We start from the raw sequence: 70,432 nt of genomic DNA, 5'->3' as shown, positions 1-70,432 counted from the left end.
GTTCTGTTTTGGCAACTGTAACCTTGGTTTAAGGAGCCATTTCTAACACTGGTTCTGATTCAGTGCTAAACTGCAGGTTTTCCTGGGAGAAAGCAGCAAGGTAAACAGTAGCATGGATGAACCCTAAGAAGGTATCACCTGCAGTTCAGTTTTCACTCTCAATCAGGCTTCCTCAACCTCGGCCCTCCAGATGTTTTTGGCCTACAACTCCCATGATCCCCAGCTAGCAGGACCAGTGGTCAGAGATGATGGGAATTGTAGTCTCAAAACATCTGGAGGGCTGAGGTTGAGGAAGCCTGCTCTAGATGTTCGGAAGCATAGAGCTGTCCTCTAGTTCGTGTTAATCAGAGGAATATGGGCTCAGAAGATAGTTTCATTCACCTATTGTGGCTCATATCAGTTGATGAGCCCATTCCCCATGAATTTGTCTATTCCTTTGCTTTAGTGCAACATAAGCATCTTGTGGCCATAATCACATGCTATGGGAGCAAATGCTTCAGTTACTGACAATACGCCGAGAGCGGTAGCAGCCAGGCTGTGACACCAGCCAAGTACAAACTTAATTTAGATTTACTAGCAGTAAAAGGGTAACTGCTGCAAGCTAAAAGTGATCTGACCAGAAAAGCCTCCCTCTGTGTTTTTTAAGATAGCTGGCCACAAATGAGAGAGCATGTTAGAAGACTGTGGTTGCTTTCAGATTATGGTATTTTGGCTTAATAAACTGAAATATGGACCAGGCTTTTGCCTGCACAGGCAGCTGCTTTCCAAGAGCCATGATTAATTCAGGAAGGCTCTAATTAACCATAGTTTCATCCAAACCAGTAAACTATACCAGCTTCAGGGGGGAAACCAGGATTGTAAGCTACAGGTGGAAGTTGGTGTAAGATCCTAACTTGTTCCAAAGCTGGTAACCCTAGTTTCTTGGTTTGGGCAAAACAGGAGCAGTGAAAGGGGAGATTTCCCCCACCCACTGGCGAGCCAGATCTTTGTGACGGAGACAAGTTGCTCATTTCCTTGTACCTTTTAACATTATATGGCATCTTCGGAAAGAAAGATAATAAGCCTGACTTTTCAAAGAGCAGGACTCATCAGTGCTTTGCCGAGACTGCACAAAACGTCAACATTATGGCTAAATGCATCGAAGAGCCGGTTTTCTTTTTTTCTTCTGGCTTCTTTCAAAATCAATCGCACTAATGGGAGGTAAAAGTCTCTCTCTCTCTCTTTGCTGTCATTAGAATATATGGGCTGAAGAACACCTATTCCCACTGGCACTTTTTAGGGCCATCCTTTTAGTAGCACATATAATGGAATTGACTTCTTATTCCAAGGGCCCCCAACGTTTTGGCAAGTGTTCTGTGTGTCTGGTCCAAGGTGTGGCTCTGCAGCAGGACACCACAGTTAAGGAGTTTGCTGTGCCTTCAAATAGTGTTTCCTCCATGCTACTGAGTCAGAGAGCATGGCAGCCGAAAGAATAAGGACAGGGAAATCTCGGGACTGGTTAAATAAAGTGCTTCTTTGCACACCCTATGGAATCCACTATTTGGAGATGGCCACCAGATTGGATGGCTTTCAGAGAGGATTAGACAAATTCATGGACGACATCAATGGCTGCTAGCCGCAGTGGCTGTGTTCTACCTCTGCTGAATACAAGTGGAATCACTTCTAGGCACTTCTGCATTCAGGTCCTTCTTGTGGTCTTCCTATGGGCATCCGGCTGGCCACTGTGAGACTAGAAGGCTGAACTAGATGGGCCACTGGCCTGATCTAGCCGGGCTCGTCTTATGCAGGAGCGCAGCACTGGGGAAGTAGAGCAGGCCTGGCTTTGTTGCAAAAAAATAATAATGGCCCACAAACCTTGTGGTGCTGGCAGAGGGAGGGAGGGGCCCAAATTTAAGATGCCGGCGCCACGTCTTGCACCGATTGGCCACCCATGTGCTGCTCCCTGGTTGAGCCTGTTGATTTAATGGGCAATTGGTGCCCACCAATGGTGTTATGGAGTCCTTCCTTGCTGTGCCAAACCAACTTGGAGAGGCAGCCATGCCACTGCAGGCAGGTGTGAATTGAGTCTTTCCCCAGAGCTTGCATGCTTGAGATTGTCAGTTGCCACTGGTAGGTAGGCACATTATTAATTTGAGGAAGAATGGAGCTTTCTGCCCCAGTGGCCCTCTCTTTAAAAGCACACCGATAACATGTCGGTTTGGGGATGATTAAGTCTATATGGCTAATGTTGGGATCAGTTTCCTGCATGGAAGCCGCCCCTCTCTTTTTGTGAATGTGCTGTATGCGTGAACACAGCAGCGGCAGGATGTAGCAGCTGGTCCCTCTGCAGTTTTATTCAGCATTGGAAGAAATGAACCTTTTGATTTCGACTCGGAATGCAAATGTTGCCTCCCAGATCTAGACTGTTTATCCTGGCGGGGATTAGGACTAGCTCCTTGCTGTTCTGCACAACATCAGGATGAAAAATAATAGCAATGAGAGGGTTTAAAAATATATATATGCATGGGTATATGAAGGGCAGTGTCGCTAAGGAAGTAACTGAAAACACTCCCGCATTCTCTTGTCACTTATCCATTCATAAGATGCCCAACTGTGCGGCTTCTGCTGGGAGCTGCAACATAGCATTGCAGTGTGGAGTGCTGCTCTTGCGGATTCCAGACACTCCATTCCACCTGCAACCCTGTTTTCGGGCTCCCCTGCTCCTCCAAACAATCTTTCAGTATTCTGTGTCTTCTCAGTATGCCTAGTCAACATTAGGCTGTTTTTGAGATTGCCCAATCCCCTGCTTAGGGTATTTGATATTTTTTATTTCACTTCCGCAAACCCTGGGGTTCCCCCCTGCTTGCTGATATCCTCTTAATTCTGCACGGAGGGTGCCGTAAGGGAGCTGGGACTAAGTGACCAGCCAAGGCCTCTCCCTGCTCTATACTCAGTGGGTCTTGGAAAAACACACGGCTAAATTGTGGGGGGGGGGGCGACACTTCCAGATTCAGGAACTGTACTCTTGATGGGAGGTGATTTTCATATTTTGCTTAATGTGCCAGTATGACCCGAGACTGTCTTTAAGATCCCCCACACTTTCATCTTTAGCTATAACTTGTATCACATATTGGTTTTGCTGCAGCAGACATACATTTCAGCCAGGTGCAAATAGATGTTACGTGAAATATTTTATGGCCCTTTTGTTCTTCAAGAGCAATGGAAGCTCCAGCTTGTTTTGTGTGAAAATATGGGCAGTGGCGTTTTTGCCGTGATTTATGCCTGTGTGGTTTTGGCACAGCAAAGCGAGGGAATGGACAGGGCAGGAGTCCTTGGAAAACAACAACAAACCTTTAGCTTGGGAGTGTGGGGAGCCAGCTGCACAGGAAGAACAAGAACAACTCGGGGATGAGGCTGGATTGAGGAGAGAATCATGGCTGCAGTGAGCTGACCTGGAAGTAAAGTGTGACCTCTGGGGATAAAAGTGGTCACAGAATTGTAGAGTTGGAAGGGACCCCAAGGATCATTTAGTCCAACCCCCTGCAATGCAGGTGGCACTCTGTGCATCCTCAGAGGTCAGCACCAACACTTAGAACTGTGCTCAGAAATATACTGGGAGCCCATGTAGCTCTTTTGGGACCGGTGTTATGTGCTTCCAGCAGAGTTCCTTTGTATGGAGTTTGCCCATCTAGGGCAATATTGCCTTCTCTGACCAGGGGTGGCACCCCAGGTCTCAGGTAGAGGTCTATTCCAATTGAAATAACATGCACCTTGCCAATGAGCTATGCTCCGTCCCCTACTTGACGCTGGATCGGGGTCTTTACCTTAGCTCCCCCTGCCCCACATAGTTCATAAAGAACCCATGTTCTATCTGAAAAGTAGCTAATGGCCTGTGATAAAAGTATAAGATTTTATTCTCTGCTGCTTTCCCCCACCTCCTGCTGCATATATCTGAAATACGCAGTAGCCGCCTGCTTGAAGAGTGGTAGGAACCATCATTTTGCCTTCTTCTTGTCATTAAAATTTTATACACTTTTTGTTGTTGTTGCGCGTAAAATGGAAGCTATGGCTGGACCGCCCCAGGGAGCTGCTGTGCCGTGCGCGTGAGTCTTTCTACAATGTAAATGTGTTCTGGAAAGGGCGTTTTTGGCCACCGCTGATCTGCTGTGGGTTTGAATTGACGGCAGAGAGATGAAAGGTTCCTTGGCAGCATGATACTGTCTCTTCTCTCTTCCTCTCCCCTCCCCCCCCGCTTGCCTAACATTGCCTCATTAAAAGGGTTGTTAATAGGTTTTTAAGCTAATAGAACATTGAGCTATTTGAGAGGCAGGTGGCTTAGGAAAGGACAATCAGGCAGCTTGGACGCTGTTCCTGGAGACAGTGGCAGATCGCGTCAATGGGTCACGCTGGGAACACTTCTCTGGTTTGGCTGAGGTGTTGAGATTTGAAACTGATGGAAGCAGGGAGGCAGATATTGGGATCAGTAGCCACCGCAACGAAAAAGTGTGCAAGCCAATAGCCTACTCTTCCTGCTGAGTTACATCACCTGAAACACAAGGTTCCCTTAGCACATGGCATTTTTTTGTTGTTACAGCCTACTCCCAAAGCAACATCTAAATCTGCAGATCGTCTACATGCAGCAGATGGGGTTGTCAACGTGTGCGTTGCACAGAGACGTCCTTTGGCGAGCCACCCGGGATGGGCGATAGCTCCCTACTGAGGAAGCTCACGGGGTCCTCTACATTTTCTCTCAGCCTCGTGGGAGTCGCTTAACCGAGTTGGTCCCCTGCAGCTGGGAGAACATTTCAGTGACTCAATCCCTGTGGGGGGTGGAGAGAGAGAGAAAGAGATTGTGTAAAAGACAAATATGGTTTGTAGTCACCAGAAGCAGGTCGTCTAGTTGCTCAGGATATTCAGAAGGCCTGATTTTGAGACTTCTATGGAGGCCCCAGGAGCATCACCTGACCAGCTCTAGCTTATTGTTGAGGCTTCCTTTAGTTTTGTGGCTGACCTCCTTGTAGTTTCCTCCTTTGGCCAGAACAGAGTGGTGGTACACAAGCAGATTCCTTTCTGGTGTGTATTTTTTATTTTCAGCTTAGCTGCTTCTCATTTAGAAGGCTCCAAGTTCAATCTTCGGCCCCTCCAGTGACAGAGGACCAGTTAACAAAATGGGGAAACATCTGTGCCCAAGAATCTGGAGAGCTGGTGCCACAGAGTAGACAAGATGGGACAAATAGTCCAAACAGATATAGGGCAGCTTCATATTTTCTTACACAGTGTTCCTCAGATCACCAATCCGGAATCCTGAGGAGAATGAGAGGCCTTGCCGGTTCATGACTGAGGCAGTATTTGAACTGTTGACTATATAATGTTTAGCTTTCTGAGCACAACTGGATTTGGATTGATTCCTCACCTTGCCCCCCCCCCGTCCTCTGTGCTCATGATAAAGTGATGGTTGTTTGACTGACAGCAGCAGTCTATCTCCCATTGCTAAACCGGCTTTCCAAACACATTGAACTGGGGTATATAAAAGAGTGGGCCAAAATGCTCACTTTGACACTCCATTAACTGGGTGACTGCTGACTCTTTAACCCGGAAGTGATTTTTAAGGGAAGAGAGATTTCCGTGGGTGGGGAGTTTTGACTTCATCCCTCCCCACCCCACCCCAACATCGAAATATTGCTGGCTTGAGTGCAATGGCTGCTTCCCAACAGAGCTGCCTCCCTCCCTCTCAAAGGAAGATGTCAGCAGCAGCCAGAACTCCACACAGCTGTAATGGACAGATTTTGAAAGTTTTTTAAAAGAGAAAAGGTTAAGGAGCAGCTCCCCCTTGCCAACGTTTAGGGTTTTGTGTAAGTAAAACTTTTAATCTCAGGGTTGTGGGTTCGTGCCCCACGTCGGGCAAAAGATTCTTGCATTGCAGGGCTTAGACTGGATGACCCTTGTGGTCCCTTCCAACTCTACAATTCTCTGAATTGTGTGAGAATACTAGAGGATGAGACGAGCCTTAGTCGTGCCATTCAGGAGCTATTCTGCTGGACAGCTCCATGACGATGCTGGGCTGAACTATAGGATTTAGAGGGCTGCTTCACACAAAAGAAGAAATACTGTGTATGGTGGAATAGGAAGAATCTGCATCCTGTCTCTCTCTCTCACACAGCACATGTTATATAATGTGTGGCATATGTGTGTGCATGTGAGCAGTGGAGAGAACGAAGGGGCAGATGGGGCTTGTCCACCTGGGAAGGTAGACCATCTAGGAAGAGGAAAACTCTCTACTCATTGGTGGGAAAAGTAAACCCCATGGAAAAATCCATAGCCACTTTCTTGTAGGACACCTTCGGGAGAAGAAAAGGCTAAGGTGTAAAACCTTAGACCAATCCAGAGTGGAGTGCCTATGACACTTGAATGGTGTCTTGTATGCCTCCTTCTGGCAACTCATGCAGCTAAGCTGGTGGGAAACACATTGTTCTGCTTTCCTTTGGACCACACCAGCAAGGTCAAGAGGCGAGTCTTGTCATCTGGGTGTCCCAGGACCTCCATAAACACTGCCCAGGCTTGTGCCCCGGGGGAGGTCACTTCAGAGCTGCGTGGTTTGAGGCGTACTCTGTTGTCTCTTGAGACAGACGGATGCCAACAAAGGTGAGAGAAACTCTCAGTGAATTGTACGGAGATGCCTTAGACATCACAGATGAGCAAGGAAGGACCAGACGCACAGGTGCCGTTTTTATTTTATGCTGTGGCATAAAATGCTCTGGGCACTGCTGGACTGCCCCACCTTTCCGATAAGCCTTGCGTGGGGCTTTGAAGATGAGCCCTCAGATGTAGACCTGCTCTCAAAGCGGATTATTTTGATGTTATTACACCACAGAAGCCAGCACAGAATATAAAGGCCGAAGAGCGTTTTGAGCTCCCAGCATGCCCTTGGTAACTCCCTCCTCTCGCTGAGCAAACACGCTTCCCTTCAGTAGCGCCAAGGTCAGGCGCAGTCTCCTTCAGTAGTTTGACCTCCTGAGGGAGCCGCTGTCTCAAGTGACCTACCCTGTCAACAGTCCTCACTCCCCCTCCGGAAAGTGCATGACAGAAACAGAAAGCGCTGACTAGAAAGGATTGCTTAAATATATTGGGGGCGGAGGGGGGGGAGAAAATCAGAAGGGCTTGCCTTTGACAGAACTCCTTTGCAGCTGTGGCTGGGGGGTCTGTTCCGCACACATGCCTGCGGATCGCTTAATTGCTTATCACCAAGCGTTTGGGGCCGAATGATCTTTCTTCATGAAGCGTGAGTGTTGGGTTTGTGCGCTCGCCCCAGTACATTTTTATCCCGCCTTTCCTCCACGGAGCTGAAGGCAGGTTCTCCTGCACCTGTCACCCTGCCACCATTTCACCCTCACAACGACCCTGTGAGGTAGGTTAGACCGAGAGATGGTGACTTAACTCAAGGCCAGCCAGTGAATTTTGTGGCCTGGTGGGTATTTGAAATTAGGTCTCCTTGGCTTTCACCCAGCCCTCTGTAGCCACTACACAGCATAGCATGGCTCCTGAGTTTAAAAGAGGGGCTTTAAAATGGCCACCTTGCAAGAGACATACATGGAGGGTGGCTTTGCTAACAGTACTTTACTATCCTCTTAGGGTTTCTGCAGCTTCCTGGTGTTTTGTGTCTGCCCTGGGAAATCTGAGGTTATCTAATTTTGCTATTTCCTAAAGCACTTGAGGAGCATGCATGGGGTTTACTTATTTATTACATTTATTACATTTTCCTCCCCCAAAGGAGCTGAAGCTGGCTTGCATCTTTCACCTCAGTGCTCTTTTTCTAGAAAAAGGGGTGCCAGAACTCACCATGAACACCTCCCTTGTTCTCTTAGAATGGCAATGATGGCCACCTGAGAGGTGCTGGAACTGAGTTCTGGCAAGTTCCTGTTGGGGGGGGAGCCCTGGTTCTCCTCATTTAATCCCCACGATGACCCTGTGAGGTAGGTTAGACGGAGAGGCAGTGTCTGGCCCAAGGTCACCCAGTGAGCTTCATGGCTGAGTGGAGATTTTGAACCCTGGCATGCCAGGTTCTGGTCCACAAAGGCTCCTTTTTTATCCTGCTTGGCTACCGACAACCCCAGTTGCTTCCACACGACCTGTCCATTCAGCAGTTATCCCGATTGGAGCTCAGGCGATGCTATTTGATAAACGTTCATTCTGATTTGTTTTTGGTCAGTGTTGTGCATTTTCCAGCTGCTTTCCTTGTGGCAAAAGCTCTGGTTTTGGGTGGGGGTGGAGCAGCTTGGTTGCCTCCCAATCGGCTGTAATCGTTGAGAGACTGAATCCCACCCGAAAATGGCAATGGTCTGGAAGCCCTCCCCGCCCCAAGGAGGTGGGTTAAACTGACCCAGAGGGATGGTGACTCAAGGTCACCCACTGAACGCCGCAGCCAGGTGTGGATTCCAATCTATCGCGAGGACCTTGGACCGGTCCTTTTCCTCTGCCCACACCCCAGAGAGCTCCCTCCACCTCCCTGTGCTTACAAGCAGTCCCCAGAGCGGCAGGTGGCTCCACAGCACATCAGCGCCACCATCTCGGATGTGAAGCCTCATTTGCTTACTTGGCAGAGCCTGCTGCAGAGTGGCAGGGTGCCAGCTTTGACAATGTGCCGTTTCCTGTCGGGTTGGGCTGGAGAGAAAGAGAGCGAGAACGAGGGGAAGGGAGAGACATTGTTATGCTGCTTTTTCTTCTTCTTCTTCTTCCCTGTGCTCCTTTTCGGTTGGTGCTATTGAAAGCATTCCCAGTGGGGGTGGAACGCCCTGGAAGTCTTGAGCGTGCAGTGGAGAATAAATTGGTTTTGTTCTCTCTGGCTCGCAATTGCCAGCCTCGCTATAAGAGCTGGGAAGGCAGATTTCGGCAGGCGGGGGGAGGAAGCACACAATTGCCTTTGATGGTGCAGCTCCTTCAACCTGCAGGGACCCCTTGTCTCATCGCTTGGTGTTCCAGCTGTGTGTGTGTGTGTTTTGGGGGGGGAGACACACGCACGAGGGCAAAGAGGCTGGGGACAGAGCCAGGGGACAGAGAGCAGCAGTTGGGTGAAGGAAGAGCTGCTGCAGAGGTGTGCACAGGGAAGATGAATGGGCTCGCTGGAGACCTGAGGCGGAAAGGGGGAGAGGGGGAAATGGGGTCTGAATGCTTAAAGGGTTGTTGACGGAAAAGGCTCAAGGTTCAAAGGATAAGCCTTTCTGGAGTGTGGCAGATGCAGTAGCTGGAGAATGGCTTCTGCCGATTTCCACGGAACATCCCTGGTGATGTTTCCTTGAGACAACCTGTGACCCTCCAGATGTGGCTGGACTGCAAATTCCATACTCCTTGACCACTGGCCATGCTTGCTGAGGCTGATGGGAGCTGGAGTCCAGCAATATCTGGAGGGGAACAGGCTCGGCATCCCTGCCATAAGTCAAAACAGCATCTTGCCACTGCCACCAGGGTAACGTTTGTTTGTTTGTTTGTTTGTTTGTTTTGCTCATGGCCACTCTACCAAACTTCAGCCAAGGCATGGTGAATGGTTAGATGCCCACAGTTCGAAGGGAGCTTCCTATTTGGGGGGGTGGGGGTGGCTGAGCCATACTTTGGCCAAGCCATACTTTGACCAGTACAAATCCTGGCATTGCTTGTAAATGGATTCCTGGCCGAAGGGCTGAGAAACAGCTGAGATCTTGGATCGGAAGGAGAGCCCACTTAAAACTGCCCATTGACAGACAGCATGAGACTGGCAGATGTTTATATCAAGTGATGCATATGTCCATGTGAACCCGGCCTTGATGATCCATAGGTAGACATGGCAACTGACTACACTTGTTCCTCGCTGCTGAAGAGGCAAGCCGCTTTCTCAACAGATCAGTGGCTTGTTGCTTCCGGCTGCATACCCAGTTCTCAGCTATGTACACATCTCCCTTCAATAAGCCCCACCTATACCTATTCTGGGTCTTTTAAGAATGTCCCTGGTAGGCTCATCAAAGACAGGCACTCACTTTGGGGTCCAAATTAATTGTTTTCGGGGCAAATAAGGATAGAAGTACACTGGAAGGGATTTGTGTTTTTCCTTTAATCAGGGATACATGGCAATTGACTTCACAGTGGTAGTAAAGCCTCGTCATTCATATCCATGGAGTGTTTTGAAAACCCTGAACCACATTCGTACCAAAAGGCTTCAATCATCACTAGCTGCTAATTGTGCTGACCCCTCCGATTTCAGAATAGATACCCCTTTATGTGGAAGGATGGAGGGAAATAACAGTCTTAAGAATTTCTTTTACCACTTACATTATTGGGCCATGTGAACTGATTGCACCCTTAGTTGTTGCAGTATCCAGACCTGGAGCAGATGAGTCCGTTTACTGTGCGAGGACAGTAACCGCATGGCTGCCCCCCTTTTTTTGCTTTACCAGCTCCAGGTTGGCAGAGCAGAGAGGGCTGGATCAGGCCCATCACTGACAGCTGGACCAGCATAGAATTCTGCAGATCCTTGGAAGGCTCAGCTCTGCCTTCTCCTCCTGTTTCGAGGGCCTATGCTGACTGTTGCTGATGGTAGCTTCTTGCCTGTGCTTTTAACCAGGTGGAGAAACACGTCCACCATATCTAAATACCTAGCAGAGTGGATTGGGTGGGGATTGGCTTGCCCTGTTGAAACCCCTTTGGACAAGAGCATGGGTGGATTGTTGACCTCAACTGTAGTCTCTCTATGGGCCGCGTATATAGCTACAGAGCATTGAACCCAGCCATATATATCCCATCCCTTCCCTTCCCTGTTTCTTAATTTACTTCTTTGCGGGTACATTTTGAGGGAGGTGGCCTAGCAGGCTTGCCCTATAATGGCTGCCGCCAGCATATAGTCTGGATCGTGGCCTTTACTGGCGGAGGCAAAAAGGGAAAAATAATCAAGCGTGTGTATCGGTGGGGGTGTCAAAAAGGGTATGAAATACGGTGCGCGACTCCAGCGCATCCTTCCGAGACTTTGCCGTTCATGCCCTGTAGACAACAGAAAACCTCCTGAGAAAGACGCCGCCTGCTTAATAAATGCCCCAAATTATCAGGCCCTCGTCTTGATTTATATCCCTTACAACCCGAATCCACGGCTGTCACTGTTACAGGCAAATGGCTTAATGGATGCAAATTGGAAAAAAACAAAACGAAAAATTGCATTAGTAGAACGGTTAATAAAACATCATTTCTGGGAAATGAATCCTGACATTACTCTGAATTTAAGCAGAGGAATAGCAGTGGCTGCATTGCCTTGTTGGTATAGCTGCTATGTAATGCTGTCTTCTTGTGTGGGATTTTTTACTTCTCTTTCTCTCTCCTTTTCATGTTATTTCTGCTGCCCTTCTGCTGTGGTCTGAATTATCCAGGAGGTGGAGGTTAGTACTGATATTTTTATATTTTTTTATAATCTTGTTTCATTTTATCATCACATCTGTATCGTCTCCTTCTGTCCTCTACTGCAGCTCCTTCATTTTGGTTCTGGTTTATTTTGGAGGACCTTCTAAGTGGTTGAATGTGGTCTGTGAAAAATTGGCCAGTCATCCTGGCTCTGCATGTTTCGATACCTGCGTCCATCTGCCTGCAGTGAAATCACTGGTGCCTGAACTGGCACAGCACAAAGGTTGCATTAAACTAAATCCAATTTTGCTATAAACCCACGTCAAGGAGGATGTGCTTTAGAGCTGAATTAACAGCCAGGCTACAAGAATGAAAGAATCAACATGGCAGGCATCTCTTGCTGGGCGGACCATTTCAGACTTCCAAGGACATGAAAAAGTTCCTTGGGTAGAAAGCCTGAAAGAAAAAAGTGTTGTCTCCGACATGCTTGTTTTCTGTGGCAGGGAAATTTGAGCTGCTTTTTGTTTCTATATGGTAGGAGAACCCAAAATGTAATTTCTCACCTACAGACGGAAGTGGCTGAGCTCAGCAAGGGCCGTTGCCATGTGATTCTTTTGACTGTGTGGTTTGGCTAGGATGGCGCTTGGTGGGTGGAGCGCAACTGATATACTATCTTCCTGTTGATTGCCAGGAGGGAGAAGGGTGGGGTGAGGAGGTTGGCAGGGTGCAAATGCACCAGGATCAGCACCATGTTGGCTCTGCTGGTACTCCTGCACTGTGCTGACCTCCCTGTTGCCTCCTCGCTCCTTCCCAGTGAATAGGAGCGATCAGCCTGCTGGGAAGCTAGCCCAGCAACCGCCTGGTGAACTGCTTCTGCTTTCTTGAATCAGAGGTCTGGAATATATCCAAAGAGGTTAAGCCCAACCCTCTGCTTTACACAGGGTCTTCCACGCAGGTAAGTCTCTCACTTGTAACACAAGTGTAGTCTGCATTTACATTTGACGCACGTACATAAATCCTGAGCATACAAGGAGAGAGGAGGACAAAATAAGGATCACCCACCCACAGCCTCTTGAGAAGGCTGTGCAGGAGGCACACCCAGCCACACACTCTCATTTCTTCTGGAACTTTTGAGCTCCAGCTGCGTCTTTTCAAAAGCACCTTTTGCTGGAGCAAGGTGACTGGAGTGGGGATGCTGAACACGCCCCATGCTCCTTTAAGGAGATTGTTGCCGCGAGTCAGAATATAAATCTCTTTTTGCCCATATACTGCCTTCCCCCTTTCCCCCCTCACACTTTGAAAACAATGGAGGTTGCCCACCTTAGGCACCACCTGCTCCATTGTGCTCCCTCACAGTCTTTAAAGTCGCATGAATGAGTTGACACAGTCCTGCAGCTGCCCGATAAGCTCCAATATCTCTTGAGTGGTATAACATGTGAAGCAGGGAATCATGCAATGCTGTATTTAGAAACAATTGCATGTCGCTCTGACCTTCCGTGGGCTCCAGGCCTGACATGGCACTGCTCGCTTAAATTGCTCTTTCGCGTCAGCATCTGTTGGCACTTAACGTCTGCCCTGGTTCACCATCTTGAATCAGGTATCTGCCCAAAAATACGGACAGCAGATGGGGAGATTGGTGGGCTTGAGGGCCGGATACAGCCCTCTCAGACTCTCCTCAGACCACAACCCCTCTCACAGGCCTTGGTCTGTGCCCCTGTCAGATGTTTTTGCCTGGCTGGAACGGTGTGCCAGGGTGCACAATTGAGAGGTGTTTGTGTTTAGAAACCTCTGGCTCTTACGTGGCATATTTCTGTCCCGTGTCTTCCTCCTCCCAGTTGGGCCAGTCCACCACTGTCATAAGGCCCTCCAGAGGTTGGTCAGGAGGGAATCCGGCCCTCCATCTAAAGGGACATTCTAGATGGTTCCGTGACATTGGTGTAACTCCCTTCCTGCCAGAGCCTGGCAGCATATTTGTGAGAACCCAGTAAGAGGGCTAGGTGTACCCCTCTCCTCCACAGGCGAGCCTTTCCTTCTCCTGCCTGTCAGGTCACACAATCTTTGTCACCATGGCAATATCACCAGTTCCCATATCCTAAAAAAAATGTAGATGTGCTGCAACACAGGAGTGCCTTCACAAGACCACTGTACCACATGGAGGGGGGAAGCAGTCTGTCTAAATAATAATAATGGTGTTCTGACTGGTCAGCTCAGAGCCATAGTGGATGAGATTTTTTTAAAAGAAAGAAAACTGCTGAGGTGTGGGGATTCCCCGCCCCCCAATCCCCACACACTTCATTTTGATGAAAGCGGGATGGCCAAGGGCTCTATCATTAAACTGCTTTTATTTTGTTTTTCTGGTTGATAGAGCATGTTTATTTCTGATTGCATAACACTTTAAAGCAGAAAATGGCTTCATTGATTTGCAGTGGGCTGCTAACTTCTGATTGCTTGCTAGCTTGGAAAATGTGAACAGATTTTTTTTATTTTAAAAAAAAGTAAAAACAAGGTCACGAGCGACAAGAGAATATGACCTGGTATTCTGGAATGCCTGGATCTTCTTCCTAGTTCTACACTATAGGGTCTTGCAATGGCTGAGCCCTGGCATAGCAAACCTCAATCAGCTGATGGTCAGGGTTTGCTAGGACAAAGGGCGTATCGCTTTGCAGGGGCTGCCAATCAGCTGATCAGCAGTGCCTGCAAAGCCCATTTTGGCTAAGTCAGGTCTTTAGCTGCACCACACCTGACACATCTCTATCAGCATGACATCATATGTGATGTCAGGTGGGTGTGGCTTGGCCAAAATGGCCTTGTGGGCCAAAATTGGAGTTGGGGAGCCTGATTAGGCTCATAGTACGGAGGTTTCCCATCGCTGTTCAAGACTGGACAAATCCCACAGAGCCTAGTCCATTTCTTTGCTTTGTGAAGAATCGAGGATTTGAGAAGATTCAGCCTTCTTAAGCGCCAGCCCATCAAATCATTGAGCTTCTCCTGCAAAAAGGGAACAAAGAGGGTAAAGCCAAGAGAAATTACAGCAACAGAGCCTCTTTCCTGGAATTCAGGCTGTCAAGGAAGCATCACTGTCGTATCCGCTGCATAACATTATCTGTATGGATTTTGATTTGCCTGGCGTTCTCAGCATCTGGATTTTTATAGTTGACGTTTTCTCTTGTTTAAACTCTTTTAATTCACTTAGGCTGTCATTTTCCTTTCCCCCCATTTAGGATGACTACATCAAAAGCTGGGAGGATAATCAGCCAGTTGATGAAGGTACCCTTTTTCCTTTTTTTTTGGTTCTGCTTAATCTTTTTAAAGGACCTGTTGCGATAAAGTGCCCAAGACCTTGTTAGGAGAAGGTTCCTCCTGGCCTGCAAGATGGTAAATACGGGAGCAAATCTCACTTGCATCTACCTTGCTTTCATTTATTCTAAAGACGTTTTAAAATGACTTTGAAGGCAAGACTGTCAAGTCAGAGTACAGGCGTGTTTGAAGAGAGATGTGTTTCCCGGTTTCGGTTTTACTAGCTGCAAAAAATATGTGTGTATCATGCAGGAATTGCAACTTTCCTTCTAAGTGGAGGCTATGGTCTTCCTTTTTTATCTTCCATTCCCTCTGTTCCATTAGCAGTATAGCCTTACCTCTGAGCTGCAGTAGTCTTTCATATACAATTTACCTGCCAATGCATATTCTTAAAAACACAAAAACAATTTGTAGACAGGCCAAAGTTTTCCCTGCCCTTGATAATTCATTAGAGTGGGCTACCCATGGCCTTAATCACTTTCTTCTGGGGTGAATTCTGATGCTCTTCCAGGTGTTTGGGTTATTTAAGTCTATTTCCCTGCATGTTAGATAAGGGTGTTGTGTGCCATTGAGCAGAATTGATTATGCTTATGCGAGTGATGGAAATAAACCCCCTTTTATGTTAGTGGAGACGCCTGCTTCTAAATGTTTACAGTTTGCAGGTTTGGTTTCCTTGGTTAGTATCATTTAATTGCTACTTGAAATCGATGCCTCCAGAGTTGTGACTTCACAGATGATTGATCCAAAATTATTGGGTGGGTGGTTGATGTGACAGAGGAGAAATTTGCGGAGTAGAAGCACAGAGTTGAGCTCTGAGCAGCTGTCCAGATAATAAAAAAGTGGAATGGTGCAGGACTCAATTTCATGCAGGAGAGGAAATAATCTGAATCAATGGCTGTTTCAGGGGCTCGTCGGGAGACGTCCACGGTCGTTTTAAAGCAGTTGAGTTTGGATGTTGTAGGGCCGTCTCGGGGGTGGTACTGCAGTTTGCACAAATGCTTTGCCAGGGAAGTCCACATGGGCACTCCTCTGATTAATTTTAAATCTGCTTTAAAGACCTTCCTGTGCTTGAAGGTTTTCTAAATTTGGTCTAATTTTAATCTAAGCGTTGTAGTGGGATATGAGGTGTGTGTGTGTGTGTGTGTGTGTGTGTATATATCCTCTCCTTTTTTTGCAAGTGGGGCAGTTGGCGCTGATCCAACAATGTCCATGTGCAACATGTAGCTCTGTCAAATCAACTGCAGTTGCGCTGATCAGCTGTTAGGTAGGGAAGAGGGGCAGGAAGGGTAAATGCAGCTGTGCTCCTCTGATTGGCGGCACTACAGCTTTCAGATACCGCTGCCTTTTCAGCCTTTGTGTTTATGTGATTCTTCACGTGCGCTTTGATTCTTTTTCGCATTGGCCTTTCCATGTAAACCACTTCAGCAGGGATATCTACTGAAGGGTGGTGTGGACAGTTATGTAAACAGGTCAAGTAACAAAAGCATGATGGGAAAGTTTAGTTTTCAAAAGGGAGACTTGGATGAAAAAAGGGGAGCGCTGGTACTGCGTAGATACTCTATCACACAGATGGGGAATGTTTTCCACCCAGAGGAAAACCACCCAGCTTACCTTCTCAGCAATGTCCCGAGGGCCACATGCCAGAAGTGGGTGGGGCCAGAAACAAAAATGGGTAGAACAATGAGTGTAGAGTTCAGGAGCAGGTTCCAGACTGGCAAAAACGTTCAAGAAGGTTGTAAAGCCGAAACTGTGAATCGTGTGGTCTGGGGAGAGGGGATATGGCTGGTGGAGAGCTCGGGGAGTCCAAAAGAGAGCGCTGGTGGGGCCACCAGACCTGAGGTTTCCCTTTCCCTATTCTAGGGAAAGAACGTATATGGGGCATAGGGAGAACTGATGGAATAGTTTGCTGACTTAGATGCTGTGTGGTTAAGCTTCCTAGCCAACCTGGAACAGAGGAAGTTTCTTTCTTCTAGGCAAGACCATTGGGTCTGTCTAGTCTACTACTTAAGCTGACACCAGAGCCTTCCTCGTTCCTTGCTTTCTGAACCTTCTCCCTGGAGATGTTAGGGATTGCAATCAAAGCATGTGTTCTATGGCAAGCAACTTGAGTATATCCACATGTTGCCTGAGCAACGCGGTCTTCGAAACCGTTGAAGAATGTATGCAAGAGAACAGCATGCTCAAGCTATAAGAACAGACCATAGTTCAATTGCAGATAGTTTATTTTTATTTTTTTAAATCACAGTCAGTTTTAACTGGCTTTAATTTTATCCTTCCCGTACACCACTTAGATGCTAAGGTGGCAAGTGGTGTAGACATGGTTGACTTAAATAAAATTGACACATAAATAAGTAAGAGTGTATACTTTGCATACCCAAGCTCCCAGGTTCAGACTCTGGCATCGCCAGGTATGGAGCTGGAAAGATTCCTCTCTGAGACCTTATAAAGCCATAGCCAGGAATGGGGAACCTCCAGATGTTGATGAACTCCCATCTCCCATCATCCCTTGCTGGCTGAGGATGATGGGAGTTGGAGTCCCATAGCACATGGAGGCCACAGATTCCTCCATCTTGCTATAGACAGAACTGAAATAGGTCGACTGAGGTCCTGATTCTGTTTAAAGCAGGTTTATACATTCAAGCTTTGAGGAGCTGGAGTTTCACTGGTTACCACCGCCTGATCTTCCAATCACTGCTGGCACCAGACTTTTTTTTTCTAAACTTTTAGAAAATTGAGTACTTGAGCACCAGTCCTTTGATCTCCCTTGGTTTTATTAAATAAAGGCAATTCAATTTAAAGAATGCCTTGACTGCTCTGGCCTGACCAGAATACTGATTTGCTGACCTTCAGAAAATAGTGCAAGAGCATTTTGTTTTTCAAAGGCTGCCTGATCCGGGCTGCAAAGTTCCTGCCGTTGTAAAGTTTGCTGGCTTTGAACCCACGCAGATTTAAGCATGCTTATTATGCCCTTTGAAAGCGGCGAGCTTAAGGGCGCTTAGCTCTACGCTGCATTGTCCTCTGCGGCCCAAATCCAACAGCAATCGCGGGCAGCTAGTGATGTGCAGTTGGAGGGACTGGGTTTAGAGGCACCTCTTCCATTCCCATCCAAAGATGCATCTAGCCCATCCTCCTCCAACCTCAGGTGCCCTCAGGAAGTTCCAAACTACATCTGTCAGACGATTTGGTAGAGGGTAGATAACCACTGCAGCCCAGATGGAGATGTGTACCTTCGTTGACAAATGCAAGCAGGAGGCTGTTTCAGGAGACCAGTCATTCGGGCCGGATTAGAGCACAGGGCTTGAAACTTGTTTGTTATTCTAGATTTGACACAGCGTACATGGAAAGCTGCCTTCTGCTGAGCCAGCCCAGTGGTCCATGCAGCTCAGGGTTGTCTCCGTTGACTGGGTGCAGCTCTCCAGATTTTGAGGAGAGAGTCTTTCCCTGAGCTGCTTGGAGATGCTTGCGATCGAAACTTGATCGTTCTGCATTCAAAGCATGCAGTCGACCACTGAGCTTATAGCTGTTTCCCAAATTTAGTGATGATTAGTTGTTGTGGGCGTATTACCTAAATCTCACCGATTTGGGGTTTAGATGTTTGGATGCATAGAGTGTGTGTGTGTGTTTTAAAAAAATAAATCTAAACAAAAATGTGTTTGAAAGGGGAGTGGCTAGAGAGTAGATTTCAGGTGGCAGGTGCTAGTTCTGTAGAGAACCATCATGACAATAATATTGGTCTCAACCCAGCAGATACTTCACCTTTGTGGTTAGGGCTTTTCTTGCACAAAGTCCTCCATCACACACAAACACGCCCTGAATGCAAATCCAAAGAGCCTTCAGTATATGTAGTTCAGCACTGGACACTGCTGCAGGTGAGTAAGCCAGCTGATTTGTCAAGGCCCACGTCGGCTGCATATTGACAGGCACACATGACAAGTGTAAGGTGACCCTTGACTGTGTCCGTGCAGGACAGCTGCAGCTGCACATTCCTGCCCATTCCTCAGCGAAGATGGGAATGTGAATGCTTATACGTACCATGTCAGGTGGTTTTCTCTTGCAGCACCTTTTTGCATGTGGTGGGAATCCACGCAGGTCATAGAGAGAGCACAAAGCAAGAAGGTTCATTGCCGTTGCATATTGGGGAGCTGTCTTCCTAAAGCGGTGAGTTTAGGTTTGTTTGCAAAGGCAGTCGGCAGTACACGGCACACTGCGTGCAAATAATTTCAAAATCGTTGATTGTAGCAAAGTTGTTTGTAATAGGGTTGCCGTATTTCAAAAAGTGAATATCCAAACACAAAAGTTGTTGATCTTTTCCTGCAAAATCTCAAAATGAAGTTGCTGTGCTTTTTTTTTTTTTTTAGGAAATTCGCCAAAAAAACCAACACTTCCAACATTGCCATACACCCGGGAGTCCCGGACGTAGGGCAGCCCTATTTATAAGATAACACTACAAATGGGAAACTAGTCCAATTATCAGACTCAATTTAAGTTGATTTGTGAAACAGCTTCTGATCCTGATATACTTGCATGTAACGAAGTATTGCAGACCATGGTTGCTTTGTGGTTTTTAGCGTGTGTGTGGTTGTCTGCAAGCTTCTGCTTTATATCAGGCAGCAAACTCTGCTATAAAAAGGAGCATTTAGTCATTCACACTCCATTTACTTCTGGCTTTAGGTGTGGACACCACTAAGGATCCCTGCCAGAAAGTGAAATGCAGCCGGCACAAGGTGTGCATCGCCCAGGGCTACCAGCGAGCTATGTGCATTAGCCGCAAAAAGCTGGAGCACAGGTAAGGAAGCAGCTGGCCTCCCCATGAGTCCCTGGTGTGGCAATAGGTGTTACTGAGTGACTTGCTCTTGCTTCCGCCGAGTCCTTTTGTGGTGGTCACACCAGGAAGGAAGGAAGCTGTTATAAGCCAATGGAGGACAACCCAAACTTAAATACAGTTGGCTAGTAGATTTAAAAGTGATTTGTTTTATTCAGGATATTGAATGAATATTTTTAAAAGTGCCAAGTGCTTGTCAGCCACCCGCTGAAGTGCAACTTGTTAGCCAGGACTCTGAAACTCAGGACCAGGTATATTTCGGATCATGTGACACCTTTGTGACGTCAGGTGATGGAGGCACTACCCATCTCTCAAAATGGCCCGTGGGGGTGGTCAGGATTTGGCCCGTTGGGCGGATCCTGCTCCCCACTGCCTGTTTTCACTGAACAAGCAGGTATAGAGTTGCCTGCACAATTTCCATAAGTCTTAACTTATTTTTCTTTTTTGAATTTAAGAGTGAAAAGGCAGAGGAGGAATAGGCAGTATCCCTAAGGGAGGCCATATTGCGCAGGTGAACTCATTCCTTGTGGCTAAGGCTCTCCTTCACTCCTTCACTTAACATTATGTGTTCACACATGAGCTCTCTGCAAGTGTTCGCCCAAACTCCTGTGAGCTAAGAGCGGGGAGAAAACAGGTGCATGCACACATTCATCTGAACACCCTTACAATCTCCCTTCAGACTTTTGCTCTCAATACAGGATGGTGTGAAGTGGATCTGGCCCATGCAGTGACGCTGGGACTGGGGTTTCTGTGCATGCCCCTGCCTCTATCAATCCATGTGCATTCGCCCCAAATGGCTGAAGAGGCCTTTGGCCTCGATGGCTTTTTGCCCCTTTCTCCTGCGAACAAATCATATAACTGAAGGTTAAAGCTGTCGCTGTTTGGCAGGCGGAAGCTCTCCGTGTGGCTTTCATGGGAGCACAACAGGCAGAAATCCATAGGTGAAGCTTTTCCTCCTCGTGGCTCTGTGAAAAGTTTCACTTGTGGATCCCTGCCTTTTATATTACAGTGATACCTGAGGAGCAGTCTCCAGTCTGCAGTTTTGGGATATTTCACATTCCTCAAGTGCCAAACAGAGAAGAGTGCATCTTGTGCCTGAGGGCGTGTTTGCTGCGAGGTTATCCCTGCTTTAATACGAATTCTTTGTTTCTTTCTTATCTCTTCCTCCTGTGCACCCACAGAATCAAACAGCCTACCCTGAAACTCCATGGAAACAAGGAGAGCTTTTGCAAGCCTTGTCACATGACCCAGCTCGCATCTGTCTGTGGCTCCGATGGACACACTTACAGCTCCGTGGTGAGAGAAAATGGCAGCAGCTAAGCCTGGAAATGAGGTTGGCGGGAGGGCGTTCGTTCAGGGGAAGAAGCAGCCGCAACGTTTCAGGGGGTCTGGTCTGAATTTCATACCTGTTTAGTATTATGCGGGGAGGCGTGCAGGGAGTTTTTGTATCTCTGTTCTCTTGAGTTATTTTACAGTCTTTGCTTGTTCCTTACATTCTTAAGAGTCATAGGATTGCAGAGTTGGAAGGGTACCTGAGGGTCATCTAGTCCAACCCCCGCAGTGCAGGAATTTGCCACTGTCCCTTAAGGCGATCAAACCCCACAACCTTGGCCTTATCAGCACCACGGTGTAGGCAACTGAGCTGCTAGAATTAGCTCCGAGTCCTTTTGTTTCTCTACCCACCCACCTATTCTGTCTTCACAACAACCCTGTGAGGTAGGTTAAGCTTAAAAACAAAACAAAACCAACCACCCAGTAATGGACCCAAAGTTATTCAGCCGGCTTTATGGTGTACTGGGAGTTGGCTCTACAAACAGCTTGTAAATCCTAATAGTAGTAGTAGTAGTAGGAAGAAGAAGATACAAGGGAGCTTCCCGAAGGAAAGGTGTTGTTTAGTCGTTTAGTTGTGTCCGACTCTTCGTGACCCCATGGACCAGAGCACGCCAGGCGCTCCTGTCTTCCACTGCCTCCCGCAGTTTGGTCAGACTCATGCTGGTAGCTTGAAGAACACTATCCAACCATCTCGTCCTCTGTCATCCCCTTCTCCTTGTGCCCTCAATCTTTCCCAACATCAGGGTCTTTTCCAGGGAGTCTTCTCTTCTCATGAGGTGGCCAAAGTATTGGAGCCTCAGCTTCACGATCTGTCCTTCCAGTGAGCACTCAGGGCTGATTTCCTTCAGAATGGATGGGTTTGATCTTCTTGCAGTCCATGGGACTCTTGAGAGTCTCTTTTTTAAAAAAATAATATTTATTACTTTTAAACCTTACAAAAAGGAGAAAAGAAAAGAAAAAAAAGAAAAAGCAAAAGAAAGAAAAAACAATACAGTACAATATATAAACAATACACAACACAACATTAACACATTAAACAAAACGAGAGCAAAAACAATTCAAAAAACACACATCATACCATCTCAATACCCTCTCTTTCATTCCCTTGTTTCATCGACCTCCTCTCACCTCCCTTTTTGTATTCCATTTCTATTAATTATTTCAGCAAATCCTTTCCATCTTTCTCTATTTTCTGTCATATGGTTATCTTAACATATTTTAACCTTATTTTCCATTAATACTATAGTTCTTATTTATGCTTAATTCCTTATAATATTTCTACTAAAGCCATATAATTCCATTCCAACATTTTTCTAACACTCATTAATTTTACACTATCCAACCATCTCGTCCTCTGTTGTCCCCTTCTCCTTGTGCCCTCCATCTTTCCCAATATCAGGGTCTTTTCCAGGGAGTCTTCTCTTCTCATGAGGTGGCCAAAGTATTGGAGCCTCAGCTTCAGGATCTGTCCTTCCAGTGAGCACTCAGGGCTGATTTCCTTCAGACTGGATACGTTTGATCTTCTTGCAGTCCATGGGACTCTCAAGAGTCTCCTCCAGCACCATAATTCAAAAGCAGGAAAGGTAGCAGCATATAAATGTAACAAATAAATAAATCTTTACTTGCATCTCATGCAACACTTTGCCATAGGAAAAGCTTGGTTCTTTAACTTGTTATTAAGGCCTGTTTGTTTCAGAAGGGTTGCTCAAGGGACTAATGGTTCCTCTTTCCGCATTTCTGGATTGTAGTGCGGAAAAGCACGTTCTGTTGGAGGCTCAGGAGTGAGGCCATCTCACTGTGAGGGAAGTGCCTGTCTCCTTCCTTAGGACAAGACTCAGGAGTGTGAGCAGAAGACATGGAAGCCACTTGCCCCTTCCTCTCGTTGTGTCTTTTGACTGCTCACAACACCTCTCCTCTCAAGCTTAGAAACTTTGCCCTCTTCCCTACATTGCCATCTCATGGACATAATTTTGTACTTCATTAACGCTCTTCTCCTCTAGGCTGTCAGTGGGTGGCCTAAATCCTCTCACCATTCATTTCCATCTGTAAAAACGGACAATTTTGTGAAAATTGTAAGGACACATTAACCCAAACTGTGGAGCAGTACTTAGTACTTCAGTTCAGTTAAATATATTACATACACATACATATATATATATATTAGTGGAAGCACTGGAGGCATTGTTAGCGAGCGATATTAAAGATAATAACCAACAAAGACAACCTCTCTGGCACCTCTGCTTAATTTATCACCAACCCACAAAATTATATCAAGATTATATATAACCCTTTGGTGGAGGTCCCAGAGGTGGAGTAATTGGTTGATTTTAAAGATAAAGAAGAGGTAATTATGAGCTGGTTTTTTCCCCTTTTTCTTTTGAGGACAGCTAAAACTGTCATTGCTAAACGCTGCAGATCTGCAGAATTCTCGTGAATGCTAGTATGATGAAAAGAACCAAAAAGGCATGGAGAAAATAATAAAATGAGGCACAGCTTTTAAGGGAATAACAAATTATACAAAGGCTTCACTTCCTCTGGTGCAGACACGCATTTAGTAACAGAGGGAGGGATTTGTAGCGCTAAGGAGATCACTCTGTCAGCACACACATTTCTGTTTGCCTGACAGAGTGGTTTCCCTTCTCCTCCCTTCTCATTCTGTACTGACACACGCACACCCTCGGCCAATTGTGCGGGCTTCCTTGTGCAGCCTTCTGCTAGTGCCTCCACCCCCATCATTCAGCCCGGACACTGAGGTCCAGCTCTGAGGGCCTTCTGGCAGTTCCCTCACTGCAAGAAGTGAAGCTACAGGGAACCAAGCAGAGGGCCTTCTCGGTAGTGGCACCTGCCCTGTGGAAGGCCCTCCCATCAGATGTCAAGGAAATAAACAACTATCTGGCTTTTAGAAGACATCTGAAGGCAGCCCTGTTTAGGGAAGTTTTTAATGTTTGATGTTTTATTGTGTTTTTAATACTCTGTTGGGAGCTGCCCAGAGTGGCTGGGGAAACCCAGCCAGATTGGGGGGAGGGTATAAATAAATTTTTATTATTATTATTATTATTATTATTATTATTATTATTAGACTGGTTAGTCAAATCAGACCCACAGTAAGAAAGGAAACTGCCTTATACGAAGTCAGACGAATTGTCCATTCAGCTCAGTATTGCCTGCACTGACTGGCAGCAACACTCCAGGCAGGAGTCCTTATCAGTCCTGCCTGGAGACGCCGGGGAGTGAAATTGGGACCTTCTATACGGAAGGCACGGGACACAGGTGGCGCTGTGGGTTAAAGCACAGAGCCTAGGGCTTGCCAATCAGAAGGTTGGCGGTTCAAATCCCCGCGACGGGGTGAGCTCCCGTTGCTCGGTCCCTGCTCCTGCCCACCTAGCAGTTCGAAAGCACGTCAAGTGCAAGTAGATAAATAGGTACCGCTCCAGCGGGAAGGTAAACGGCATTTCTGTGCGCTGCTCTGGTTCGCCAGAAGCGGCTTAGTCATGCTGGCCACATTACCTGGAAACTGTACGCCGGCTCCCTCGGCCAGTAAAGCAAGATGTGCACCGCACCCCCAGAGTCAGCCACGACTGGACCTAATGGTCAGGGGTCCCTTTACCTTTATATGCAAGGCAGATGTGCTACCATTGAGCTATGCCCCTTCCACGAATTTATTTTATCCTCATTGTCACCTGTAATCAAACAGGTTTTTGAAACGATATGAAAACCTGCTGGGCCCATTGACCAGACCAGAAATCAAGATGAGTTTTGGCAGCAAGATCAAGGAATCCTTTTTTCTTTTCTTTTTTAAGGGCACCTTCATTTCTGGAGAAGGAAATACTATTGGCTTTCCCTGGTGTTGGTTAGAAAAGGGAGAATGTCTGTTACCAAGATGTTGGTATCAAAACATCACATTCTGGAAACAAAATGCATACAATTAGGACATTGTGAATGGTTTTGGCCCACGGAATCATGACTGGAACCAACAGGTAGAAATGGCAACAAAGCAGATTTCAGCTTAATATTAGGAGAAACTTCCTAACAGTAAGAGCTCTTTGACCTCTTTGGGAGGTTGTTAGGTTCTCCTCTGCTGGAGCTGTTTAAGCAGAGGCTGGCTGGCCCTCTGTTAAGGTTGCTGTAGTGGTGTGCTGAAGTCATTGACCTTTCGAGACACCTTCCAACTTTTTGATTCCATGAAATGTAAACCAGGTCCCTTAAAAAGACGGACAGCGGCAATATAAGTATCGCCAAGGGTTTGAGGTCATTTGACTTTCCTTCTAGACAAAGTGAGTCCCTGGGTAACAGTGCAGTGGTATATTTACAGTATTGGAAGTGAGTGCAATATGCCTTTGCGTTACATGCAGTACAGTGAAGCTGTGCAGGATTGGTGTGACTCACTGAGCCAAAGCTCGTTTGGGTAGCCCTTGTTATGCTGTGCTGACCTACTTTTTCTGCCTTCTGGCTGTTGGAATGGGGGAGTCTGTTCCAACTAAGCTCTTGCCTTTAGCACATAAAATTGCATTTAACTCTCTCAAAATAGAGAAGCGAGTCTTGTGAAGAATCGCCTCCCAGCCTGGGGTAAACTGATTCAGAAACCGAAGCATGGTTCCTTTGCTAAAAACTGAGGCTGGTTTTTATACAGCTCCTGAAGCATGCAATTCAGAGATCTTTTACAGCCATTTTTGGATTGCTCCGTATGGTGGCCAGGGCAATTTGTGACAGGAAGTGAGGATTATGATTCTTTCCTGCTTGTTTCCTTGCATCCCGAGCACCGATCTGGCAGTGAGGTGGAGCACTGGAATTACGGCTTTGCCGCTATGTAAACAGCTGTAACATGCTTTGAACCGACCACTTGGAACCATAAATTTGGAGGTGGTCTTGTTGGACATGTAGTTTGATGCAGGTCCAGCCTGTTTAAAAGCCTCCAGTGAGTAGGGCATGGGAGGAGAAATTCAATTCAGTTTGTGTGTAAAGATGAACGTACCTACTTCATGCTTTCCAACACAATACCAGAACCAAAACACAGTCTTCAAAAGTCACACTTTTCTGAATTTTGTAGTGCAGCTCTCCTGAGAAGTAATGTGTACAAAAATGCACATACTGGTGTAAAGTGTGCATAAAAATGCATATATGAGTGAAAAATTACATGCAACAGTTTATTGTATTAGGAGAAATTGTTTTGCGTACACTTTTTCATTAGGGGAAATTGCATACAAACGTGTAGATTAGGATAAATTTACACACAAAAACACTGGTGAATTTTCATGGGAACTTTTTTTAAAAAAAACCACAACCATGTGGAAATATGGAGAACCGAATTTAAGTTTGGAGAAATGAGAAACTGGAATAAATTGGAGATTTGTCCATCGCTTGTGCCAGTGAGGGAGACTGCACCATCCCTCTAAGTAACCAGTTCCATTGGCCATCTTGCTCAAATTTGTTTTGGGTTTTGTGAATCTACCCCTTCATCTTCCCACCAACTAAATCCTCCATTTCCATACGCTCTGTGTGTGGTGTTTTGTCACAGCCAAATATACTGGGGTCCTTCCCTTTTAAAAAAAAATAAAAATTGTTACTCTTTCTCCCATCCCATCAGTTATTAAGATGTTTGTGAATGGCCCATGAAATCACAGCAGGTCAAGTCAATGGCTGGGGGAAATATTTTTCTATAGTTTGCAGGAAACAGGCAGCCAGTTTGTAGCCTATTATGCACCAAAGAATGTTGAGAAGCCTTAGCCTGATTAGTTCGAAACCAGGACACAGCAGGAAATTTCATTCGGGGGAGATTAGCACTAAGAAGATTCATTGTTATTTGCTTTTAGTTCCTCGTTGCCTGAAGAGTTAAATAAAAAAAAGTAACAGGATCAGAAGGCTGGCCTGCTGCAAAACCCTTCTGTTGCAATCTGTCCTTGGATTTCAAAGGGGTCAGCGGGAGAGAGATTCTCGTTGCTGGAACTTAGAGCTCCTAAATGTACTCAGAATAAAGAGCAAGGATCATCATGGGAAGGAGGCAGGATCTAGCCATGGAGCCCTAACATTCAGAGAGCATGGGGGGAAAGTTTGATTCCCCATCCCTATGCAGAGCCCTCCTGTGTTTTGGCATGAGATATGGTGGCGCTGTGGGTTAAACCACAGAGCCTAGGACTTGCCGATCAGAAGGTCAGTTGTTCGAATCCCCGCGACGGGGTGAGCTCCCGTTGTTCGGTCCCTGCTCCTGCCAACCTAGCAGTTCAAAAGCACAAAGTGCAAGTAGATAAATAGGTACCACTCTGGCAGGAAGGTAAACAGCGTTTCCGTGCGCTGCTCTGTTTCGCCAGAAGTGGCTTAGTCATGCTGGCCACATGACCCGGAAGCTATACTCTGGCTCCCTCGGCAAATAAAGCGAGATGAGCACCGCAACCCCAGAGTCTGTCACGACTAGACCTAATGGTCAGGGGTCCCTTTACCTTATAAGCAGAATTGGGTGCACTATAACTAAAAACCCCGTCCGTGCCTTTGCAATCAAAATCCCACGTCAAGCCAAATTCTGTGACCTGTGTAAGCGGGTGAAAAATAAGCCCATTTGCAAGATGTCTCTAATAATAAAAAATAGTGATCAATAATAAATGCAGAATTCTGCAACATTTCTTTTGTGCTAGTCATTAAGAGCATGAGAAACTGCCTCATGCACTGAAGCCCCACCCCAGCTACCAAAAGCCTTATTTATTCCCCGATTCCTTCCCTTCCTTTGCACACATACTTGTGTATATATCTTCCCCATCATAAAAGCAGAAATTCTCAGAAAACCTCGTTTTGTGGTGCCCCTTTCCCTCCCCATCATGGAAATCATGGCAGGCATGTAGCCTTGGCTAGTAACAGAACCCTTTCCTAAGTTGGACTACATCAGCTGAGCACCATTGCTCCAGCTGGGCATGGCTCCAGAGGCAGAGTTCATTATACTGCCATAGGAATACTTTCCAAGACCCGCTGTGCTTTCTATCGCGGACAAAAGGGAAATGGTCACATCCTCCGATTTATTATATTGAATGTCAGCATATTGATATACGCAGCCGCTAATCCCTGTGATTAATGTGTTTACACTGGAGCTGATTAATGGAGTTGCTTCCCATCAAGGAGGAATATTATTCATGGAATTTGGAATTGGGCAGGGGGGGTGGGGAGTAACCGTTACGAACTTGTGCATGAGTATTCAGCCATTGCATTAAGCGGTAGGTGAATTGTCATCTTAGTGCAGAACTTAGAGTATCCATTTGTTTGTTTGTAGTGTTTGGACCCTGCTCCGGAAGCTGAAAAGCAACTTAACAATCATTTAAAAAGCAAGACAGTTGCTGCCCTCAGGTTTATAATCTAAAAGAGATGATACAAAACGGGGGAAAGGGATGGAGATAAGCAAACTCAGGCACCAGGGCTTTGCAGGACCAGCTGGGATGAAAACAACTTAAGGAGAGGAGGAGCCAAAAGGGTGTGGCCTGTTGACCGAGGTGATGAAGTGGTCCTGCCGCCCATCTCCCCTTCTGCTCTTGCTCCTGCTGCCCAAAGATAGAGGAAAGGGAGGCATTGTCCACTCTGTAAGGGTGTGTGGTCTATGTTGGACAGACTAGACAGGGATTACCAAATGAGGAGGGGAGCGTCAGGTGGCAGCAAAGGAGCAGGTGAGATGAGGTTGAGGAGGTTCATGGCAGGCTCTCCTAGACCAGCAGAGTCCCGGAGCCTGGGTATCCCGCCCCCCATTTGATTGGCAAGTGCTGACTTCTCTGACTGTCTACTCTCCATTCTGTCTTGCAGTGCAAACTGGAGCAGCAAGCCTGCCTGACCAGCAAACAGCTGACGGTTAAGTGCGAGGGGCAGTGCCCATGCGCGAGTGAGCATAGCCCGACCTCAGCCACAGACACCAAACAAGGTCAGGGGGAACATTTTAGCGAATAGTCTGATGACGGCATCCTCTCCTTCCCTTTTTCTCTCTGCTGCTTTTTGTGTGAACAACAGAAAGCATGCCTAAGAGTCTGGCGTTAAATCGTATTCCAAGGGGCCCCAATCTCCCTTGATCATGCCATATGCATTCGTCTGCCAGGAAAACTACATGAGACCATGATCCAGATGCAGGCAAGCTCCCTCCCCCGGTAACACATCTCACACTGCGGTTTCGTGTGCATTGTCATCATTTTGTTCTGGGAAGGTGACCCCAGGGCTGGCATTACTACCAGGCAACCTTGGGCAGTTTCAGGGCTCCAGCACTGTGGCAGCGGGCACTGCTGCTGCTTGCCATGGACCCACCTTTTAAAAACAAACAAAAAAGAGCTAGTTCGCTATGCTGGGTCTACTCGCTGTTTGAATTTCCTACGGGAAATACCGTATTTTTCGCCCTATAGGACGCACTTTTTCCCCTCCAAAAATGAAGGGGAAATGTGTGTGCGTCCTATGGGGCGAATGCAGGCTTTCGCTGAAGCCTGGAGAGCGAGAGGGGTCGGTGCGCACCGACCCCTCTCACTCTCCAGGCTTCGCAGACCTCTCCGCAAGCAGCGGGAGCCAGCGTGGGCTCCCACGGCTTGCAGAGAGCTGCCTGTTTGGGGGCTGGGGTCGGAGGAAGCTCGGGCCTCCCCCGCCCCAGCCCCGCGCCTGGGGGGGGGAAATAATTTTTTCCCTTTCTTCCCCCCCCCAAAAAAAACTAGGTGCGCCTTATGGGGCGGTGCGTCCTATAGGGCGAAAAATACGGTACCTACGGGACCGCCTCTCCTGGTATGCCCCATGGAGGACTTTATGGTCTTCAAACAAAAACATTTTGGAGGTCCCAGGCCACAGAGAGGTTAGGCTGGCCTCAACCAGAGCCAGGGCTTTTTCGGCTGTGGCCCTGATCCGGTGGAACACTCTGTCACAAGAGACTAGGGCCCTGCGGGACTTGACATCTTTCCGCAGGGCCTGCAAGACAGAGCTGTTCCACCAGGCCTTTGGCCAAGGCACAGTCTGAGCCCCTCCTTTGGTGATCCTCGTAGAACTCTGGCCCAGTGGTTGCCATTTGATTTTGAATTGATTTTAGAATATTGATTTTAGAATGCTGTGTTGCTTTTAATGCTGTTAGCTGCTCTGAGCCCAGCTCCAGCTGGGGAGGGCGGGATATAAATAAAAATTTATTATTATTATATTATTAAAATGCTCCCTTCCCCACAGTGCAGCATTGTTCTAGGGCAGCGTTCAGAGCACAGTCTCAGCTGCACACTAATGCCAGGTAAGCCCATCAGAGCCCACTGCTGGGGAAGGGCTTCCATAAAGGTCCCACACACACATCTAGGGTCTCCTAGACTTGGGTCAATATGGTGCTGTGGGAAAGCTTAAAGCACCAAAAATCAGGTTCCCCCATGACTGCAGTTCTGGTCCACGCAATAAAGATTCAGAAATCATTTCAGCACATCTGCCAAGAGCCAGTTCGCATGGAAATGGGAAATCCAGTTCACGCTACACCGTCGTTTGCAAAATGGAGGAAGGAAGGAAATAGGTCCATTTTGTTGTTGCTTAGATTTCTTCCTTGCCCCTCACCATAAGGACCCAAGGCAGGTTTAGACAGTATTAAAACCAGATGAACCAATTTACAATCAAAAATATAAGGTGGGTCCTGAAAACGTACCATAGACATCAAAGGCCAGGATAAAGAGGTAAGTATCTGCTATGAGGCTTGCATGAAATAAATATAAATAAATAAATGAATAAATAGAATGCTTAATGTTACTTAGCGAATATAGCACTGTTACCTGAGCAAAACCTAGCAAATTAATTAGCAAATTAATTGTGTAACTTTTGTTCAATTTGTTGGTATAAAGGTTGTTTCAGAGTTGTATGCTATTCTGTACCTAAACCCTTAAAATGGCAGGCTTCTGTCTGCTGCTTTACATCCCCATAAAAGTACAGAAGGCCAAATTCTAGACAAGTCCAAGATGTGTAACACACTCTGGTTAGGCAAGTGAGTGGTGCTCTTGTCAAATCCTGGAGTTTATCCACCATTTGGACAGCTCAGACTTTTGTTTAAGGCAGGGATTTCCAAGCTAATAAATGTCACAAGTCACCCCCTTCCCCAACTCCTCAGTAAGCAGTCCTTTCTGTATTACACACATTAACACACTGACTTTACTCCATGGAGGCGGAATGTTTTGCTACATAAAAGAGACTCTTGCACAATGAATAAAATAGAGTTTGGGTGTCTTTCATATTCTTCCCAGCTCGGGGTGCTCAGTTAATAATTCTGCATTTGATTTACAGAAACCTGTACTGGGCAAGACTTGGCAGACTTGGGGGATCGGCTCCGTGACTGGTTCCAGCTCCTACATGAGAATGCCAAGCAGAACAGCTCCGGGAGCGCAGGGGCCAATCCAGTGAATGGTATGCAGAAACTGCAGCCGTTGTCATATGCATACAAGTACACAAACAGTCATGGAAAGACAGGGACGGAGCCATGCAATCTCCGAAGAGATTCTCTCTGCAGTTACTGGACTGCTATCTGTGTCCAGTGATTCCCTTAGACTGAACGTCTTTGAGCTGCAGGTGGATGGTTGGCTGCATGATTGAATAGGTTTAAAAAACAAACACTTTTCTGTCCTTGGAAAGCCTGCACGTTGGGGAGAAAGGGTTGCGTTCAAGGTAGTAGCATTAAGGCGAACCTTAAGTCAGGATGAGGATTTCTGCTTGCACAAGGAAATGTTCTCCTCCTCTGCTTCCCCCCTAAATCTCTTCTGGGGTTTTCCCCCAACTCTGGAGTAGATTTGAGGACAGCGGCCGGGGACCCAGTTGTGTTAATGCAACAGTTTTGTTGAATACCGCCCATATTTCTTCTATATATTTCTTCCTGGCAGGCTGGTTTTCCACACACAGGGAGCTTTTGATAGGGGATAATGCTGAAACGTGTGATTCACAATCTACGAAGGGGTACAGTCCTGGGGATACTTATGCGCAATAGGATATTTCTGAATGCATACTTTGGCTTAACCCAGGGGTTACTCTCCCATCATCCAGAGCCAGCATGGCCAATGGACAAGGATGGAAGGGAGTTGTAATCCAACAACATCTGGAGGGCCACTGGTCACCCCCCCCCCTTGGCTTAACCCCTCTATTTCCTTTAAGTTATACCAAGAAGAACGTTGTTTCATTCAGGTGTGAAAGACGCAGGAACATATTCAGCTGTAACGTCAGCAGTGCAGACACCGGTGGGAAAATTCCGCCATGTTTTCAGGATCGATGTGAGAAAGCTCTGTGTTCTGGCCTGAATGAGGGAAGGTGACCACAATCAGCCCTTCAACAACTCCCATTAGAGAGAGACAGCCTTGTTGCAATGAATAGGACTTTGCGAGAGCCACAGGCTCATTTATTTCACCAGAGCTGGCGCAGCAGATGTGCCTGGTTCCGTCAATCTTTATTCTCCCTGTTGTGTCAGCTCTTATATCCCCTTGTGAAACTAAATTGTTTTTGCTTTGGCTGAGCAGTTACTTGTTGGGTGCCAGCAGCTTGTCGTATTTCGGCACTAAACTGGTCTTTATGTGTGACTCTATTAGTTTATATACCAAGAGATCAGGAACGGGGAATCTGCAGCTCTCCAGATGCTTCTGGACTACGAATCCCATCATCGACCCCAGCTGCCGACCAAGCTGGCTGGGAATGATGGGCAATGTAGTCCAATAAACTCTGTAGGGCCACAGCTTCCCCATCTCTGCACTAAACAGTTCTTGAGTCACCATCATGTTCATCCAATCAGATTCGGTGCGTTAAATACATGTGCCAATTTGCCACATTTTCATTAGCTGAAACACAATACTTTGTTCTCAGAGCTGATCTGAGAAATTAACGCTCTAACGACAAGCTGGAGTCTGTGGAATTCTCTACTTATTATTATTATTATTATTCCTTTTGTAGTTAGTGTGATAAAAGGAGAAATGTGCTTAGCACAGAAAGTTGGACTGGTTTGTCATCAGCAAATGCACATTTTGTACATTAAACCAAGCAAGCCCTGCTCATCTCCTGGCTGCTTCCACAGAGCAGAGCTTTCTGTTTGGGCCACCCACACTCTGCCAGTTGCTGTGTGAGCACAGCAAGGTAAAGGTTTTTGCGCACTTGTTTGTTTTAAACAAGTCCCCAGCCCCTGAGCAGAGTTGGCAGATTGGTCCCAGAGCACACGCAGAACGTGAAGTGCGACCGGTCAGGAGGAAGATCATTAGTTTAAATGTCAGTGAACAGAAAGCGCCAAGCCGCATGCTTCTCCCACAGGCGGGCCTGATGCATTGGAGGAAGTCTTGCCGCGTTGGGAGGGCGATGCCCTTGTGCCACCGTTGGCTCTGCTGCTCCCGTCCCTCGGCTTTCGTAAGCAGAGCAGTGAGCCGCCGTGGCTCACCTCCAGCGGCGAGGAAGTCCATCTGGAACCAGCCTGGCAGCAGCATCACAAACTACGTAGGAGACAGGAAGTGAAGCAGGCCGTGCGGGGAAATGGCAAGGCTCCCGTCTCCTTCAACAGCAGCTGCTTTTCCTAGAGGGCCACTTTGAGTAGCGAGCCGAGCGTGGCAGGCCGACGCCACAGCCATGACCCTCTCAGGCGGGCTGCCACTGTCTTCTGCCGCCCTGTGTGCCATGTCCTACTTGCATCTTCTGCCTCTAGCTTGGCTTCAGGAAGGAGAGGGGTAGCAGCTGGTACCTTGTAGAGGACCAGATTTTGGCAGTGGGCCTGCAGTTGTTCACCTCTGCTCCATACACGCTTAACATGTATTTGCCATGCAGAACTGCGATGGCAGTATTTTGGGGTTCCAGTGCAGAATTTCAGGCCTGACGTTTGAATCCTGATGTGCAGCGGCGTCGACAGACAGCCTTTCCAGGAGAGGCTGTGTGTATGTACAGGCTTGTGTCGACGCATGAGCTTTTAAATAAGTAAAAATTCCGCAACTAGGAAAACGGAACCCTGTGAGCGGTATAAATTATGCAGTTCAAGCCTATTTGCATAATGCATGCAGCTTCTCTGAGGAGCGGCAAGGCACTCCAGGAGCACCTGCCTCTCAGCCACAGGGTGTTCTGCTCGGCTTCTCGTTTGTGTAGCTCCTAAGCATCGCCTACACGTTTTTAATCACCCCTGTCTTTGTAGCCATAAGGTCTAGCAGCTTGCTTGGTTTCTTTAAAATAACGAGTAGAACCTGCAACAAATCACTGCAGGTGGTCTACCTCTCAGTGCAAGTGCTCCTGTTCAGAATTGCAGACAGACGTGTTATCCTTAGGATACTCCGTTGCAACACACAGACACACACTTTGGGTTTTTTTGTTTACCAGCTGACACTCAACATTCCACAGCTGCTGAGCATGCTCAGTCTCCATTGGGTTGTCTTTGGGGTGGTTTTGCCTCCTAGGGGTGTATTTTTTAAGTTTTATACTTCTTCTTACCTTGAGGTTCACCTTCACACACTGCTTCTCCCATCTCGTCTCTCAGAAACCCCATTTCGGCTCCAAACCACCTGAGTTCACTCTTAGAGGGAACAATGGAAGCTGAGGTCCTCAGGATGATGAATTCTGCACCCAAATCCCGCACTTGCGGGCGCAAGCAGCCCTCGTTAGAACTATATGCGCAGAGGCACCTTTGCTCCCCCTTACTCTTCTTTCTCACTCTCTGCTGTTGTTGTTTTTTCAAACCCCTTCTGCTTGCAGTGCTGGACAAGAGCCTTGTGGCCAGTTGCAAAGACTCGATTGGCTGGATGTTTTCCAAGCTGGACACCAACGGCGACCTTTTCCTGGACCAGACAGAGCTGGCAGCCATCAACCTGGACAAGTACGAGATCTGCATCCGGCCTTTCTTCAACTCCTGCGACACCTACAAGGACGGCCGCGTCTCCACCGCAGAGTGGTGCTTCTGCTTCTGGCGAGAAAGTGCGTTGCTGCAAGGTTTCTCCTAAGAGTCTTTTGTGTTGACTCCTTCCAGTCAGTCATATCTCGCCATTCTTTATATAGTGCCAACTGTTGTAAGTGATGCTGAAAGAGATACACACACACGCTGACAAATGGGCTTCTCCCTATCTTTCACTGATGGCACTGAGCTAAAGGCCTCTTCTTGGCTGATGTGTTTTACCATAGCATAATACTAAGTTCAGGGACTGTGGGTTAAACCACAGAGCCTAGGACTTGCCAATCAGAAGGTCAGCGGTTCGAATCCCCGTGACGGGGTGAGCTCCCGTTGCTCAGTCCCTGCTCCTGCCAACCTAGCAGTTCGAAAGCACGTCAAAGTGCACGTAGATAAATAGGTACCGCTCCGGCGGGAAGGTAAACGGCGTTTCCGTGCGCTGCTCTGGTTCGCCAGAAGCGGCTTAGTCATGCTGGCCACATGACCCGGAAGCTGTACACCGGCTCCCTCGGCCAATAAAGCGAGATGAGCGCTGCAACCCCAGAGTCAGCCACGACTGGACCTAATGCTCAGGGGTCCCTTTACCCTTTACCTTTAGTACTAAGTTCAAGCTGTTTAAAGAGGCACTTGTTACAGCCCCACTTAGATTAAAGATCATCGTCCTTTATTTGCACGCCACCTTTCCGTCGTAAATTTTGCTCGTGGTGGCAAAACTGGCTAAGTGGCAACAGAATTTAACAATAAGTTAACCAAAACATCTCAGCATCTCAGTAATAAATATACCATAAAATTGAACATTAGTAAGGTCTACTAATAAAACGCAGAAACATGCCTGTAAATAAGGCACCTTCAAGATTAATTCTGGACCCCAAGGGAAGCCCCAAACATCACCCCACCTTGATAGTCTCTAGCAGCATGCTTTTCCCCAGACTTGCTGCGAAGCTGGTCTCTCTTATATTTTCTCCCCAGGAGCTGCCAATGGTTTTTAGGAGGGAGAATATTTGCTTAGCGTTTACGTAGTGCTTTTTCTTATGAACTCAGAGCCCTTTGCATATATACTTCAGTAATCCTTGCAACAGACCTGCAAGGTAGACCAGTGCTGTTAGTAAATGAAACACCTGGTATTTATGTAAGTGGTTTTTCTTAAGGGCTTAGAGCATTTTGCATATTTTATGTTAATTATTCTTCCAGCAGTCCTGCAAGGTAGGCCCTCGTATCAGAGATTACTGGGGGAGAGTGGCTCATTTATTGACACGGCTCTGCTGAGATTGTTTTGAGCTGGTTTTGGGCAATCCTGCAATGGACGTGTGTTTTGCTTTGGGTGTTTCAGAGCCTCCTTGTCTTGTGGAGCTGGAGAGGATACAGATCCAGGAAGCAGCCAAAAAGAAACCTGGTGAGTTGTGGAAATGGGGAGGTATTTGGGGATGGGTGAGGGAAGGGGAAAGGGATCTTGTGGATGTCTCGGTGCTGATAGTCGATGCTTGGAAGGCACTTCACCCAGCCGTGCTGGTTTCTTTCACCCAAGCCCCATCTCTGCTTGCCCCACAGCTGAAGGCCAGAGGATCCACATCTGTTTTAGATGATGGTGTCATGGAATGAAGATTTAGGCAGATATAACGGCTCCTCCCTAAGGTCCAGCTCAGGCATTCCCAAAATCAGCCCTCTGGCTGTTTTGGGACTACAGTTCCCATCATCCCTGACCACTGGTCCTGTTAGCTAGGGATGATGGGAGTTGTAGTCCTGAAACAGCTGGAGGGCCGAGTTTGGGGATGCCTGGTCCAGCTCATACATGTGGGTGGACATGCCCAAAGCATGGCTGGAGCCATTTGTGTGAACAAATCCCCAATCTGGGCAGATTTCAGCGATAATCGTGCAACAGCTCATTGTCGCAGGCCAGGCCAGGGGTGTGTGTAGCGGTGCATTGCCCTGGCCCTGTGCATCTATGGAAATCCACTTATTACACATTATGATTTTTGTCAGTGGTTTTTTGCACACCATAATTCTTGTCAGGGAAATAATCGCTGTGTGAAGATTTTCCCTTGTCGTTTTCCATTGCATATGTTTATGCGTGAAAGCACCTCTGAGGTAAGATCATTTTTTGTTTAACTGTGTATTGAAGAAGCTTATTTTTTAAGGTGGTTTTAAGCACAATTAAATATAAAGTCCTTACTCTGGCCAATTATTCCTTACAGTCTATGATCCTTTCTTATTCAAAGCGTATGATCTTCCTTTAAATTCCCAGTTGTACAAGATGCTGTGGGCTGCTAGGGTTGCCATATGTCCCCTTTTTCCAGGACATGTCCTCTTTTTTGCCATAGCAATCCATAGTTAAAAGCAGAAGTCGGCAAATGTGTTCCTCTTTTTTGTTCTTCAAAACACAGCAATCCTAAAAATCATTTCCCAGCAATGAAGTCCTGCTGCTGCAACCATTGTATCCCAACTCTACTGACGCCCTGTTGCTGATTTTGCTTTCCCAGGGATCTTCATCCCCAGCTGCGATGAGGATGGGTACTATCGGAAGATGCAGTGTGACCCGAGCAGTGGGGAGTGTTGGTGCGTGGACCACCTTGGCATGGAACTAACAGGAACGCGGATGCATGGGAATCCAGATTGTGGTAAGGAGAATGGAGAGGGAAAGTGGGGAGAACTGTTGGCGGGTTGGAGCACAAAACGTACACGTTGCACACGACAAGGGGGGCCTCCAATGTGGCCCCCGTCGTGGACTGGTTGGATGCAGAGGAACGGTGGGAAGAACCAGCTGTGGAACCCACAAGAAGGCTCAGAGGCCAGGGAATGGTGGTGGGACCACGATGAGCGGTCAGAGGGAGAAGACTGGGCAGAGGAGGTGTCGGAAGCTGAAGAGGCAACAGGTCTGAGTGAGCTGGGAGAGTCTGTGGCAGAGAGGAGTCCAGAAGCTGAAGCAGGAGAGGAGGGAGGCCAAGAGGCAGAGAGAAGACTGGCTAGTGAAGAGGCACAAGTGTCTCCCCCACTTGCTGCGACCAGCTCCCCTCTTCCTGGTCTACCAGAACATGCAGAGAAATGAAGAGGGCAGAGGAATGGGAGACAAGACAACAGAGCCTTCGGCTGCCGGGGAAGGATTTGAGGGAGGAGCCTTACAGAGTGGTGGGAAGGTGGGGACCTCGCAACTGCTTCCCTGGGGCAAGACATACTAGGAAGAGTTGCTGTGATCTCTAGGCCTGCACCGTTTTGGTTTCTTCGAATAAAGAGTTAACTTCACAGACACTGGACTTAGGCAGCAGTGAGGAGGTAGGAACCTTCAGTCTCAGCAAGTGCTTCTGGGAAGGGGGGAAGACTTGCCGGAGACGAGTTGCTGTGCTCACGAGGCCTGGGGTTTGTTTTTTTTGCTAACAAAGAGTTAACTCCAATTTGCTTGGTGTGATTTCCTGCTGGCTCACTCCTGTTGGCCCCACTTGTAGAGTTGAGCGGAAAGGTTTCCTTGCCACGGAAGAAGTGAATGAATGCCTTCTGAGGGGGAGGGTTCACCATCCACGGTTACCAAAGTGCCGCACCGCCGTTTCCTTACTAACGCTGCTGCTTCTGCTGCTGCTGTTGTTCTTCTCGTCGTTGCAGATGATATCGTTGGATTCTCTGGGGACTTTGGGAGTGGCGTCGGGTGGGAAGACGAGGAAGAGAAAGAGACTGAGGAAGCCGGCGAGGAGGCCGAGGAGGAGGAAGGCGAGGTGGGAGAGGCCGACGACGGAGGCTACATCTGGTAGAAGCCGCCGAGGGCACAGTTTGGTCAGGATGCTGGCTGCAGGGCTGGGAGACGGCCGTCGAAACCCGAAGGAGAGGAACAGCTTAACAAGATGATCAGGAAACACAGTTGAATGTAACTAACTATGGCAGAACATGTTGTGTGTGCGTGTGTGAGTGTGTGTATGTATGCACCTGCCTGGGTGAGTCCATTCTCCTTACATGGCCGTGGGGATTATCTTGTTTCCCAACCCCCAGCTTAGCAGAGATCAAAGCTGTATCAAAGCAAAATGGGAAAGGGGGCAAAGTATTCTGCACTGTAGGTTCGGGTGGTCTTTTTATATATATAAATATATTTAAAAAATGTAATTTAATTTAATGTTTAAATTGTCTTATCACACATTTCCGCTCGTAGCCAGACCCCCAAATATGTTTACCTGCCCCATCATCTCTCGTGTTATGGTTCCTAGCAATAGCTTCCAACAATTTACACATTGTTAGGTATGTACACCCTGGTGCACCAGATCGCTTTCAAGCACATGCTCTGCAAGCGCCCAGGAGCTCTGCCAAGCATTCCTGGGTCTTTGTTGCAATGGAAGAGGTGTGATCACCTGGACTTTGGCTGACAGGTCAGGGATGAAGAGCAGCCCCTTTCTCTTCCTTTGACCATATGTTAGATCCATATCAGGCTGGGACAGGTAGCACAGCGCTGGTTCCAAACTTGGCTAGCATATCACGGACTTCTCAGACACCACGAGGGTCCTGCAAAATCCTACCTCCCTGGAAAATTCCCCACAGGAGGCTTGGCATCCTCGTATTGATTTAAGAACCGACAGGTGATCACAGGGTTGCGCCCACTGATTTAGAGGATCCCAAGAAAGGGCACTGCAAACTTGTCTCAACTTTATCTCTGGTCACTGTAGAATAACGGGCTTCCATTTGGCCTCTTGGTGCCCTGGCAGAGTGACAGAGGCATTTGGGCACACAATTGGCTGAGAAACACTGATTATTATTATTTTTTAAAAAAAGAAGAAATAACGTTATTGATTGTGGAATGCAAATTTGTGGGGCAGGCTAGGGTAACCGACGGCAAAAAGGCATCCCTAGCTAGGAACAAAGTTCCCATGATGAAAAAGGGGGGCCCATCATCCGTCAACAGCAAAACAGCCACCCCAGGAAGTTTGCTTCCGAATGATTTGGGTTGCAGTGTGGCGTTGCTATTGGCTGCTTTGTTTCTGGGTAAAGATGCTTGGCAAGATGCTCTTTTCTACATTCTTTTCCAGGTCAGGGGAACTGTAGGCTTTTGGCCTGGATAGGGTGCACCACGGCAAACTTTAAATTCTCCTTTGAAAGAGACAGGCGTCCCACTGCTGCTGCATTTGGACGCACCCACTGCTTTGTGGGCGTGGGTTCCTGCAGGTGTGAGATTCTGTGTGTGAGTGTGTCGCGAGTGCATGGGTTTTGCAGCCACGGGTGCCCTCACGCAGTGTGAGCAGATGGCGGGTGTTTGTGTGTGAGCGTGTGTGGAGAATGAGGGAGGGCCAGCTTGACTTATTACATTGAGCATTCCAGAGCTTACGCAAAAACTGCGCTTCCGGTAGAGCCATCTAGGCTTTCTGTGCGGCTCCATAGCCTTCAAATACACACACAAAAATATGAATAACTGTGGGATTTTAAATTTTTTTTAACGTGAGCTAAACCTCCCAGTGAGCCCGGCCACATGCTTGCGGTGGCACCATAACAGAGAACACTTGTGTAGCCCAGCTGTGATAATAAACAAGCCTTGCTGTGTCGACCTCTCTTAACCTTCCTTCTTGCCTAGGCTTTTCCCTCTCTATTTGTCTCTGTCTATATACACACCCGCACGCTTCACACCCCTCCTTTATTCCACTATTTCTTCTACTTTTCTGCAGAGAGAATAATAAATTATGACCGAGCGAGACTTGGAACTTGTCACTGCCAGGAGGGAGTGGCCTTCTCAGTCCTTGTCCTTTGGGAAATTCCTCCTCTTCCTCCTTAGACTTTGCATTTTTGTACCCTCCCCCTTTCCCTTTCTGCTGCTAAGAGATCCATTTGCATCTTGTTAATACACAGAGTCACAGAATTGTAGAGTTGGAAGGGACCCTGAGGTTCATGTGGCCCAAACCCCTGCAATGCAAGAATATGCATCTGTCCCACTGAACCTGCAACCTCAGCACCAACTATCCAGTGACTTACTTGAGCTTTGGTTTCTGGAAAGCCCCTCTTTGAGGGCTCCTCCACTGTTGTTGCCTCTCCCCCCCCCCTTCTGCCTGTGTGTCTGGGACTGAATTTCCCAGTGGTGCATGTTTAAATAACCTGTAAATACATCTTTCGAATCCGGGAAGCAAATTTTCTGCTAACTTCACTAGGCAGGGCAGCACCCCAAAATTAATGCAAAGAGGAAGAATTGCCCATCTATTTGGACACAGGAGTGACCAGGATGGGGTGTTTTAATGGATGGCACAGGGGTGGCAGCAGGACCAAGTCTGTGCAGACATGCCGGGGGGAGCGGTGATGGCTCTTCATGTATTCCTTGCACAGCCCCCGCCTCTCCCTGCCAACCTGGCTTGCCCCATCCAGGGAAGCAGCAATGATGGTGCCCCTCCACACCAGACACTCTTGAATACTATAAAACTGGGGGGGGGGGGGGAGCGACAACAATTTTGTGTGTGTGTGTATGTGCTTGCTGTGTTGATAACAAGGCTTATGGTTGATGATTGCTTGTCCTCCTTGACACCTTTGACGACAGCCTTGGAGACGGATGATAGGGTTTTGTTTTGTTTCCAGAGGGTTGAAGGTAGAATGGCAGACAAATGGTGGCCCGTGATTGATCCTCATTCCCGGCGTTGTGTCTGATCGCAGGTTTTTGTAGGTTTTGGCTGTCAAGAACTGCTCAAAAACCAACTTCTCAAAAATGTATTGCATCGACCGAAGACAAAGGAATGAGTGTCAGTGCCATGGAAAACGATAAGTCAACCATGCCACTTTCAACTCTCTTTTTAAGAACTATTTTCTCTCTCCAGGTTGTCTAGCTCTGCCCAGTTTTGAAAGAAAAACTTCCCCATGGGACAAAAGACATACTTATTCGCCAATGGAAGAGAAACCTCTCCATTTTCTTAAGGGGAGTTAAAAAGTAATTGGAGAGCATTTTTTCTTCTTATGGTGAACACATAATGTCTTTTGCCTATTCTCTGCTTCCAGCCTTAATTTTACACCCCATTTGTTTTAATGCATTTTTAGCTGATTCGTATTACCTCGTGACACATTCTCTGACTTCTAGGGTAGCAGAAGCAGAAGATACGTCATCCCAGATGACGTCCGTAGGAGAAACTCTTGCCGCCCCTGTAGGGTTCACCTTGTCAAGTGGACTTGGGTGCAGAATTAAAGACCTCCTGTTTCTCCTTGGGTTGCCAACTCCTTTCCTAACAGAGAACAGAGAAATACTGCAGGAGCAAACTTCCCAATCACTGTGACTCCATGACTGGCAGTGTGGGGATTCTTTTATCTGTAGCGCTTCTCCTGTCATGCAGCTGTTCAAAGACATGACAGCAAGACTTTGTGTCGAGTTAGTGAATCGAATCTCAGCTCCCCAAACCCTTTTGCTAGGGTTAAACTTTAAGAGTATGTGGATTAGTCCAAATAACCTCTGAGCATGTGCAATGCCCCTTCCTACTGGGTAATCTGAAATAGGCCTCTTTCACATATCTGGGATTACATGGTAGGTCTTCCCAGATAAGAGGCTTACTTTTGGAGCAGGCTTGAATCTCAGGACAGGGCCTGCTGGGGAAAGGAGTTGGCAACCCTTGACTTTGCTTAGATTTCACGGGGGTTGGTTAGATCATCCCAGTTTTTCAAAATCTCACTCTTTTTCCCCAAACCTGCAAGCTAGTCTGAATGTTGTAAATAAGGAAACAACACTTGGCGCATGCATGCCCCCCCTCTCTCACACACACACAAGTTCTTCCTCTTCACAGCTTTGCTTTCCACACCACGTTCGCCCCATCAATGCTGTTTGTTTTCAATAAGAGCAGGAACTGTCTTAGCCAGCCTGGGAATTCAACACCAGAGACGACTTAAAAGAAATAAAAAAGAAAGAGTCTCTTCCCCGAGGGAAGCAGCTAGGATATCATCACCATATCAAGCAGCCATGCCAGCGCTGGAGCTGTGTGTATCAGGCAGTTCTGACAACTTCACCTGTTTTGCAATCTCTGTGCTGGCAGAGAGGGAGAAGAGACAAGCGAGGAAGCCTCTTATCATACCGTTAGTATCAACCAGATTCGGATTTCTGAAAACACCAGGCTGCATTGCCGCCATTTTATTTATTTATTTCATGCATTTACTTGAGTCCTGTGCAAATAAGAAAGAGCAAGCCTGCTTTGGAGCGTAAGTATGTAATGTTTTGGTTGCTTCAACAAATTGGCCAAAGGGGTCTCCCTAATAGCAGGTGTTCCTCTTCTTTGTTGCTTGTCTCCCTTCATAGATTTTTAGGTTTGCCCCTAAGATGATCACATTCTTAGGTGTACGCTGACACGAGCGACTGTAGTATGGCGTTCGTAGCATGTTTTGAATCTGTGTGTCATCTGAGTACTCTTGTCAAGGAACTGTGATTGGCAGCGACTACCTGGCGAGTGTGCCCTCAGTAGCAAACCCAGGTTTGCCTTTGTGTAATGTATGAAACAGCCCTACGGGCCTGATCCTTGCTGTTTTGAGCTGGTGAAGTCCTCTTTCTATTCTTTTGAGCTTTGAGGATCAAGCTCCCCGATCCTCTCTGGGAGAGCTAAGCAATCGCTTGCTCAGGTGGGCAAGAAATTGCCTTCCATTGGAACCCCTTACTGGCTGATGATCAGAGGACAAATGAATATATCTGGAAGAACTCTTGGTATTCATGTGTGCAAATATTATTTTCCCTTGATATTCATTGATTCTGGAAGCTGGAGGGGAAGGAAATGGACCATTCTTCTCCTCCAGAGTACAGCTGACAAGAATTAACATCCAAGGGAAGGAAATCTTTGCAATGCATTAAACTCCTAAGTCTGCAGCTAACCATTTCATCCAAAGGTTCTTGTATTCAGAAGTGACTTCAATTCATTTTAAAATGTGGAGAGTAGACTGCAGTTCTTGAAGCACCTCCTCAAAAGTTGGCCAATGGCCATTGGGATGTGTTCCTGTTCTGATGCTTTCATGCACAAATGCCGTGTAGAGCATGTGACTTGAAGATGGCAGCCAAAGGTTGCATTTCTCTTAAGCACGCTTCAGAAGCGAGTTCAGTTGGAAATGACGTCCATATCCAGCACGCGTTCTGCGCAACAGCCAGAGGTCTGCACCAACAAGTGAAACCTGCAAGTCCATTAAGTTCCAGATGAGCCCTGAGATGTGGATCAAACACTCACCCACATTGGCTGTAGTGTGTCTGCTTCTACATAAGGGATTCCCTTCATGTTGTAGCAAGACAATTGTGTTAGTTACTGGGGGAGTTAGGCTCACAGGTGTGCTGCTTTTGAAATTTGCCCTGTACACAAACACACCCCTCTTCTTCCCCTTAGTGTCCAAATCTCAAATAGATCATTTCTACACATTTATCGCAAGTCTCCCCACACCAAACAAATTAAAGTAGCTCTGTCTAGTCTAGTCCAATCTATTAAACCTTTCTCTCTTCTCTGTATTGAATCTCAGCTCAGTGTTGATGGAAAGAATGTGTATTTTTAAAGTGTTAAAATGAGTTGATTTTTTTTTGAAAGGGGGAAGAAAAAACCAACAGCATTTTACACTTAACAAACCAGAATCGAGAAACAAACTCGCCTATAGCCTGAGAACATATTTAAGTCTTATGTGCAATAATAACTTCTGAACTTTATAGCGTTAAACATCGTGTTCAAGTGCTTTGATTTCAGTTTGTATATTTCAGTGCTGCAAGTGTATCTCGGTAATTCTAGACGATTAAAAATGAAACAACAAAAAAAGTGTTAGAACGTATGTGTGTGCATATGGCGGGTGCTGGAACACCAGCGGGGGCAAGCCTGCCCAAGTTCGTAGCCTTTGAAATCCTATTGCAGGCTTTGTTAGTCTCGTGCCCTCCGGATATCCACTTTGGACTACAGTTCCCATCAGACCCTGTGTGGGCCTGATGGGAGTCCAGGACATTCGGAGAGTGCCATGTTGGCAAAAGCTGTCCAGTTAGTTCCAATGGGAAAGTTTAAACACTTCCTTCCACGGAAATTGTTCTGGGACTTTAAAGAGCTCAACTTGGGCGAGACCTTGCCCCCCAGCCTCCTTCTGTTCCTAGGGCGCCCTCTCCCCTCCCTCCCAGCTGTGACACTCCTGTATCGCTTTCCCTGCGGCTCCCTGGGAAACTGTTTCACATTGTCGGTTCTCTGCCTAATAACTTAACTTACTTAACCTAAGGAAACAAGTACACACGTACACCATTCCAAGAAATGAAATACAACCTTATTTTTTAAAAAAAGAAAATAAAAATTTATAAACATCACTCCGTTGTGGTTTGTAATGGCACTGGGGAGGGGATTGGGATCGGGGAAGAGTTCGAGAAGACGGAAGGGTGCTGATGTCTGCTAGTAAAAATGCCCACCTGTTGGGCTCCACCTGGCTGTGGCACTTCCAAGATGAATCCCCACTTCTTGCCGTCTGCTAGCTTAGGAAAGGCATTTCTGTGATTTGAGCTGGGAGGCGGCCTCAGAACTGCTTTGCAGGGGCAGAACAACTCAATGGGCGTATGCAGTCATATGGGTAAATGTGGAACTCCTAGAGCAGAGATGGTGAGGGTCTGGCCCATGGACCAAATGTGGCTCTTATGGCACACCCAAAACTTTAGGCTGCGTCCATTGCAGGCCCGAGCCAGCCTCAAGTAAGCGCCTAAACGATAGTTGCTGTATTTCAAAAAGTAAAAGCCAGGATACCCTGAAAGTTGTTGAGCCTTGACCATCTTCCCATTGGGCTGGAATGCTTTTCAAAGCATCTCCCAACACACCCCAGAGCACATCTTGCAGGAGGGTTGGGGGAACCAACAGGTCTGGGTGGACTACAACTCCCTTCATCCTCAGCAACTGGCCGTGCAGGTGGGAGGTGGCGTCCACTAAACTCTGCTGGTCCACAGGTTCTGCATTCCTATGTTACAAAATATTCACCTGGTAGAGAATCTGCTCTGCCTCGATGGTAGCATTCGGAAGCAAGTACTGTGCAGATCTCTGCCATCCACACTGCAAAGCTCCAATGCTCCTGGCAGTCCTAATGATTGCGAGAGAATAAGAGGTGACAAAGGCTGTCCTTGCTCTGCCAGATAAGCAGTCCTGGCTTGCTGGCAAGGATTCGGTTTTCTGCTCTCACATAAAGCCACAAGGAAAAAGGGAGCGATGCCAACTCGAAATGGGAACGAAGCATTGAGTCGCCGCTGCAGAACGCCAAAGGCCTCTTCCTGCTGCAGTGTGGGCACATTGCTCACTGTCACTCTGCGGCGGCCGTTGGCAGGCCGCGAGCCAACAAAGCCACAGAGGATTTCTCTCTCTCCTTGCTTTCCCATTATTGCCAGGCCAAGACTTCGCAAGTTGCAGCTGTCCCCTCAGCTGCCTGCATTTCTAGGCCCACTTCCAGGGCCTGAACAGTGACAGGCCTGTTCACTGAGGCTTCGCACGGACAGCACCTGCAGAGAGAGTTAACTCTGTCATCTCAGGGGCTTGTAGCGTGCTGCATTGTGTACGAGGAAAATAGGCTTCTGGACACCAAAGGCATGCAACTTCCACTTTTGCCTATTGAGCATGCCAGGTCAGTCCTAGTATGGCAGCAGATTGAGGCGACCTGCTTTGAGCAGGGCCCAGGATGAGGGTGGCGGGAAATCAGGTGGCACGTCCCATTTTGCCGGCTGAGGCAAAAAGGGAAACGTATAATAATAATAATAATAATAATAATAATAATAATAATAATTATTTATACCCCGCCCATCTGGCTGAGTTTCCCCAGCCACTCTGGGCGGCTTCCAATCGAGTGTTAAAAACAATACAGCATTAAATATTAAAAACTTCCCTAAACAGGGCTGCCTTCAGATGTGGCCCTGAACCCTTACCTGGGTTTCATGGCGGCGGCTGCAAAATGACAGCAGTTCCCAGCGAGAATTCACTGAAATCTTGCAAGATCTTCCCAGATCTTGCCAGCGCCACTTCTGCTGTGGGGCAGAGGGGGCACTGCCTCTTTGATTTCTGCTGCCTGAGGCGGCTGCTTCACGTTGCCCCATGGGCGAGCTGGCCCTAGGGGGAAATAAAAGACATGAATGTCTGACTCTGACTGGAGCAGCAAGACTATCGTTCTGGGGAGCTCTGCTTCAGGTGGCAAAATGTCTTGGGCCAGCACTGTACAACCAGGAAAGGCCATTAACAGCTCACATACCAATATGGGGGTGCAGACACAGGACACTCTCTGACCATTAGGAGACAGACGCTGGAGAAAGATAGAAAGAGGAAAACCAGGAGGCACCTCCCATTTCCCCCTAAGCCAAACTTTCCAGGCCTCTGTTGGGTAAAGTTCTAGTCTGGTCAAGGACCCTACAGGGGAGGGAACATGCAGCAATGGGACTAGGCGAGTGATGTTGCCCCAACAAGCTGTCTGCTACTGATGGGAGGCAATGGGACATCAGGGACAGAATATGCAACATATTGAAGAGCAACAGCACATACTAGGGCTCTGCAGATAAACGTTTATGTGGAATGCGCTGCCCTGCAAATAGTGAGGTGAGGTATTCTTTCAGTTCTTCTCCAGATTGTCTCAGGGCTGTGCCTGATAAGAGGCCTGGGTATTTTTGCCCTTGGATGTCCGTCACACTGGATTTCAAAGTGTAAAGTGAGATGCAGCCCTCGGTTGTTATGGGCACTTGGAACCGCACCAGCAAAGCTTCTAGGCTGCGCCGTGATCACAGCATGTCTCGTTTTCAAACAGCAGTTTGGCTCTCGGTTGACTCTGCCTCTCAAAGCTTGTATCTTCCTGGCACCAACTTCCAGGTGGCTCGTTCTGGCAGCCGGCTTCTCACAAGCAATATCAAATATCAGATGAATCCTTTTTGCCTGGTTTGTTTCCCTGAGACTTTGGGTTCCAGTGGAAGGCTGGCGCCAGGAACATTTTCCAATGTCATTTTGTCTGCTGCCTGTCCAAACGCTTGAGGCAGTGGATAACATAGACTCACACTCAAAAAATAAAAAGCCTGCCAGATAAAACATCCTTAGTTAACAACAGACAATAGGCACTTCCCCCCAGTGAGCAGTGATGTAGGTTTTCTGGAAAAAAACTGAACGGGAAAATTTTCTAATGCAAATTAGGCAAGTTTGGAATATTTTTTTTACTTTGCACTGAAATATTTTCTCATGCCCCAGGCTGTGATTTAATTAAGCATATTTCCTTTACTTGCAGTTAGCAAACAAAAGTAAAACCTGTGAAAATACCAAGCTTGCCTAATATTTAATTTGCAGTTGGCACCCATTAATTGCTACTAATGAACCCAGGAAACAAAACTTTTGGTGGGAAAATAGAGCAGTGGAAAATTTTCAGCCCCATATCACTACCTGTAAGGTTACAAATTTCCCCAAAAGATGTGCTTGATATTCCTTTTCAAAAGTCAGGAGAGCAGGGCTTGAGCAAACTTTCTGCATTAGACTGCTCCATAGTATGGAGGCAACGACTATGAAGACCCAGCATTACCCCAAAGGTGTTCTTCATCCTTCCCCCATTACGGAGAATTTGAACGGTCTTTGAAAAATATCAGGCAACAAGTTCTGCAATTTTAAAAAATGCAACAGAAAATGAAACAGACACTAGAGGATTGTAATAGCAAAAAAGAAACATTACATTGCAAAAACTAGTATATACTGTGAAAGATAGAATAAATATATTTGTACACAAAGTAGGGAAGGGGCCTTAGAGTTGATTGCTCCTGGGCAGTTAACACATACAGGTTTCGTCTAGACAGCCTGTTCATTGAGCATTCATTCTGATTCAGTTGCACAAACATGGTGGCCAGACAATGCCCAATCTTTATGTAGCATTCATTCTGATTTGTTTGCAGGATACTTATATAGCAATATATAGGTATAATAGTTCGAAAGCACATCAAAGTGCAAGTAGATAAATAGGTACCGCTCCGGCGGGAAGGTAAATGGTGTTTCCATGCACTGCTCTGGTTTCGCCAGAAGCGGCTTAGTCATGCTGACCACATGACCCAGAAGCTGTATGCCGGCTCCCTTGGCCAGTAAAGTGAGATGAGCGCCGCAACCCCAGTGTCATCCGCAACTGGACTTAACGGTCAGGGTTCCCTTTACCTTTTTATATAGCAATAAGCCAACTCCCCTGCAATTATTTGTTCACTTGAATCCCTCCTGCAAAACAGTGGCAGCCTGGAGGCACAAATAGTCAAACAACGTCTCCCAGGGTGCTGGAGAGACTGCGGGCAACACAGAGCGCTTATGCACATGTGGTGGAATTGTACGAAAAGTGATGTCTTTCTGGAAAACACCATTCGGAAGAAAGTGTGGAAGAAACAGTAACGACACAAGCAGTGGTGGTGCCACCCTTAATTTTGTTCAGTGTAAAGGATAACGAAAACAATGCTGTAAAATATCTAAAATGCTTGCGAACGTCATGCTGTGAGGCAAGCTATTGCCTAACTCCGGAAACATGCAGATGGTTTGGCGAGAGACAAATGGTAGGGGGAATTATGGCAGGTGGCGCCGTCAGGGAAAATGACACATCCAATGACAGTGACAAGGAGACCGGCCATATGGAAAGATTCCCTGGTTTCATTTTCTACTTAAGCTCCACACAAACCCCACAAACTTTAAAAGCAAACGGGTAGGGCATCTCCAGATCATGGGCCAAACCTGGACCACCAGGCTCCTCATTTGGCCCTGCAAAGCTGTTCTGGTGAAGCCAGGCCTGCACACCCTATACCTGATCTCATACATACACGACATCCCAGGTGTGGGACAGGTAAGGGTGGGTTGGAGTGGTCTCCTGAGTTCTACTATGCTGGAGCAAAGCATCTCCCACTGCTGCTCTCTGAAGTAATCACACGCTGCTCCTTTCCACCTCCATTTTTTTTAAAAAACCCCTGGGGCTTCAAAGTGCAGCATATATATTGGAAGCCAAACTGTGATCCTTGGATGAAGGGCAGTACAGAAATTTAATGGATTAAAAAGAAATATTAGAATCACCTGATGTCCCAAGGTTTGGAGAGATAATGATCTGGCTCCCCAGCCGGAATTGGTTCTCTTCCCCTGATTAAAAGTGGATGGCCTTGAAATGATGGAACAAAGACTAATCTTTGGGAAGTTTTTAATGTTTGACATATTATTATTATTATTATTATTATTATTATTATTATTATTATTATTGCTGGAAGCTGCCCAGTGTGGCTGGGGAAAACCAGGCAGATGGGTGGGGAATAATAATAATAATAATAATAATAATAATAATAATAATAATAAAAACTTACCTAGATAACCCCTCCCCCAAAAGTCCACGATTCTACCTGCTAAAGGAATTTCCTCTTTGACCACTCCACCTTCTGTCACTTGGAAACAACACTATGAAGGATAAAGGGAACACAACTGCTCTTAAAGAAGCACGAACGTTCCCAGATGGAGGTACCTTTTCCATTATTTTCATGTGAATGGCATTTTTTAAAAAAATTATAGCGCACTTCTGTTCCACCATGTCGAGGCTGCTGCAGTGAATGCCCTAGTTTTGCCCATTCTAAAATTAGGTAAGGTGAAGAATGACAACATATGCACATCAACAAACAAGTTCATCTTCATAAAATGAAAACGGTTTTCAGCTGCCTAGTCACCCCCCTCGGAAGACGGCCCCGTTCTTCTCTGATCTCGGCTGCATGCATGGTTCCTGTGGGCATCCCTTCTTCTGAGAACGTGCTACCCAAATGTGCCTAACCCCCTAACCCCTCTAAGGGGGGAGGCCATGCATGGCTCAGCAGCGTCCCAAGGCAGCAGATGCGAACTGCTGACCAGTCGCTTTCCTCTGCTCTCAGGAGCGCTTTGTGGAGTTCACAGCTCAAGGGCTTTAGCACAGCACACAGCAGTCGTCATCCCCTGGCCAGAGTCTCAGTTGGCTAATCATTTTCCGCCTGGTCATGACATATTTGTAAGAGAGGGAGAAGTGTGGTAGATTTATCAAAGTGGCGCAAAGGGCTTAGAGGCTTTTCTATGAGGGCCTGTATGTGCCGGACTGCACAGTACATCCTGCTCACAATTTATGTCCCTCCAACCCGCCCGCCCCGCTGACCTCAGCAGCACACGCGTTACAGCAGCCTTTGCCAACCTGGTGCCCTCCTAGTGTTTTGGACTACAACTCCCATCAGCCTCAGACAGCAGCTTAGCAAAACCCACACAGCAAGAGATAATAGTCTCTTGTGACTAGCGATGGCCAAATCTGTCCATTTTGGTTTCTCTCAAATTTCTCACCTTTCCCATCTTAAGTTCAGCTCTTCACATTTCCACGTCAGTGTGCAAAAAAAAAAAAAGTCATCATTTTGGTGTGAATTTCTTCCAATACAAACAATTTCCCCAGATTTAACGTATTTTTGTATGTCATTTTCACTAACAGATGTGTTTTTTTATTTTGTAGTTTTATGTTGTGGCCCACCCCAAGCTACAGGTATAGAGCGGTCTACAAATTCAGTAAATAAAAGAAAAAGAAAATTTCATGCATACTTTACCCAGTATACACATTTATTGTAAAACTTGCTTCGCTAAAGGCCTGCACTGCAAAATTTGGAGAAGTGTGAATTTCAAAGGGTGGCTACATTTTGCCCCGGCTTTAAATGCAAAATGAATTGACTCTCTTTTCCCTACTTGTTGCACACTAAATATGAACCATTCACAGTGGTATAAGCTGTCAGGGGCCAGAGCCCACTTCATCAGATGTGACTAAGAGGACTCCAGTCAAGTCCATGGATGGATCATAAAAAGGCTTGTCTTTAAGGTGTTTCCAGACTCTCTGGGTGCTTCCAGACGCCTGCTATTTTCAGGTGGGATTCAATTGCATACTGGCAAATTCAGGTTGCACAGTTGAAGCTGATTGGGCAACTCTTGAGCAACAAACCCGCCGCCGCCACCAATCCACTCCCACAAACAGGACTTACTGCAATATGGAAAGCGAGGAGAAAAGTGTGAGATAACACTTGCTTGACCCAACATCATATACTTGCAACCGCAAACGAATCCGAATGCTCACACAAGAGCCAACCTCATCTAGCCTCCTTCACGAGGATGAATGCTGAAGAGAGAGAGAAAGCGGGGAAGCGACATTTGCAGTCTTTGCTGCATCCGATTAGCACATCCGATTAGGACTCTGGTGGAGGTTGGTCCAGTGTATGTCAAAAAGGACTCTGCATTCTGGGTCACACCTTTTCAAACAGAGGCTGTGTCCACCAGCAGATCCACATGTAGATATTTGGGTCCTCTGCTGCTTTGTCCTGCTGCAAGCAGAACCTTGGGAAATTCCACAATCCAGCGGTGGCCTGTGCCCAACAAGACTCATAGGGAGGGCAGCTGGGCAGCCCGATGACAGGAAGAGCCAGCTATTCCCAGCTTTGCCCCTATCTCGGAGTCAAGTATAAAACTCCCCAGTGGCTTACCCCAGGCTACGTTTAGCACGATACTAGCGCAGCATGAGAGGTGTCCTATCTTGTGCCTAACGGCTGCCAACCCCATAACAACACCCTGTGGCTTCCACTGCCCAAAGGAGGACCTTATAATGTGCCATTGTCACGAAAGAACCATTTTGTGGGCTTACATTTTTTTAATTGCCTGGGCTATGTTTAGCCTGCAAGCCCTCCCTGGGGAAAGGGTGAGGCTAATCCCAGCTCGGTTCATTACTGGAGCTTATTATCCGAGCAGCCACCAGCATGCCAACGCCTCGGGCATTTGCCTGCGTTTCCTGGAGGGCTCACCTAGGTGACAAGTGCTGACACCTTGGCAGCTCCCCTGGGTGACAGGTGCTACTGACACCTTGGCAGCTGCTGGGAAAATTCATCTGTTTGCTTCTATAACGGGGACATCTCTGTAGGAGGCCAAGGTGAGGCAAAGGGGTGATGGGTAAGGCTGCTATTTATGTGTTTGTTTTGATGGGTTTTTAGGCCCCCCTATGGGGCAGGGAAGCCAAAGGGCCACATTCCTTTCTGTGTGCAATCTTCCGGAGGTCACATGCTAGAGGTGGGCGGGGCCAGAAGCAAAAGTGGGTGGAGCAACGGGGGTAAGTTTTGTCAGAAGGGGATGAGACCATCAGCCTGAAAAGTCCCCTTCAGAGCCTTGAGGAAACTCCTTGAACAATGTATTATGCAAAATGACATGTACAGATATCATGGACTGGTTGGACGCAGAGGAATGGTGGGAGGAACCAGCTAAGGAACGCCTAAGGGAAGAAGCCCAGGGACTGTTGGTGGGATGGGCTACGAGTGGTCAGAGGGAGAAGACTGGGAGGAGTTGATGTCAGAAGCTGAAAAGGTAACAAGGTTTAGTGAGAGGGAAAAGGCTGAGACAGAGGGAAGTTCAGAAGCTGAGGCAGGAGAGGAGGGAGGCCAAGAGGCAGAGATGACTCTGGCTGAGGATGAAGAAGCCAGAGGATCTCCCCCTCCTGCTGTGACCAGCTCCCCTCCCCCAGAACCAGAAGAGGCATGAAGAGGGAGGAGCAGAGACAAGCACATCGGCATAGTCTCTGATTGCTTGGGAAGGACCCTGGGAAGGCAGGGACCTTCCGTCTCAACAACTGCTTCATGGGGGCCAGAGTTGAGTTGCTGTGCTCATTAGGCCTGACGCTCTGCCAGGTCCTTGCAGAATGTGTTTTTTGCTAATAAAGTTAACTCCAACGTGCATGGTACGATTTACTGCCGTCACTTCTGACAAAGGCAGAATATAGTATTATTTGGGGGAAAGCAGGCTGAAAAGCAAAAGGAAATCAAGAATGAAATAACGAAATCCCAGCTGCTAAGATATATACTGCAGTCATCCTGGAAGACCTTTGCTGAAAATAAAGGCCCTCCTGGCCAAGAAGAGACGGCTGAGGCAAAGGCCACCTGAGATCCTCCAGCATCAGCACAGCAGCCAGGGAGGACCTTCCAGAGCCGCAGCTGCCATCTGAGGGACTAAGCATGCTCACCAGGAAACCAGCAGAGAGGCTAGCATTAGCTAGTAGCGTCTTCCCTGTCCCTCGAGTGGCAACAGGCTGTCGCTTTCTGAAATCTCCATCCGGCTGATGTGGCCTCCAGTGCCTAACACTGAACCGGCAAGGCAAAACAACAAGCTGGGGAAGAGACAGATCGCTCTGCTCAGTTTCCGCAGGGAGCCAGGGCAATTGCTGAGCTGCAGGTGTGTCTGTCATTGGGCACCAGCTCCCCTCATCCCTGGCCAGCTGGCTGGGGCAGGTGGGAGTTATAGTTCAGCGGCACCTGCAGGGCCAAAGGTCCAACACTCCGGAATTAACGTGAAGTGGTTTTGTTTTGTTTTAAGAGTCTCGTGGTCTCCCAACTGAGCAGCTGTGCTGTTTCCTACTGCCTGCAAATCAGGGATGGGCAACCTGTGGCACTCTGGGCATTGCAGGAGTCTGCCTCCCACCAGTCCCAGCCAGCATGCCCAATGGTCAGGGACAATGGGAAGTGGAGTCCAAACAGGACTGGGGGGGGGTCACCACCCTGAAACAAGCAGAACCCGGCCCGGTGAATTGCAGGGGTCGCAGCTGATGCTCCCTCCCACATCATTCCTCCCCTGCCCCAAATATACAGGATAGGATGTGATGCTTTATTCTCCCCTTCCAATTCCTGCAGCCCCAGAGTAACAGAAATACAAAGCAGCACAGTCTTAACTTGGAACATTGCAGGGCGCCCACAAATCCTATTTGGTGGGAGGCTACACAAATACATCAGACGGAATAATATCCACAATAACAAGCAGTAAATTCACTCCCAAGCCCAAACTTAAAAGAGCACCTAGACAGGCACAATATACTACCATCCTTCCAACCGCTCTGAATCTAATTCTGCCTCCTCCCTTGCAGAAGCTGCCGGCACCTGATATATGGGTCGCAGGAATGAGCAAGGGCTGCTCGAAGCAAAGCTGGCAGAGCCAAGAATCTCATCAGCTCCATAAATCCAGCGAGGTGCTAGGAAAACTAGGACACACGGAGCCAGGATTTCATAAAGGTAAAGTCTGTGTCAGGTCTCCCGAGACGGAAGGAAACTGGATTTGGCAGATGAAAACAACAATTGTGTGGTGAGCTTAGAGCTGATTCACAACCTCTATAGCAAATTTGCCTGTTTGCTCCTTGGAGGTGATTTCGTGCAGTCACTGAAAGGAAGGCAATTGAAGGATGCAGGTCCTAAGCTTGTTTCCTTGGAAACAACTTTCCTTACAGGGTGGCGAGATGAGGCCGCCTTCCCCTAGCAGCGACCAAGCCTTTCTGTTGCATAGGGTTGCCAACTGACCGAAAAAGAACCCCAGGCCAGCATGCTCTTACGCCTTTAGCGCCGGCCTGATCTGCAGAAATGAGGAGGGGACACTTTACATGGCAGAGACAAAAACGACGTCTGGTTGGCACGTCTCTATTAGGTAGCAAATGTCTGCCAGCCTCTGCAGAACAAGCAGCTGTTTCAGGCACAGGGGCTGAGGAATAAGTTGGCAACCTACTGCCTAACCTTTAAGAAATAATCGTGGCAATTTGAATGTGTGTGTGTGTGTGTGTGTGTGTGTGTGTGTGTGTGTAGAAGCTCACACAACTGTATTTTAAGAGGGAGAAGAGAGAATTTGTGGCCCTCCAGATGTTGCTGAACTCCCATCAGCCCCAGAGAGCATGTTCAACGGACAGGAATAATGAGATGTTTTCCACCCCATATTAAAATGTTGTGACCTAGTCATCAGGTAAGCCCGTTTTACAAAACAATATGCTAGATTCAGGGCCAATTCTCAAAACAGCTGTTGAGTCTGGAAAACAGGAGACTGATATGATAGCCATCTTCTAATATCTCAAGGGCTGCCAAGTGGAAGATGATGCAAGCTTGTTTTTCTCCAGTTCTGGAGGGTAGGGCACAAATCAATGGATTCAAGTTACAAGGAGATTCCGACTAAACATACAGAAAAACTTTCTGATAGTAAAAGCTGCTTAACAGTGGAACGGTCCCCCTCGGAAAGTGACAGCCTCTCCTTCCTTTGAGGTTTTTAAGCAGATGTTGGGTGGCCATCTGTCACGGATGCTTTAGCTGAGATTCCTGCATTGCAGGAGGTTGGGCTAGATGACCCTTGGGGTCCCATCCAACTCTATGGTTCTGTGATCCTGTGGGTATAAGCATGCTGCTAATCAAGGTACATGAGGAATTTAGACATTCCTTCAAAACTACATGGAAATTTCTTTCCATTCTTGAAGTCAAGTTATTTCAATTTTCCCTCACCCCCAAATGAATGAAAGGCTCGAATCTGGGCTCTTTTCTCTCTATCTCAACTTTGTTTTTAAAAAATAGTTTTTGTTCTTTAAGGAGATCCCTCCACTTCCATTAATTATCTAAGCAAAAGCCTCTTTGTTCATCTCTTTTGACACCTCCATCGTTCAGCCCGGACACTGAGCTCCAGCTCTGAGGGCCTTCTGGCGGTTCCCTCCCTGCAAGAAGTGAGGTTACAGGGAACCAGGCAGAGGGCCTTCTCGGCAGTGGCACCCACTCTGCGGAACACTCTCCCACCAGATGTCAAGAAAATAAACAACTATCTGACTTTTTTAAGACATCGGAAGACAGCCCTGCTTAGGGAAGTTTTTAATGTTTGAAGTTTTATCGTGTTTTTAATATTCTGTTGGGTGCTGCCCAGAGTGGCTGGGGAAACCCAGCCAGATGGGTGGGGAATAATAATAATAATAATAATAATAATAATGGGACATCACGATGGGCAAGGCAATGGAGAGGCATAACTCTTCAGTCACCAGAAGAAGCCTATCAGACCACACAAGAAGAGGGCATTCTTGGACTGCAGCGCCACACCCTCCTGTGTTTAACAGGTGAGACAGACAGGTTGCAATACACCTGTTTGGCAGGCAGCCCCACGGAAGTCGATGGGACTCCCGAGTAGACATGCCTAGAATTGCACCACATGCTACTTGCAACATCCTCGTTACTCTCACTCTTCCAATATTTATTTAGTGACTGTGCTAGTACATGGGTTTTATACTTAATAAGACCAGAGCTAGCCCTGGTCTGAAAGCAAAACAGGGTGCTTGTCCTTTGATCCCAAAGAACCCTTTTGAGCTCTTACGATTCCATGTATCAAATCTCACGCCAGCAAGCGGGGGATGAAGCCAGAGGAAGGATAACTCCAGAAACTCACACCAACATTGAAACAACCCCTATGGCCTCTGCAGAAATCAAAGTGGGCCAGGCAATTGGGATTCCACCCCAGGAAGAAGAAAACGTGGGGCTGCTGCCCATCACGTGGCTGTTAAGAGCCGGCAAAAGAGCAGCAGCCCCATGTTGCGCTTTGATCACACCATTTGCACAAAATGAACACTCTGCAACTCTATAGGCTGCTGCTGGCATAGGCTGAGATTGGAGGCAGGCAGAGCGGAGCTGCCGAAGGACCACACTGCCCCCTAGTGTGTGCGAGCGGAAGTCACCGCTTACCCCGCAATTTAGGAACTTGGCAGGGCTGCTTTCTGATGGCTTCCGTGGCAGGAGAAGCAGTAAAAGTCAAAAGGGAGGGCATTAAGAGTAGGTCCAGCTCAACCAACGAGAAGGTCCCTGGGGGCTTCAGTCCACAATTATCCACAAGCTGTGTGCAAACTGGCCCTCCAGCAAGGCGCTCCCTTTGCAAATGAAGCTGCACAGCGTACAGATCAGATGTGTAACAAAATCAGCAGTTATGGTTTGCAAAGTGCGGTGATGCAATGCTGCCTTGCATTAAGCCGTTTGAGAAGCCTTTTTACACTTGCTCTTCCTTGCAGGATTTACACTGTGCTGAGCCAAGACCCTTTCTCCTTGGAGAAAAAAGAAAGTGTTGTACAGGACTGGGGGAAATACGCATTTTCCTTTCGTTGAAGGACACAGTTCATTCAGCCCTATGGAATTTGGGAGCACAAACCCATCCATTTAGGAAGGGATTAGACCAAGGTTTCCCAAACTTGGCTCTCCCAATGGTTTTTTGGACCACAACTCCCATCATCCCTGACCACTGACCCTGCTAGCTAGGGATGAAGGGAACTGTAGTCCAAAAAACAGCGGGAGACCCAAGTTTGGGAAACCCTGGATAAGACAAATGAACGGAGGATAAGGCTACTACTCCTGGGGGCTTGTCAAGACGCCCCTGCATTTCCTCCATGATCTGAAGTAGCACGCTTGCAAATACTAGGCGAGGAACATGGGCAGGAGGAGGCTATTCTCCTCCAGTCCTGCTTGGGGGCTTCCCATAGGCAGCGGGGAACAGGGCAACTGGCAACCAAAATTTTGTGAATGACAAAGGATGTTTTCAGAAGGAATGTTTGAATGGTCTTCCTTAGCTGCAGTTGTATGCTTGGGAGTAAGCTCCAATGGACTCAGTGGGGTTTACTTTTGAGTGTATAGGACTGTACTGTTCACCTGTGTGGCTTCTATTGCATTGTACGCATGTTCCAAAGTTAGTGTCCACTCACTGCTTTTACACTGAGAAGTCATTCCTCAGACGAGGAAAACATCCAGCATTCTGTTCTTCAAAATAAAAGATCAGGATAGTATACCTTTCCGGCTTTGATCCAGGCCTCGTTGCATAAAACAAGATTTTAATGTGTGACTAGTTGCAGAAAAACACAGATGGTGGCGTGCAGAGCCACATAGCAGAATCCACAAGCAAGGGGTAACAGGCATAAGCCTGGACGGCTCAGTTGGTTAGAGATGGTGCTGATAGCGCCAAGACTGCAGGTTCGATCCCTGTATGGGACAGCTGCATATTGCAGCGGGTAGGACTTAGACGAGCCTCAGGGTCCTTTCCAACCCTACGGTTCTATGATCTAATTCTGCCTCTGTTTATGAATCTAGACCAGGCCCACTCCGTTGGACGACAACGTTGCTAGGGTCCACCAAGTGATTCTTAATTGCTTCCCCTGCTGCCTATACCATCACAATCCTATTTATAATTTTACAGAACAGGAGCAGAGTGTTTAGCCTACAGAATTTGCTCCCCCAAGAGGTGGTGAGGACCACCAACTCCTCCACATGCAGCTGCTGGGTGACCTTGGGCCAGTCACACTTCTCTGAAGTCTCTCAGCCCCACTCACCTCACAGAGTGTTTGTTGTGGGGGAGGAAGGGAAAGGAGATTGTTAGCCGCTTTGAGACTCCTTCGGGTAGTGATAAAGCGGGATTTCAAATCCAAACTCCTCTTCTTCTTCTTCCTAGCAGGAGCCACGTAGATTTCAATGCTGGCCTCTTCCCCTCCCTCCACAACTCAAGTGGTAAAAAACTCTCAAACTACTTCTACCATCCTTTTAAGAACACACAGTATTTTTCTTCTGCACTGTGGCTGGAAGAATTGGCTGCAGCAAGAGATATTTATGGCTCGAGGGAGAAGGAGCTATACTTGCTGGCGAGACCATTTCGAGAAGTCTTCATTTTCTTCAACAGCGGTGGAGCTCCTTGTGTGGACATTTGTCTCAAGGAGACTGGGAGACAAATGGGTATCACACATGCCATCTCCTATCCCTAGGACTTTGCTCATATGAGCTCCCCAAATCAATGGATTCTATGAAGCTATACCACTTCTTTGTCAAAGCCCCTCCAAGCCAGAAATTCATGTGATCTCAGCCTGTCAGATGCAAAGTGGGGTTCACTGCGCTGGCTGTGAGCTTTTCCTACAGGTGAGCAGGGGAGCTACTCTGAAGCCAGCAGTAAAAGTTCATTCCCCTGCTCTACACCATATCTATTAGAAATTCATAGCGTGGCTTGAACGCACTCAACAGCAAGATGTATACTGCACAAGCTGTGTTCAGAAAATAATTATGCAGCACAACTTCCCCTGCCCCTCCAAACAACTGTTTGTTCAGTTTCAGGACTGGAAACTGAATGAACATAACACAGCGCGGAACGCCTGCTTCCATAAATTGCAATCTTTTTCCTGGCCTTCTCTGAGTTGACAGAGGAATGAAATGAGCTAAGACTGCCCTGCTGGCCTGGTCCATTTCATCCCCAAGGAAGAGGAAAGGAAAAAGAGAAAAATGGTTTGAGTCCGTCTTTTGCCGAGAAGTGGAGAGCAGCGTTGTCCTTTACCTTCTCTTTTTAAGAAGCAGACATGAGCACCCACGACTCCCCTTGAGCACTACATTGGGGGGGGGGGGAGAGAGCTACTGTTCTATTATTGCAGCACTTGCAATCTTGTGCTGAGAATACAAGCAGGGCTTGCGCAGTTTGTTTTTTGTTTACTTTGTCCAGGAAAGCACAAGTGGAAAATAAGAGCAGCTCTGATGGATCCGGTCTCTAGCTGAGCACACAGTTCTCACGGGGCCCAAGCAGATGCTTATGGGGAGCCTTAAAAAAGCACCTGAGGGCAAGCAGACTTTCTCTCCACCCCCAATTCCCAGCCGCTGGCATTCAGAAGCCGCACAGGCCGCGTCAGAGAAGGGAGAACATTGCCAGCATGGAAAGAGAACTGATCTCCCTGAGCACAGTCAGGGCCTCTAAAAGCCCAGCTCTTCTCTGTGGCTAAGCACTGGTTATCTATGTACCTCCTAAATATACAATTCTGCGACGAATGAACGATCCAGAGAGAACGGGCAAGAGGGAGCCTCTGAAATAAGCTCATTTCATTTCGCACACAAGAGACAGCGGCAAACAACTTCTGCATAAAAGGTTATTGACTGAAAACTTAAAAAGCAATTTCAGCAAACTGAAATGGGGGGGGGACACAGACCCTGCTAGAACACAGTCTATCTACATAGGTGTTTGGAACAGTTGCACCACCTGGTGGCAAGCAGGGACACTACAACCAACTAATAAAAGATGTCATATAGCTTCATATAGAATGCTAGGACTGTAGTTATGTTATCGTTTATTTATGTAATCAAAATCCAGGCAGCCTCCAGGAGCTTACAGTAGAAATTTCATCCGTGCATAAAGGCAACAGAGGAAGGAAAGGGAAAGGGTACCAGGGGATACATATAAGCAAATGCAGATGTGTACAAAATCTGTGATTCTGTGTGTGTGAGAGAGAGAATGTAGGGGGTTTTTTGTGAGAAGTGGCAAGACAGGGAGGGGAAACCCCCCCCACCAGATGTTGCCAAGCTAACTCCCATCATCCTTGATCACTGGATCCTTGACATGCTGACTTCGGCTGATGGGAGCTGGCGTCTTAACAACCACCTTCCCAGGGGGGCACAGAGGACAACGGCCGAGCGAAGTCTACAGAAACAGTGGGTTTAGAAAAAGAACTGACAGAAGACAGGTGGAAACAGCACACAGGGGTTTGCAGGAGAGAGCCCCCCAGCAAGGAAGACCAGGCAGAGACGAGCTCAAGAGAAACAGGGGGCGTTTTGATGCTCAAGTGAGACTTGGAGAAGCGAAGGACACAGCAAGGTGCATGATGGGAAACGAGGGCAAAAGGTTCAGCCCTACTGAAATCAGCCAAGGAAAGCTGATTTCAAGCCCACCCATAAGCATGGGTCACTGGCCCAATAATATAGGCCTAAGGGCTTGGTGCCTTTTGCCGCCCCCTTTGGTTCTCACACTGCCTTCCCAAAGCCAGGTCAGGAGGCACTGGGCTTTGGGAAGGAGGACTGAGGTCTCTGACAGGTACCTAGAGTTCTCCCTCCTCCTTCCCAAAGCCTAGTTATTGCTTTCCAAGCTTTGGGAAGGAGGTGGAAGGGCTCTAGGGCTCTGGCGCCTTGTTTAGCCAGCTTTGGGAAGGCAACACGAGGGCCGGGGGGAGTCAAATTTAGGCCTTTCTCCCCTCACCTGCATGACAAGGCAATGTGTGGCCCACAAGCACTTTTTGCGGCCTACCTTGTCTGAGAAGTTGGACCGCCCTGATCTAGATATAGCTCAACCAGGGCATGGATAAACAATGCTTTTCTTCTCTCTTCTGAAGTTCTTCAGAGCTTGCTGAGCGGTCCCTCCACAGGCTCTCTTTGGAGTCTCCACACAACCTGGATCTTGTGGCTCACCCTGTCTAGTTCCCGGAAGCCACGCAGGCTTCTGCTATGAAGGTACTCCAAGAGGGCCGGCTGCAGAACAGTGATGGGAATGCTGAAGTTCAGGTGAGGGTACGTCACTCCTATGCTGTTATCCCTCGTGTTGCTGGCAACGATACCTGCCGTCGGGGGAAAAACATTAGGTATTCCCAAACATCTGGAGGACCCAAAATCAAATTGCGAAGAAGTGGCTACTTAAACTCAGACTAAAACAAGTATTTGAGCAAGGAAGCGGGTGGAGAGGACCTTGAGGAAATCTTGTGCAACTAGAGTCTGTTATTAAAAAAGGGGATTTCATAATTCAGAGGAATAAGAGCTTCATCCTGCAGAGCTGCAACCTCTTGATTGCACATGGTTGCAATCGAGAGATAAAATCAACCCACAACAAACCTGCCTCCGTGATCAGATACAGTTGGCAAGAATAAAAACCTATCAAGAGCGTTGCTACACACAACCAATTATCAAAGGCTCAGTGCATGTGTGTGAAAAAGTTGTGTAATGTACTTTGGCTTGGCAAAGACAAATGAGGATTATGAATCACGCCATACCCAGGCATGCATCATTGGGGTAAAGAACCCAGCTCCTCCTTGCATTTGATTTACCTGGCCTTTTCTGTAGCTGGTCCTAGACTCTGGAAAGTCTCTACCACGAGAGACCCATTTGGCCCTGTCCAATTGCCTGGTCTTTGTCCATGGAGTTTTCTTGGCAGGGATACTGGAGTGGCTTGCCAGTTCCTCCTCCAGGTGGATCACGTTTGGTCAAAACTCTCCACTATGACCTGTTCATCTTGGGTGCCCTGCTCGGCATAGTTCATAGCTTCTCTGAGTTATTCAAGCCCCTTCGCCACGGCAAGGCAGTGATCCATGAAGGGGATCACATCACCTTGCCAACACATCACACATAGACACATCACCTTGCCAACAAAGGTCCGTATAGTAAAAGCTATGGTTTTCCCAGTAGTGATGTATGGAAGTGAGAGCTGGACCATAAAGAAGGCTGATCACCGAAGAATTGATGCTTTTGAATTATGGTGCTGGAGGAGACTCTTGAGAGTCCCATGGACTGCAAGAAGATCAAACACATCCATTCTTAAGGAAATCAGCCCTGAGTGCTCACTGGAAGGACAGATCCTGAAGCTGAGGCTCCAATACTTTGGCCACTTCATGAGAAGAGAAGACTCCCTGGAAAAGACCCTGATGTTGGGAAAGATGGAGGGCACAAGGAGAAGGGGAAGAGATGGTTGGATAGTGTTCTCGAAGCTACCAGCATGAGTTTGACCAAACTGCGGGAGGCAGTGGAAGACAGGAGTGCCTGGTGTGCTCTGGTCCATGGGGTCACGAAGAGTCGGACACGACTAAACGACTAAACAACAACAATTGCCTGGTCTCCACTACCCAAAGACATTTCCTTTTGACAAGCATTTGGCCTATTGAACTGCTGCTTTTAACCTGCCGGGCATGTTAAAAGGGTTGTGTGAGCTCACAACAGCCATCTTTCTCTTCCCCTTCCTAAAACCCTCTGCAGATGTGGAGATGCATTGTATGGGGCTGCATGGGGAATTCTCTAAAATTGGGCGGTGGGATTTCACTCCACCCTCCTCGCCTTGCAGCCATGATGTTCCCCCCGAAATCTGCTAGTCCCCCCACACTCCAGAGAAGATTTTGCGGGTGGTGAGGGCTTTAAGTGGGAAGAGAGGAAGGTTCTGCACTAGCAGAAATCCATCCCACGCACACAGAGACAGTGTTGGAGACCAATGCTGTTTAAATGCTAGCAGCCTTGAACAAGATTTCACCAAGTACTGCTTCCATGCTTACCCCAGCTCATTGCACACTAAGGACTAGGATCTTGCTTTCATCACAGCAGTAAGTATGAGATTACAGGATTCCATACTTGCACCAATTCCTACGCCTACATAGAGAGATCATGGGAGAGCAAGGAACAAGGAGAAAGAGGCTGTACCTAGGAGTTTCCCACTGTGCGTGGAGAACAGGGCTCCCCCGCTGGAGCCACCATGAACTGCACAGGTTGCCTGAAGCATCACAGGCTCATCTCCCACAGTGATGACTGCTGACAGGATCCCAGATGTTACTGATGGGCCGCAGGCCTGGCCAAAGACGCCAAAACCAACGATACTCACATCTTCTCCTGCATGAAGAGCACAAACCAAAGCAGTGAAAAACGGCACGAAAAGTCCACTTTGTATATCACAGAGAGATGGCAAAGCTCCCAAGTCTCTCCAAGGAAGAAGATCCACAAATTGCCCTTACCACCTAACGGAAGTTGCTGTTTGTGCTTTCCGTTTCCCTGTTTCTTTGCAATGTGAGAAGCAGTTCTGAGATGCACAGTTCCGAGTGGGGAGAAACAAGACAAAATCCCACAAGAACCCTCAACAATAACTCCAGGAGAGCTCAGAAGCAAACCACAAGGGAAGCCAGCAAAAGACTTGTCATCAACACTTCATCCCCATCTTTCTTGGAGACCATGATCCAAGGTGCAACATTAGACTACCGTATTTTTCGCCCTATAGGACGCACCTTTTCCCCTCCAAAAATGAAGGGGAAATGTGTGTGCGTCCTATGGGGTGAATGCAGGCTTCAGGAGAGCCCCAGCGCCAGCCCCACAAGGTCGGGGGACAGAGGGAGGCGGAACACCGCCATCCCGCTGTCTCCCGAAGTGGTTTGGAGGCTGATGGCGGGGAGACCCCGCCGCCAGCCCCGCAAGCTCCGGGGACAGTGGGGAGGCGCAGCGCGTCTTCCCGCTGTCCCCAGACCTGATCTGAAGGCGGGCGGCGGAGAGAAGAGCACTTCTCCCCGCTGCCTGCCCCGCAAGCTCCGGGGACAGCTGGGAGGCGCAGCGCGTCTTCCTGCTGTCCCCGGACCTGGTCTGAAGGCGGGCTGCGGGGAGAAGAGCGCTTCTCCCCGCTGCCGGTCCCACAAGCGCCTGGGGGGGAAATAATTTTTTCCCCTTTATTTCCCCCCCAAAAAACTTGATGCGTCCTATGGGCCAGTGCGTCCTATGGGGCGAAAAATACGGTAAGTCTCTTTCCAATCTCTTTCCAGTGACTTCTTAGACTTCCCAAAACAGGAGCATTGTATTGCAAATCAGAGTTTAATTTAATAATTAATTTCATGACATTTAATAAAAAATGAATGAAGTACAGAAAGCAACGGCCCTGCTTGCCACAGGCAACATATTGTATTGATTTTGGTCAGATTTAATTCGGACCATAGCTGGGATCTGGGGATGGAATCGAACACTGATTTCAGATCCATGAAGGCCACAAAGAGTTTACCCTGAAGAGGCCTGGTACACTTCTTGGCTAGGAAGGACAGCATTAGACAGTGGTCTGACGTTGGACGGTTCTCGCGAAAGGCTGCCTGGGCTTCAGATAGTATATTATGTTCATTTAGAAAAGTTGTCAGTTTGCTACTAAGGAATCAGGCATACAGCTTCCCAATTATTGAATGCAGGCTAATTGGCCTATAATTGGAGGGTACGTTTGGGTGGCCTCTCTTAAAGATTGGGAGTACTATAGCATGCAAGAACCAATGATCCCTATCTTTAAGTCTGAACAAAATGCTTGTTTAACCTGGAGGTAGAATGTCTGAGTTGTGCATTGCTTTGTAACGATTTGTTGGGTCTCTGGACCATAATAAAGATTGATTCATTGATTTTGGTCACTTGAATTGAATCCACCATCTAATTCAACTATTCACAGAATTATAGAATCATAGACTTGTAGAGATGGAAGGGAGCACGAGGGCCACATAGTCTTAACCCGCTAAAATGTAGGAATATTTTGCCCTCTGTAGGGCTCGAACCCACGACCGTGACATTAAGAGTCTCGTGCTCTACTGACTGAGCTATCCCAGCTGTCCCTGTGTGGGAGGGGGAGGCACAACGGGGATATATTCACACCCCAAAATGGTTTCAAAGCTTAGACTTTGTACTTGCTCAACAGAGGTTACTCAGGGGAAGGAGTCTAGCAAGGTTTTTTTTTAATACCACTTTCAATAGAACAGCCCATATAAAAATGATTTAGTAGGCAGAATGTTATATGGCCTTTGGTTTATTCCCCACAATAAAACCACAAGACCCAATGGGCAGTGACCCAAAGGAGATGGGCGGAATGTCCGGTTCTCACCTTTGTAAAACTCTGACGCCAGGACGGGCTCTGTAGAAGTGGGCAGGTCATCTTCTAATTCTACCAGTGCCACATCATAGGGAGAAGAGTCCTTGGTGGCAAATACCACTTTTCCTTTAGCTACAGAACTCCTAGGAGCAAACAGAAGGAAGCGTTAAGGAGACAGCAGATACAGATACTTGCAATAAGCCAGGATTTTTGGCATTGCTCAACTGGCCTAACTATTAAGAAGATGCAATCCTTTGGGAAGGTCTCTTAAATAAGCACTGTCAACATAAATGAGAGCCACGCCACTAAGTTTTTCATGATGCCCTGTGAAGTGTGTTAGAAACAAGTCTCACTGAGTTATCCACATTTGGGTTGATCTGCGCATTCAGAAATAGTCAACTTACCTAGTGGCAAACATACATTTCCCACAACATGGACAATCCTGACTCCCCAGAGTGCATATACAGTGGTACCTCGGGTTACAGACGCTTCAGGTTACAGAGTCCGCTAACCCAGAAATATTACCTCGGGTTAAGAACTTTGCTTCAGGATGAGAACAGAAATTGTGCAGCGGCAGCACAGCAGCAGCAGGAGGCCCCATTAACTAAAGTGGTACTTCAGGTTAAGAACAGACCTCCAGAAGGAATTAAGTTCTTAACCTGAGGTACCACTCTACTTGGAAGATGCACACTGCTGGAAATATGACCTAGCCATGTATGAAAGCATCGGCGTTATGGGCACACAAAAAGTGCCCCGCGTGGCTCTGTAAAAATATGAAGCAAACAGAATTCCTTTTTAAAGGAAGTGTCCACTATATTGACACTCAGGTTTATTATCTCTTTCCAATTCACAGGTGATGGTTTCTTAATTTCTAATATAGTGCACTGAATGGGGATTCTAGGTGCTATGTGATTTGCTTCTCTACAAGATCAACATCTGGCATATACCCAGACTGCTCACCCCTGTGGCTCCAGCCCATTAAGAAACCCAGGTCTACCCTGTTGACTGAGCACCGCAGGTTTGAATGCTCAAGTGTCAAATCTTGCAGAGACTAGAAGATGCAGCAAAGCAAAAAGAACTTGACCTCAGCATCTCTCAATACAGGTGAGAATCCAAACATACTTTCCGTGGCTGGGCTGCAACCTAACGCAGACACTTGTTGCGCCGTTGGCCACGTGTCGACAGGTCAACACCAGTCTTGAGTTCACGATCACGCCAGATCCCCAGGTGAGGCCCCGTTCCACCAGAACCACAGCAGCCAGCATTTGCTGATGTGGTCCGTCTCTGGCCACCATCTTTCCTTGAGACTTGGCCACAAGTTCCAAGGGGTTCAGCCATGTTTTCAGAGCCCGGTGAGGCCCAGAAAGGGGGCTCCGGATGCAGTGTAGAATACTGTTGACAGCACAAACCAGAGTTAGACCAACCCATTCGCTGGATTTCCAGCAAAGCGGAGCTACGATTATCCCAACCAAGTGAAGGCCGGTTTCTGATAATGCATAGACACCGCCCCCTTCAGTGCCAGGCAAGCAGCGAGCGTCGGTCAGGATTAGGGCATTGTTTTCTCCGGATGTGTTGCTCACGATCCCTTTGCTGAGGGTGTTCATGAAGATATCCGGGCAGAACGAGCCAAACGGGGAGCCACAGGCGAAGACCGGGTCTCCCTTCCTCAGTGTTTCGGCCGCCACGCAGCTCACCCCGCCCACACCATGGGAATCGCCATCCAAGATCCTCAGCAGTGCAAACCAGGGCAGGATATGTGCCTCGTCTTCCGGGGCGCTGGATTCCTCTTCAACCTCCATCTCTGTGCCAAAACGCCACTGTTCAGTGGAGTTGAAGAGTTTGGAGAAAGCATCTTGGAATGGCACACAGGGGAGCATCATGATGAGTTCGGCCTTGTGGCAGCGGAGGCCGCTGGGTGTCTCGTGCCAATTTGAAAGTGGGTTGAATCTCAAGGCTGGGGTGTTCCCCGCCAGATCTCCACCTAGCCAGTTCCTATTGGGAGCTTTAAGACTGCATTCTGCTGGCCTAAGCACTTGGATCCGGATGTCCGGGGGGAAGCTATCAGGGAGGAGAAATCGGCTCTGGGCCCAGTCTTGGTGCTCGGCTGGCAGGAGGAAAGGAGAGAAGACGGAGCCATGGCAGAGGACAATGGCCGGGTCAGGCGTCAAAAGGACGCCGCTGCCACTCCAGGGTCCTTGGGGCACAGATCCGCGCGCGTGAGAAACACGGACGACACAGCCAGCTTTCTCTGCTATCACCTGCAGAGCCTCGGCCATTGCGGGGAGGAAGAAAGCGTTTCCTTAGCAGCACCGGGAGAGAAATCCACTCGGCATGGTGGAAAAAGTTCAGCTCAGGAGGGGGATCAGAGCCTTGCAGAGGGAGGGCGAAGCTTCGAAGTTGTGCAAGAGAACTCGGGCGAAGGAGGCACGTGGGGACTGCCCCGGGCCCCCTGGGATCTGTTCGCTTAGCTGGAAAGAGCAGGTGCAAAACTCACGGAGATCCCCCTTCTCCTGTGCGCGAACAGGGCTCTACCCGGCGCAGCTCGAGGGGGCAAAGTCCTAAGGTTTCGAAAGCGCGCGAGTCTGCGGTTGCAGCCGGAATCAGAACGGAGCCGAGCGAGCAAGGTCAGGTGGGGCAAAGATCCCGCTCCTATTGGCTGCTCTGCCCGGGCAAGCGAGCTGCGGTTGGCTGCAGCGGCTCGTGCTGCGGACGTCCTCCGCGATTGGCTGATTTCCGGCTCAGCAGGAAGATTTCCTGGCAGGACCGGGAGCTGGTTGGTTGGTTGGCTTGCCTGCTCAAGGGCGGGGGCGGGGCTAGGGGGAGAGCCTCCCAAGTAAAGGGAAGCTCGCCGCGGCACAAAGCCGTGATTTCATAGGATTGTGGAGTTGGGTGGGACCCCTGGGGGTCATCTAGTCCAACCCCCTGAAACGCAGGAATTTTTTACTCAGGAGTAAAAAAGCACATATATTTGCCATGCCAAAGCCTTATTGTTCCTTGTGTCACAAATGGGTTAAGTAAAGGGTGTGTGTGTGTGTGTGTGGGAGATTTAACTGGTTGCCTTTGCTCTCTTATGGGAGAGGCTGGATGGCAATCTATCACGGCTGCATCAGTGAGGTTCCTGCCTTGCAGAGGGCTGGACTAGAAGACCCTCAGAGGTCCCTCCCTTCCAACTCTGTGATTCTGCCATCATCCCACAGGTGGTGCAAGTAGACTTAAACTACTCTTGAATTTGTTGAAAATAAATTACATTTATAATCATACGCAGGTTTATTTAATATTTTTTTTCTAAATCTACTACCTCTGTGAATTTTGACTTTGCCCACAAAACTGCATAGAACAGTACTATTTTCTCCAGAATTTTTTAATGGTTTAGCTAAGCTTGCTATCATTGAGTAAATGTTTGTCTTTTCATAGAATTGTAGAGTTGGGACCCTGAGGATCATCTAGTCCAACCCCCTGCAATGCAGGAATATGCAGCTGCCCCATATGGGGTTCGAACCTGCAACCTTAGCATTATCAGCACCACGCTCTAACCAACTGAGCTATCCAGCCATTAGATTTAGATTCTTTTTACCGCTTTAATTTTACAGAAAACTGGCTATAGTACCGTTGTACTGATAATGTTTAAAGTAGCACAACAGTTGTAACAATATGTTAAAGGTTAAGTAGAAAATTATCAGACCCATAAGTAGTAGCAGTTGCCAGGACATCACCATTTTTGCCTCTACATAGCTTCAGGCATTATTAAATATCACAATGTTTATTTTGATGTTGAAAAGCAGGTATTGCCCAGCCCTAGTACTGATACATCGCCCAGGCCTAACAGCCATGATTCCCTCCTCAGGGACAATATTCAGCAGTCCTTTCCTCTTCACAAATTCTCTGGCCACACCTGCAGCCACACCAGGAAGGTCCCTTGCTCACATCCACTGTCTACTCATGCTTCCCTGATGTTAATCCTTGAGAGCCAAGCACACAGTGGGTGGGGTTGAATCTACCAGTGCTGCAGGACAGCTCCCCATGCAACAGCTTTCTGACTGTCAAACACAATAAATCGAGTGTGAGCTGTTGCGGGGTCCAGCATCACATTCTCATTTATCCACTTTTGTTCAGCCAAAGTCTCTCTCTGTTTCCTCAGTTCGCCATGCAGCGATGCACTCTCTCTTTGGAGGATTTATGACGCACTGCACTGAGCTCTGAAGAACCGGGTGGAGCAGGAAACTGAAATTTGCCCCCATTGCACCTGATATTTCCAATATCCTGCAGCAGCCCAGCTAGAAACTCCTGACGCTTTGGCTCCAGCTCATTGATTAGGGTGCTGATAGGGGAAATCTCAAAAGGGACGCGGGTGGCGCTGTGAGTTAAACCACTGAGCCTAGGGCTTGCCGATCAGAAGGTTGGCGGTTCGAATCCCCGCGATGGGGTGAGCTCCCATTGCTCGGTCCCTGCTCCTGCCAACCTAGCAGTTTGAAAGCACGTCAAAGTGCAAGTAGATAAATAGGTACCGCTCTGACGGGAAGGTAAATGGCGTTTCCGTGTGCTGCTCTGGTTCGCCAGAAGCGGCTTGGTCATGCTGGCCACATGACCTGGAAGCTGTACCCCGGCTCCCTCGGCCAGTAAAGCGAGATGAGCGCTGCAATCCCAGAGTCGGCCACGACTGGACCTAATGGTCAGGGGTCCCTTTACCTTTACCTAGGGGAAGAAAATTAAGCCACACGGCTCTTCTTCCTCCTTCCCAATCCAGCTGGGTTAACAGTT

At 47.7% G+C, this 70,432-nt stretch overlaps 2 protein-coding genes and 2 pseudogenes across 2 annotated transcripts; 1 reads left to right on the top strand and 3 right to left on the bottom strand.

The window, feature by feature from the left end:
• The first annotated feature begins 14,499 nt into the window (after positions 1-14,499).
• LOC128413960 (testican-2) lies at positions 14,500-38,462 on the top strand. The gene is made up of 9 exons (XM_053388539.1): positions 14,500-14,598; positions 19,300-19,414; positions 20,632-20,746; positions 28,556-28,670; positions 31,019-31,138; positions 34,430-34,648; positions 35,950-36,012; positions 37,097-37,234; positions 38,211-38,462. Exons 2-9 carry the CDS (start codon positions 19,383-19,385, stop codon positions 38,354-38,356), a joined length of 948 nt encoding a protein of 315 aa, XP_053244514.1. The 5' UTR covers positions 14,500-14,598; positions 19,300-19,382; the 3' UTR covers positions 38,357-38,462.
• Positions 38,463-60,387: 21,925 nt separating this feature from the next.
• On the bottom strand, positions 60,388-68,272 carry TYSND1 (trypsin like peroxisomal matrix peptidase 1). The gene is made up of 4 exons (XM_053388538.1): positions 66,797-68,272; positions 65,687-65,817; positions 63,502-63,687; positions 60,388-61,661 (listed from the first exon to the last, which is right to left on the bottom strand). The coding sequence occupies exons 1-4, from the start codon at positions 67,948-67,950 to the stop codon at positions 61,444-61,446; spliced, it is 1,689 nt and encodes a 562-aa protein (XP_053244513.1). The 5' UTR covers positions 67,951-68,272; the 3' UTR covers positions 60,388-61,443.
• Positions 68,273-69,408: 1,136 nt separating this feature from the next.
• Positions 69,409-70,060, bottom strand: LOC128413964 (E3 ubiquitin-protein ligase TRIM7-like; annotated as a pseudogene).
• A 100-nt stretch (positions 70,061-70,160) lies between these two features.
• The window catches only part of LOC128413965 (zinc finger protein RFP-like), an 826-nt pseudogene continuing 554 nt past the window's right edge, over positions 70,161-70,432 (bottom strand).

Source organism: Podarcis raffonei, chromosome 5 (assembly GCF_027172205.1).
Source record: "Podarcis raffonei isolate rPodRaf1 chromosome 5, rPodRaf1.pri, whole genome shotgun sequence".
NCBI classification, from domain to species: domain Eukaryota; kingdom Metazoa; phylum Chordata; class Lepidosauria; order Squamata; family Lacertidae; genus Podarcis; species Podarcis raffonei.
Note: the sequence above shows the minus strand (reverse complement) of the source record. Positions and strands in the feature narration are given on the sequence as shown.

What these genes read in the sequence shown, in the direction of transcription:
- TYSND1 (XM_053388538.1), bottom strand. Translation starts at nt 67,950, where the DNA reads ATGGCCGAGGCTCTGCAGGTGATAGCAGAGAAAGCTGGCTGTGTCGTC. An exon ending in TTGCAGCCCAGCCACGGAAA is followed by an intron (nt 65,818 to 66,796) that starts GTATGTTTGGAT and finishes GTTTGCTCCTAG; the next exon opens with GAGTTCTGTAGCTAAAGGAA. An exon ending in GCACAGTGGGAAACTCCTAG is followed by an intron (nt 61,662 to 63,501) that starts GTACAGCCTCTT and finishes CCCCGACGGCAG; the next exon opens with GTATCGTTGCCAGCAACACG.
- LOC128413960 (XM_053388539.1), top strand. Translation starts at nt 19,383, where the DNA reads ATGTGCATTAGCCGCAAAAAGCTGGAGCACAG. An exon ending in GACACACTTACAGCTCCGTG is followed by an intron (nt 20,747 to 28,555) that starts GTGAGAGAAAAT and finishes TCTGTCTTGCAG; the next exon opens with TGCAAACTGGAGCAGCAAGC. An exon ending in GCATGGGAATCCAGATTGTG is followed by an intron (nt 37,235 to 38,210) that starts GTAAGGAGAATG and finishes TCGTCGTTGCAG; the next exon opens with ATGATATCGTTGGATTCTCT.